Below are 53483 nucleotides of genomic sequence, written 5' to 3' on the forward strand. Positions count from 1 at the left end.
AAAAAAAAAAATTAAATCTCATCTCCAACATACTTGGGACTTTTTTCTTGCTATGAAACTAGCATCACACCAAAGCATCAATCTAGCTTCATAACCAGAGACAATTGCAAATACCTTGATTTTTTTGGCCACATATGGGACATTACTAGTATTATCCTTTTTTTCAAACTAAGGATTTCTAATGGAGAGGAAATAATAGCATAGAAATAATAAAAATTCCTTTTCAGTGAACTAGAAGAAAAAATTATTAGCACAAAAATGGTTATGATTATATAAAAATAAGTTTTAATCCATTTATCCATTTATAAGGATAAAAGACAAGGTCTATGAACTAATTCATAGATCATCCTGTATTGCTTTTTCCTTTCACTTAATTAATGATATATGTGCCCATTCTGAGCTACGCTAGAGGGCAACACTCAAGAAAGAATTAGGATTTTTTTTTTAAAAGCAAAACACTGGAACAAAACTACAAATCCCAAGATGCACTTTGGAGTCACGTGTTTCTCTGGCCAGTGGTTTGGGGACGGTAGCTGAGCCCTGGGTGAGTGCAATTTGCCATCTGTATGTAATTTTCCTTCGTATAGTTTTAAGTGGAAATTTGTGGGGGAAAATGATTAAAAGCTTAAGATGTATGTTTGCATTACTTTTTACCTTTTTTTGAGTTCAGGCTAAATGGGTATTATAATACAATATTAGATCTCTAGGATCATAGGCCTAAGCAAAATAACTTTTGTTTTCTCCTTGTGCCAATAGAGTACATTTCATCCAGTGTACAAAAACGTTATATAACCTTAGCTGGGCTTTTACTACTAAAAATATGACCATCAATATATTGTCTTATTGTCTCATACTCCAAATAACTAATGAACCAAACCTTTCTTGTTTTCACTTCAAGATTCCAAGTTACAATCCACATTTCCAGACGATCATACATTCTACTTCATGGACAAGCCTTAGAGACTTAGAAAAGGGCTCCCTCAACTTTCATTCCTATATTCCTACAGTTTCTTGACATCATTAATTATTCTCTTCTTCCCTTTCCATGTCCGAAAGAAAAGTTATTTTTTATTAACTAAGGTAATTCTTTAGAGGCAGCTAGGTAGCATAATGGATAGAGTACCCCGCCTCAAGTCAGGAGAACCTAAATTCAAATTTATGTTCAGATACTTAACTAGCTGTCCGATCCTGGGCAAGTCACTTAACCCCTTTACTTCCAAAAAAAAAACAAACAAAAATAAGAAAGTCTTAACTTCTATACCCTGGATCTCATCCTCTCCTTCCTCCTCCAAGACCTCCAGTATAAGCAAATATTTTGCTTTAGATGGTGCAAAGTATGACTGAAGACTTGGCTCTAGCAATCAGCCCCTCTCATTCTTATTCATTCTCTTGCCTCTCCATTGGTTACTTGCCTCTCAACTGCTTACTTTTTATTCAGTCCTTTTGAGAGTCCAACATCAAGACCCCATGTGGGAGTTTCTTGGTAAGGATACTGGAGTAGTTTGCCATTTCCTTTTACAGATGAGGAGAGCAAGGCTGACCAATATCTGAGAAACTAGTAAGTGTCTGAGACAAGATTTGAACTCAGAACTTCCTGACTCCAGACCCTTCACCCTGACCCTTACCTAGAGTCTCCTGTCTCTACCTATAAGATTCCCTGATGCTTCAAACTTAATGTGCCCCAAATCTAACTCAGCATTCTTTCTTCAAAATTGGTACCTCTGCCTAATAAAATTCTTACTCTTTTCCACCTCTCCCTCAACCTGTTAAAGCCCTACTTATCCATTAAAGCTTAACTTTTTTCTCCAGGAAACTCATTCCTCTCCGGGTTCTAAGAGTTCACTCACAAGGGCCTTTGCTCTACTTAAGCCTATTATCTTCCATCTGTATTGCCCTCCCACTCTGGAGCTGCCCTCTGAAGTCTGGCAGCTGCAGAGTTATTCCTCCAGGTGAACGAACGTTGGCTCTTGTATTGTTGCGATTGAAAGAAGTTTGGGAGAAAAACCTAAGAAGCAGGGACCTGGTAAGGACTGAGAACCTTGGAGCAACAGGGTGGGGATAGGCTGGAGTCCTTTGATTGTTTTTACTTTGGGATTGTGAGCGAAGGGTTGGTCCACAATTCTTTGGAAAAAGTAGCTCAAAGAATGAGCGTTGTACATATCCTTGCGTTGTTTCTCTATGGCTACAAATGTGGTAGGATTCTGCTTGGGAGTTTAGGCATGGATCTAGGCACAGAAAGGCAACCAAGTTGATAGAGCATCAGTCCTGGAGTCCAGCCTTGCACACTTCTTAACTGTGTGATCCTGGGCAAGTCATTTTATTTCTGTTTGCCTTGTCTGTAAAATGGGTGTAATAGCACCTGTGAGGAGCAAATGAAATAATAATTGTAAAAAGCTAAGTACAGTGTCAGGCACAAAGTTTGTGGTAAAATTATTATTATTAACTGTGTGATATGGGACAAGTCACTTAACTTCTTTTGGCTTCAATTTCCTCATCTAAAATAGAGGTGATCAAAACAGCTATTTCTCATGGTTTGTTAGAATCAAACAAGAAAATGTTTGTAAAGCCAAGCTTAGTGTAGACACAGTGCCTGTCATATAGTAGTCACTTAATAAATGCTTGTTTCCTTTCTTCTCTCATAGATCTTAAGAGTGGGAAGGGGGAAGCTGGGAGGTGCTAACCTAGAGTCCCTGGTGCAGTCGAGAATAGGGCTTCTGAACCCAGAGTGGGGAGGATCTGTGAACTTGTTTTAAAAACACTTTCATAGTCATTTTTCATCATAACCAACTTCCTTTACACTCCTATGTATTTTATTGAATACATTTAGGAACATTCTACGTGGGTTGTTCCTGGTAATGTAAGAGTGAATGAAGCTAATTATCTAAATTATTTTCTTAGCTGTCTTTCAGAAGATCATAGCTTTTGAGTTGGTGAGGATTCATTCCAGTTAAACAGTCAAGATCAGCCAACACATCGGAAGACTGTGTAGTAAAGTCTTTGACTATGTGTCGACTTAGCATCTATTTGTTTTTATGTATTCAAGCTTCCAAAAACAGTCCTGTTAAGGTAGAAGCTCTTATTTTCAGATAAGGAAACTGAGAAGGAGAGAAATCAAGTCACTTTTGCCCAGGGTCAATAATAAGTGTCTGAGGCAGGATATGAAATCAGATCTCCTGATTCTTCACTACTGCATCTCTGCTGCTGCACCTAAATGCTAGACACTCTTGAATGCAGGAAGTGGAGGCTTAAGATCAGATTCTTCCTAGAACTCCCTCCAAGGCCAGCCAATCTTTTTCTCTTTTCTTATTTGGACCCACTTTATTATTACTGGTTTCTTCCTTTCTTCCCCTGGCTCCTTCTCTCATGTAATTGTTCCATCCAAGGGTGGGAGGAAGCCATTAAGTATACATTCCCTCTTGGAAGAATTCCTTGGCTTTGAGGGAAATAAGTTATATTGTATCAATATTAACTACTTGTACTTAGCTGATTGTAGAGCACAATTTCCAACTGGATGAACCTTTTTTTTTCTCATCTTTACTTCATAGGTCAATGAGAATGAATTAAAAACCAAGTACCATAACTAAGTAGATTTCACCTCTGATTTAGGATTGTAAATGTTAAAATGTTGCTTTTATATATATATATATATATATATATATATATATATATATATATATATTAAACCTTTGATCTGAAAGGTTGGGGTTGGAGAGATGGTAACAGAGTAGAAGTGTTCTGGAAGTAATTCACTTTTCAGCATATGCATAAAAATCCACAAAACTCTAAAATCAGGGGTTGATTTATTGTTTTGCTCATTATTTTAAGACTTAAGAAATTGATAGAAAAGATGTTTATATGCAGATTAAACTTAAATATGTGTATTTTTAAGAGATGGGAACATACTAGCAGATTCTTTGATATGAATATCTGAGCTCCCATTTGTTTTCCTTAATAATGTAGCTTCATTTAATAATTTGTTGTTTTATTGTTGTTCATTTATTCAGTCATGTCTGACTTTTTGTAACTCTATAACATGCCAGGCCCTTCTATCCTCCTCTATCACCCAAAGTCTATTCATTGATTCCTTGACTATCTATCTCATCAGGTCAGTTCTATTTTTAAAAATCCAGGAAATGGTCATTATGCCCATTCTCAGACCATTGAGACCATTGAATATTATTCAAATGATGCTACTATTACCACCAGCAGTTATTACAGGAAAGAATAGATTATTAGGGAAAACTGGAGGGAGCACTGAAACCTCAATTCAAAGGATACTGGAGGATAAATTCAACATGATGCATTTATGCAGCATCTACTGTATGAGATATATGATTGCATAACAGATAAGAGTTTTCTAGACCCCTGCCTCTGACCTGTATCTACAATATGACCCTCACATAGAGGTAGTTTTTTGTCCTTCAGTTGATACCATGATGTACAAGTGAATTGGATTTAAATGAGGGAGGGCTGTGCAAGGTCACCTGCCTTACTTTCCCCTCCAAGAATCATGTGAGTTCAGTGGCAAGATAGAGATCAAGACAATTGGAGATGGGAGACCTTTTTAAGTGAAGGTCTGACAGGTCTCAGTTTGACTGAAGCCAGACCCATTGTTAAGGCTAGGTAGTAATTGAGGGAAAGAATCTCTTTCACCCAGTCAAAAAAAAAAATCTGAATAAATAAATCTGTGAAGGGAAGACCTTCAGGGTTTCGGGTCAAAGCAGAAATAATTGCTATTTACCTTCAATCTGAGTCAATCAGGACTTGACCCTGGGAAGTCACTGAATCTTTCAATACCCCAGGCCACTCTATCTGTTTGATAAAGGGAATTTGTGTGTTCCTTCTGAGAAAAAAAACTTCAGGGCTTTGAATCTCAATTCTGCCATTTATTACCCATTTGATTTCGATTCAATGTTTAAGTTAACAGCCATACTGGTCACCAGAAAAAGACAGCCAAGTGGCATATGGTACCAGGCCCAGAATCGCAAAACACCTGAGTTAAATCCAGTGTCAGATATTTACTAGCTTTGTGACCCTGGTCACATTTGTCTACTTCAATTTTTATCTGTAAAATAGAGAGAATAATAGCATCTACCTTATAGGATTATTGTGAGGATAGAATAACATAAAGTGTGTTAATACCTGTGCAAACCTTGAAGCATAATATAAATTTTAACTATTATTACTGTTGTTATTTTTATGAGTATAAGGAAACAAAGCAAATTATCCAAAATCTTTGATTAAAAAAAAAAATCAAATGTCTGGAATGAATGTTTTGATGGTTCTTAGATTAAATGTTTTGTTTTGTTTTGTTTTGTTGTGTTTTTTTTTTGTTTTGTTTTGTTTTGGTTTTGTGGGAATGCCTAGAGGATTAATCTCTACAGAGATATAGTCTTAAATTCTTACAGAAGGTCTTTGGAAGATTGACTTTGGATAAAATCATTTAGTCAGGAGTGCCTTTATATGTTGCCTTTATATTTGTATTTGTCTTAATGTTTTTAATTATTCTGCAGATTGTATCATGGGTCGACTTGATGGGAAAGTCATCGTTTTGACTGCTGCTGCTCAAGGAATTGGTTGGGCAGCTGCTTTAGTAAGTTTCATATAATAATATGAAAATATGAAAACAAATAGCTAATTTTTGTATATCACTTTAAGGTTCACAAAGCACTTTATAAATTTCATTTTATCCTCCCAATAAGACATTGGTCTCCTGGCTGTCCATAAACCAGATTCTCTTATCTCCCAACTTCAGGCATTTTTTCTAGCTGTTTTCCTTCCTTTGCTCAGACTACTGAGCTCCCTAACTTTCTTTGAATCCCAACTAAAATTCTACCTTCTAAAGGAAATCTCCTACCAGCCCTCTTAAATCTAATGTTTCCTTTTAATTATTTCCTAGTTAGTCCATATATAGCTTGTTTTGTATATTTGTTTGCATGTTGTCTCCCCCATTAGATTGTAATCTCCTTGGAGGCAAGGACTGTCTTATGCTTCTCTTTCTATCTCTAGCACTTAGCACAGTGTCTGTAGTAGGTACTTTAAAATGTTAATTGAATTTACAGATGAGGAAACTGAGACAGAGGTTAGATGACTACAGTTAGGACTGGATTTGAGCTCAGGCCTTTTGGACTCCAAGTATCCCCAACTGTTTTAACTTTATTTATTGATGTCTTTTGTTTCTTATATCACAGTCATGTCCCAGTATATTTCCATATCTTATTTGAATCCTTCTTTTTAAAGAGACCAAAAACAATAAAATGACCATGACTAATATTCTACACTCATAGTTTCCATTTCTTTACCAGGAGGAAGGAAGTTAGTTTCATAGCCAGCTATTTGCTGGAACCAAGTAAGACTGGTCACTGTCTGTTAAGGTTGTTTTTGTTTATGTTACTCTGAATTTATCATTCATGATCAACCTTCTGTTTTTTACTGCTTTCATTATTTTGATATTATAATCTTTGGAATGAATCTCTATCCTCCAAATAGCTCTAATTATAGTCACACTAACATCTATCCCAATTAACATTTCTTAATAAAATCAATAAAACAACCATGTCTCTCATAATGTCATGAAACTTCATTGCACATATCAGTCATAGATAGCCAGTAAAATATCATCCCTTGAATGTCAGTCAACTATTACCATATTATTTATTGAACTAATTAAAATGATTCTTAGAAAACCAATAACCCCTGTGTTTTACTGTAATGCCAGAGAAACTGAGCAAGACAGAGGTTAGATGTAATGGGCTGAAGCTTGAGTTGATGCACTGAGGTCCCAAGCACATGAGGCTAAATAGTAATTGGACCATACTCTATTAATATACATGCTTGGAGAAAGAATGGCCCCCGCCCACTCTTTGTGCAAGTCCTGATGAACATGTTGTATAGGAAATGATGATTTTGGTGGGTGGAGGCAGAGGGGTTCTGCCCCTCTGAGAGGGAAGCGGAAAGAGACTGCTGGCTGGCTTCTTGACTCAGCTGCACACATTGCTATCACGATCCCCACTTCACCTCCGATCTCCCTTCACCTCCAGTCCTTCTTCACCTCTACTGAGAATAAAGATTGAAGATTTTCCCTTAGCCTGAATTCCTAACTCCAGCTGATTTTAAAATACGCAGTCATCACAATTAGAGACCAATTTAATAGTTTATTAAATGGAGAGATATACTGGAACCAAATGGATCTTGGTCCCAGGGTTGGATGAAACTATCATCTCAAAGAATCCAGCATTGAGCATTAGACAGCAAGAGTCTTTTATTGGATAACAGGAACAATGACATAATGGGGGTGGTACCTGGATGGGGATAACCTAAGGGGGGGAGGCACCTAGGATGACACAATGGAGGGGGGGTACTGGAGAGGTTACTGATATTCTAATGATGTCTAAAATGGATAAATCTTTATCCTGTCAAACATCAAGAAGAAATGATTACAACCTAAAAATATAAAACCTTTATCTCATCAACCTTTTAAGAGGGAAAGGTTGTAACATGAGGCAGAGTAGCTAAACAGGACAATTAGGGAAACTAGGTCAGGACATCAAAAGGAAACTGTGGCACAACATTGCCTAATACAATTTCTATACATTCTATTGTGGTTTTGAGTCAGGATTGCCCATGGGCTCATAAATAAATCACTCAATCTCTTTCCCCCCCCCCCAAGTATAAAATGAGCTACTACCTATAATATAACCAATTTTTGTTTTCAGTAATTTTCATTGATTCTTCCACTCTTTACATTTACATCTGTTAACCTTAAGCCAATATGTTAAACACAATTAATAACTTTCCAGTTCTTAGAAAATGTGATGTTTAAAAAGTTTGAGAGACATAATTTCTGGGTAATTATTCATTTTATTAATAACATTAAGATTTTAGTGGGTTTATTATTTATATGTCCTTGGAAAAGTAGGTGTTCCAGAGATTGCTAGAATCTTGTTGAGAGATGAGATACCCTAACAATGTTTGGAGGTCCCCAGGTCAGTTTCACAGGTATTGGGAAAGAATTCACAGTCCCAGTCTCCAAATTAAGTTGACTGAGATTCTCAGGGGGCTAGATTCCAGATTGGAAATAGCAAAGCACTGAAAGATAGAGAGCATCTTTAACCAGTTTTCTATAGTCTAAGGCTAAGGAATCCATGTTGATTCTATGACCTGAAGTTAAGGAGTAATCTCCAGATGAATTAAGGGTGGTCTCTGAAATTTCATTATCATAGGACTTTCCTGATTCTAGAAGCTATCTAGCTAAGGAGTGATCAGACTTTCCTAAAACAGACCCCAAAGCCAGAAGATTTAGGATTTCCTGATTTACTGCCAAAACAGAAGGCCCCTCAAAATCAGGGGAGTAAAGAATCCTATTACATCAATCTTGGATTAGTTAACAATCAGAGAATTAATATTATAATGTGGGGAGGGGTTGATTTATTCTAATAAGCTTTGATTATATCATTTTACTTCTAAATTACCTTGTACAATCTAATCAAAGTATTTATGCTCACCCAAACCTAAGTAGAGCAGAATAGAATGAAATATCTTGTAAGGCTGGGTAGGGTCTGACCAAGATTGAGAAAAATTAATTCAATCCTATCAGTAATATCCTTCAAAAGACTGAATTATGAAATAAGGACTATAAGAAAAGGAGAAAAACTCTAGATCTCCCCAAATCATTGATTATTAGTAATCATTTCTCTAAGAGATGTGGAGATGTGACAGTTCTTGTCATTTTTCATTTTCTTCAGAATTATTCTAATTTGCATTTCTTCAATCCATGGGAGTTAAGAGTATTTTTTTTCTATATGGCTATAGTTAGCTGTGATTATTTCATTGAAAAACGGTTCTTTTCACCTGTCAGATTGGCTAAGATGACAGGAAAAAATAATGATGATTGTTGGAGGGGATGCGGGAAAACTGGGACATTGATGCATTGTTGGTGGAGTTGTGAACGAATCCAACCATTTTGGAGAGTAGTTTGGAACTATGCTCAAAAAGTTATCAAACTGTGCATACCCTTTGATCCAGCAGTGTTACTACTGGGATTATATCCCAAAGAGATTATAAAGAAGGGAAAGGGACCTGTATGTGCACGAATGTTTGTGGCAGCCCTTTTTGTAGTGGAGAAACTGGCAACTGAATGGATGTCCATCAGTTGGAGAATGGCTGAATAAATTGTGGTATATGAAAATTATGGAATATTACTGTTCTGTAAGAAATGACCAACAGGATGATTTCAGAAAGGCCTGGAGAGACTTACACGAACTGATGCTGAGTGAAATGAGCAGGACCAGGAGATCATTATATACTTCAACAACAATACTAGATGATGACCAGTTCTGATGGATCAGGCCATCCTCAGCAACGAGATCAACCAAATCATTTCTAATGGAGCAGTAATGAACTGAACTAGCTATGCCCAGAAAAATAACTCTGGGAGATGACTAAAAACCATTACATTAAATTCCCAATCCCTATATTTATGCACACATGCATTTTTGATTTCCTTCACAAGCTAATTGTACAATAATTCAGAGCCTGATTCTTTTTGTACAGCAAAATAATGTTTTGGTCATGTATACTTATTGTGTATCTAAGTTCTATTTTAATATATTTAACATCTACTGGTAAAAAAAAACAAAACAAAAAAAAAAAGAAAAACTGTTCTTTTGAGTATTTATCAATTGGGCAATGACTCTTATTCTTATAAAATTGATTCAGTTCTCTATATATTTGAGAAATGTGTCCTTTATCAGAGAGATTTGCTTCAAAAATATTTTCCATAGTTACTATTACTAACTGTATTTCCCTTATTCTGTTTTCCCCAACCTCCATTTATTCTATTCTCTCTCAGCTTTCACTCCGTCCCTCCTCAAAAATGTTTTGCTTCTAACCACTCTTTTCCCCAATATGTCCTTCCTTCTATCATATTCCTGCCTTCTCATATCCTATTCACTTCCTACTTTCCTGCAGGATAAGGATAAATGTTTATACCTAATTGAATGTGTATGTAATTTCTTCATTGAACCAGTTCTGATCAGAATATGGTTCACTTACTCCTTCCCTCCCCTCTTCTCCTCCAATGTTTTTTTGCCTCTTTTATGGAAGATAATTTACATTATTCATGTATAAAATACATTATATTACATTACATTATTGTAAATTCAATATTTACATTATATCTCCCTTTCTCCTTTTTTTAATTTTTAATTTTTATCTTTTTAGCTATTATCCTTTCATATTGAACTTATACCAGCATTCTGCTTCTACTTGCCCTAATAATAAGAAAATTCTTATGATTACTAGTAACATCCTCCCATGTAGGAACATAAACATATTAACCTTATTAGGTCTCTTATGATTTCCCTTTCTTGATTACCCCCTTATTCTTCTCCTAAGACTTGTATTTGAAAGTCATATTTTCTATTCAGCCCTAGTCTTTTTATCAGGAATACTTGGAAAGCCTTCTCTTTCACTGAATATCAACCTTTCCCCCTGAAGGATTATATCCAGGTTGGCTGAGTAGGTTATTTTTTATTGTAATACTAACTCCTTTGTTTATGGAAATACATTTTGACAAATTTATCAATTAATTTTCATTTTGGAAAGTCACCACTACTTTGCCTGAGTCTCTCTGGGTAAAATAAGAGTAAAATGTTGGCCAGTAGAATCATTTTGAGGACAAATGGGATGATGCAAATTTGCTGAGAGCAAATGACCCAGGATATCAAAGGGAGGGAGAGAACAGGGAAGTGCTTTCTCAAGTAGTAGTAATTATCAGTCCCTGTTGTTACATGACTTGATCTTGTCTTATCATCTTCCCAAACCCTGTGCATAGTCCAGTCAGCACCAATTTTACTGGATGTGGGTAGGGGAAAGTGCTAGCGGTTTTTATCCCATCCTGCCATGACAGAAAATACTAATTTTACCATCTTATGTAGTACTACAATCTCCCCTAGTAAGGCTGTTTTGTGTGACCACTATTGGTATCCTCCAACTAAATTTAATCTGAATACCATCATTTCAAACTGATTCTAGTTGATATGATTTTATCATTGTGGAGAGTTGTAGGAATTGTAATTGTCCAACCTACAATAAAAGAGACTGAGGCAGAACTCTGAGCTAATGGCATTCTATTAAAGGGTCTATGGTCCCCTCCAATGAAGTGGATCTCAGCTCTTCCTCACAATATGAGCTCCTTCTTCCAAGACCTTGTTTTTTAGGGTTTGATTCCCAAATATGTAAGAGGCATGGTAAATTACAGATTTCTCATTGGTTGATAGATCTTGCTCTTGAAGGCCAAAAATGACATATTAGCAGGGGAATTTCAGGTTGGGTAATGCATGGGGCATCTCCACTGACTAAGAGAGAATAGTCTGGGAGTGCAAAAATAAGTTGGGACAACAAGGCACCCCACCTATACTAAAGTTAGAAATGGAATTTAAGCAAAGTAGGATTGGAGATATCTTTATAGCATTCTTGTGGTTACTCAAGTAAGCCTCATAACTTTGTAAACACTATATTACATTACATTAAAGTTTGAGGCCAACTATAATTGCCTATCTAATATATCTAAACTATCTAATTATCCCTATGTGATTTATGTAAGATATCAAATTGATTAATATTGATTGCAATTGAGATGGGGTCCAAATGAATTATTTTTCACAGAGTTCTAGATATGAAAATTCCCTCCACTGATCCAGCTGAACGATTAATCTGTAAATTATAATCTCAGAAGTCTGAGAGATTAAGAAATCAGCAAGGCAGAACTTGAACTCAGGTCTTCCTTACTTTTAGACTTGGCCACTGATTCTTAGATATACCCAGAATTATATGCACCATAAAAATGGTGAAAGAATAGAATTTGATATGTAAAGGTTCTTCTGAATTCTAAAGAGGTCATTCCATTAATTCTTCCTTTGTTTCTTGAAATATAGTCACCTGTTCAAAAGGAAAATAGTTTTTTTAATTATCTACTTTTAAATTATCTAAGTTTCTAGATCATCAATTTCTACCAAGCCAAGCATCTGAAAGATATTGTTGATGGCTAAGATTGCCCAAATTTTAGATCCTAGGAGGAAGTTGTTGCTTTTCCCAACAAGAAAAACTTCCAAAGGATTTAAAGGGAATGACAGTGCATCGTGTTCCTTTGGGCCAGGTCTAAGTAAAGGTAGATCCTTTGTCTAGATTGCCTGAGGTTTGTCTGAGAGAGACTGATCTGTCACACCCCTTAGTCCCTCATTAGAATAGATTCACCTCTCATCATAATATGCTTTCTTATTAATTCTTTATTAATTATTGCTAGCATGATTAATTACTCAGACACTGTCATTTGAACTTTTATATGTGACCCTTTAAGTTTTGAGGGAAATAGTCAAGGAAGAATAAAAATATTTATGGTTATTTATTGACTTGAATCCAGGAGTTTTAATAGATTGACTCAACTCCAAAATATATTTTAGCATATTATGATCTTTTCCTTATTTAAAATTCCTATTAATATTATTTCAGATTGTCCTGGTATTGTGATTCACCAAATGATGTGATCTAGGAGAGTAATTCCTGGTTTCAAAGGATGTTTTTGGGGTTTAGCACCAAATGATGAGATTGCAGGCACCTATTGCTGGGGTTCAGTCATGTGAAGAATTCACAATGGCCGTTCTCTGGCAAAAGGCAGGTTTATTCAGAAGAGGTTACAGACAAAATGAAAAAATTAGGAGTGATAAATATGAAATAAGAGCTGGGAGAGCCTATAGTTAGCAAGGAAAGGAATTTTAACAATTAACTATGCAAGACAAGTTCCCTAGTGGAGCCCACAATTAAGTAGAAAGGGAGAGAATACACCCTTAGCTGGCAGGCTAAATCCATAGAGCAGTTTAGCACACTAAAAAAGTTATTTAACTACAAGGAGAAAGTTACAAGGAGCCATGGTGAGGGGATCAGAGGAGAGATGCCATATGGCATGGGAGAAGAATAAGGAGAAAAATCACTTTTGAGGTAGAGCATTGTGGTGGACTATAACCCCAAGAGGAATAGGGAAAATTCAACCTCAGGGATTTGATACTTGGACTGACATAGCAAGGTGGGGTTGCCCATGACCTCCATAGAGGGTGGAACTAAAACTGATTCCTATCAGTGCCCTTTCCTGCTCACCCCAGGGAGCAATTCCATCATTGCTCCAGTCCCTTTCTGCCAATTGCACCCAGTGACTGAGGACCTCATTATTGTGGTAAGAAAGACATGTGAGGGTATACAAATTTAAACATCTCTCTAAATCTCCTTCTAACTCTCAGTTAATAAATCAACATTTTTTCATCAATATTATTTTATTTTTCCAAATACATTTAATGATAATTTTCAACACTTCTTTAAGATTTTGCATTCCAAATTCTCCCTCCTTCTCTTCTATCTCCTCCCTAAGATAGCAAGCAATCCATATAGATTAAACGTGTACAATCCTTCTAAACATACTTCTTTGTTATGTTGTGTAAGAAAAATCAGCTCAAAAGGGAAAAAACAAGAGAAAGAAAAGGCAAACAAAAAAAAAAGGAAAAAAAAAAAACACTATGCTTTGATCCATAGTCAGTCTCCATAGTTCTCTCTCTGGATGTGGATGGCATTTTCTATCATAAATGCATTGGAATTGTCATATCATATCATCATAGTTAAATCATATCATAGTTAATCATCACATAATCTTGCTATTACTGTGTACAGTGATCTCCTGGTACTTATAGAGCAGCATTGAATACTTAGCATCAGGTAACATAAGTCTTTCCAGGCTTTTCTGAAATCAACCTGTTCATCATTTCTTATACAACAATAATATTCCATTACATTCATATACTCAGTTTTTAATTCTTTGTCACTACAAAAACAGGTGCTACAAACATTTTTTGCACAAGATCTCTTTGGAATATAAACCCAGTAGTGGTACTGCTGGATCAAAAGGTTTGATAGTCCTTTGGGCAAAATTCCAAATTGTCCTCCAAAATGGTTAGAGCAGTTCAAAACTCCATCAACAATGCATTAGTGTCCCAGGTTTCCCACTTCCCCTTCCTGTCATTTTAGCTAAATCTGAGAGGTGTGAAATGGTACTGTCTTAATTTGCATTTTTTAATCAGTAGTGATTTAGAACATTTTTTCATATAATTATAAATGGCTTTAATTTCTTCATCTGAAAATTGTTCATATCCTTTGATCATTTATCAATTGGGGAATGACTTGGATTCTTATAAATTCTAGTCAATTCTCTATGTATTTTTAAAATGAGGTCTTCATCAGACACATTGGCTGTAAAAATTGTTTCCCAGCTTTCTGCTTCCCATCAAATCCACCTGCATTGGTTTTATTTGTGCAAAACCTTTTTAATTTAACATAATCAAAATTATCCATTTTACATTTCAGAATGTTCTCTTTTTTGTTTGGTCATCAATTCCTCCCTTCTCAACAGATCTGAAATGTAGGCTATCCCTTGTTCTAATTTGCTTTCAATATCACTCTTTGTAATGCTGGAGAAACTGAGGCAAGATAGAGATTAGAGAGTTTTTAATATTTTATTTGAATTTCTGAGAGGGAGAGATTATCTGGGGGCAGATCAGAATCCATTTTTCCCCCAGGGCTGAATTGGAGTTTTGTCTCAAAGAATTCAACATTGAATGTGAAATTCCAGAGATTCTTTATAGGGAAAGGTGGGGAGGAGGGGGGAGGAGAGGAGGTGAGGAACATAAATTCTTGATAACTTAGAAATAGAAGATCTCTCCCTTATCTGAGATTAAACATTTACAGTTTACGACCCTAGAGTAGCTGGCCCTAAGTTATTTCAGTCGTAATGGTCAGGAAGTGGGGAGTGAAGGGTTGCAACCAGCAGGACTGAGGCAGAACAATTCAGGGAACAATAAAAGGAAACTTATGGCACAACATTCCACACTCTTTTCTGAATATTCAAATCATTGAATTACCTTCTCTCATATACCTGGGAGGCATAGCACCATAATTTTGACCAACCTATCTGGAGCAGATAAACCAAAATAAAACTAGAAAAATGCAAGGACTTATGGCAAAGACAAGTCTGTCCCTGATAACCTCAGAGTTAATCAGCAGTACAAAGGCTCCCTGTTGCTAGCGTATCAGGTCCTTTCCAGTTCTGGAGCAACATCTCAGCCAGGGAATCCAGTTTGAGATGCATAATTTACTGTGGTTAGGGGGTCTGCAGTCATTTGTGCACTTCGCTCAGTGTCTGCTTATAGAGCAGCAGTAGTTGTGCTCGACAGTTTTGCAGGACATCGCACAGCTGTCAGAGACTGTGAGGGGAAAAGGTGAGACCTACAATTGCTCCACCTGTCCCCGCCCAGAACAGACAGTTACTGCTACTAGGATACAGAAAGGATCTGGATTTCTGAGCAGAATGTCAGACTATGTACAGTTAGACCATCAAGTCAGGCAACTCAGAACTTTTAGAGGCCTGATACCAAACTTCAACGTCTTTTGAGAATGCTGAAATACTAATTAAGAAACTGGGGTTACAGGAGTGGAGAAATGGATCAGAGAGACTGCCAAGTCCCAAGGTGCCTGTACCTTGGAGATTTCCAAGGGTGATTTCTAGTTGTTCCTAAAAACAGGCAATCAGAATATAGTCTCCAAAACTGAGTCTGCCAGGGCAATTCCAACAGAATAAGGGGATTCAAAGTTAAAGTATAACCACATAGTCACAGTCCAGTAGGATTTTAAAATAATAAACCAAGCAGATAGTAAAGGCAAAAAAAAAAAAAGGACTGCTTGGAAGGGCTTTCAATTCAATATAAATTGATGAGTTAAGGGGTGGGGCAGAAATGCCTGAGGAACTAGGGATTACTTTCAGGTAATTTAAGAAAAATCCACCAGCTTTAATGAGTCCTTAGCTTTTCATCCTCCCTTTTTGTTTTTACTGAAGGAATCATCCAAGGAAGAGTAAATAAATTGCCAAATAACCATCCCATATATAAGTGCTGAGAGTGAATTAAAGTTCCTATACATAACAGACTAGTACAGGAGGGGTTTTCTAAAGATCCCACAAACAATTACATGATCTGAGGGGAACATCCTTAACAGCAACAATTACCCCTATTTTAACAATTTTCATGCCAAATCCTAAACACACAGTAATGGGGAACCCAGTCAGGATTTAACAGTAATACATCAACCACTTTCGGTTCCCCCCAAATCAATGAGGGTCAAAGTCCATAAGAGCAGAGGCAGTGTCTCATCTTCTAAAGCAGCTTCTTGCTGAGAATGAGTGAAAAGATGAAATCCTAATTCAAGGAGAGTTGGGTGTGGTGTTGGAATCCTAGTGTCAACTGTGTGGCGTACTGAAAATGGACAAAACTTCCAATGGGCTGATCCAGGTCCCAGAATCAGGTTAATATAGCTGTCATTTGACTGAAATCTAGAACAAAAAGACAAATATAACAAATAATAGTTAGAACAGTCTGAGATAGAAAGACTGGTTCACAAGGACTGCTACAAAATGTGGAGAGGCCAGTATAGACTGGCTAGAAGAGAGTTTTTAATATTTTATTTGACTCTGAGAGCAAGAAATTGTCTGGGGGCAGATCAGAATCCATTTTTCCCCCAGGGCTGAATCGAACTTTTGTCTCAAAGAATTCATCATTGAATATGAGATTCCAGAGATTCTTTATAGGGAAAGGAATGGGGAGGGGGAGGGAGGGATGAGAAGACCATAAATTTTTGATAACTTAGGAGCCAGGATGTCTGAAGTAGAAAATCTCCCCCTTATCTGATTACAATTTACCACCCTGGAGTAGCTGACCCTAAGTTATATCAGTCCTAATTGTCAGGAAGTAGGGAGGGGAGTTGTAACCAGGAGGACTGAAGCAGAACAATTCAGGGAAACTGAGACAGAACGATTTAGAGAAACTGAGGCAGAACAATAAAAGGAAACTGTGGCACAACAACTTTATGTCTAAATTATGAAACCATTTTGACCTTTTCTTAGTATAGGATATGAGATGTTGGTCAATGTCTAGTATCTGCCATACTGTTTTCCCAGTTTTCCCAGCAATTTTTATGAAATAATGAGTTCTTATCCCAAAAGCTGGAGTGTTTGGGTTTATCAAACAGTGAATTATAATAGTCATTGACTATCGTATCTTGTGTACCTAACCTGTGGCACTAATCTTCTACTCTCTTAGCCAGTACCAAATGATTTTGATGACTGCTACTTTATATTATAGTTTTAGGTCCAGTATGGCTAGGCCATACTGGTTTTCCTTTACATTTTTTTTTCATTAATTCCCTTTCAATAGACATTTGTTAAATATCTACTGTGTGCCAGGCACTGTTTTAAGTTCATTGAATCTCCTGTTTCTATATATTATGTACGGTATAAAATGCTTGAATATTTAGAATAATTATAAAATAATAAAAATTGAGAGATTTGTGATTAAAATGCATAATATGGTATTAATAGTTAACTACATAGTTAAAAACAATTTAGCAAAGTCCTGAGGGTCAGGACAACCCTAGTGACTATTGTCTAGTTATTATTAGCTTATAAGCTATTAGAACTTAGAGAAATAAAATTGAAAATGAAGTATTTATAGTCACATTCATTTATGAAGGGAATTATTTGTGTTTCATGTCTAGGCCTTTGCCAAAGAAGGGGCCAAAGTCATAGCCACTGATATCAATGAATCCAAACTTCAAGAGTTAAATGCGTATGCAGGTGAGTGCTGCCCAGCACTGGCCATCCTGATTGTGGGTTTAAAAGCGGGTTTTTTTTTAATTTTTATTCTATTAAATTTATTTATTTTTAATATACATTGTTTGGGAATCATATTGGGAGAGAAAAATGAGAGCAAAAGGGAAAAAACCATGGGAAAGGGAAAAAAAAAAAAACAGAAAAAAAAGACGTGAATATAGCATGTATTGATTTACATTCAATCTCATCTCCATAGTTCTTTTTTCTGGATGCAGATGGCATTTTCTGTCCAAAATCTATTGGGGATTGCTTTAGATCACTGGACCACTGAGAACTAAGTCTTTTATAGTTGATCATTGCATATTCTTGCTGTTTATGTGTTCAATGTATTCCTAGTTCTGCTTGCTTCATTCAGCATCAATTTGTATAAATATTTCCGGCCTTTCTAAAATCAACTTTTTCATCATTTTTTATAGAACAATAATATTCCATTATCTTCATATGCCACAGCTTATTCAGCCATTCTCCAATTGATGGGCATCACTCATTTTCTAGTTCTTTTAAGCTTTTTTTAAAGGCTAAAAGTCATAATAGTGTGTTAAAAGTATCATTTCAGAGGCCATCCAGTCCTACTCCTTTGATGAGGAAAACTTAGATGAGGAAACGGAGGCACAGGGAGATTAAGCTCGAAGTCACTTGTAAGTGATAGAGACATAAGTTGAACCCACATCTTCTGACTCCAGAACAGTACTCTTCTGTTGATTAGACTATCTGTGTACAACTTGATGAGGCAGCTAGGAGTACCATGAATAGACTTCCCACTTTGGAGTCAGGAATTCATCTTCCTGAATTCATACCTGGTCTCAGCATTTACTAGCTATGTGATCTCGGGCAAGTCATTTAACTTTGCCTCAGTTTCCTTACATGTAAAATGAGCTGGAGAAGAAAATGGCAAACCACTCAAGTATCTTTGCCAAGAAAATTTCAAATGGGATCAAGAAGAGTCAGATATGACTGAAATAACTACACAATTTTATTCGCTCATGATAAGCTCTTCCAATTTCATTTTTTGTCCCCATTTCTAACCGTGTCATTATAATATAACAAACTCAGAAAGATCTCTAAATTCTTGATCTATGCTTGGATTTATTGCTTTGGATATGATTCTAATAAATCATCAATAGACTGAGGTTTTGAAATCTTTGCTTTAGAGTAAGTTTTATTGGAATGATATTTGTAATAAGATTTGCCCTGAATTGTTCTTGTTTCATAAGACTTTTATGAATCACTTTTATGAAAGACTTTTATGAATCACTTTTATGATCATATGAAACACTGTTAAGAAAATTTTCAGATGCTTTTTTAAAGTTAGCATTTATATAATATTTACAAATTGCTTTTTAAATATTACCTCATTTGAGCCTCACAGCAACCCTGGAAGAAAGGAATTATTATTATATGCATTTTATAGATGAGAAAACCGAGGCAGGCAGAGGTCAAGGGATCTTGCCAAGGTCACCTAGGGAATAAGTATCTGAGGTTAGATTTAAATTCAAATCTTCATGACTCCAGATCTGACACTCTTATCTCCTACAGTACTGAGATGTCACTGTTTGTGACTAATTCAAATAATAGACAGTTTAATATCATTTCTAGTTCTCTTAGCATTTAGCAAAGTATACTCTATCCTTCATATTTAACAATAATGATCATAACCCATATTTTGATAGCTCATTTTTAAACCCTGTTTTAGCTTAATCACCCATCAACCCTGTGGGGTAGGTAGTATAAGTATCATTAGCCCCATTTTACGTATGAGAAAGATGAAGTTTAAGAAAATTAAATATCTTGTCTAAGGCCATTTTGGCAGAGCTATGACTCGAAACTGTGTCTACTGACTTCTAAATCCATGGCACTATTGAACAAAATGATCTGACTGGGAGCTTTCAGTTATTCCATTCCCCCCACTCCCCACATTCTTATCTCCAATTATAGATATTTTTTTAAAAACAGAAAGCCAAGTTAAAGACAAATTATAACTATGGAACAGAAGGAATTATAACAGGCTCACTTGGTATTTAAATAAATTACCTTGGCCTTTAATTATAGTCCTTTAATAAAGTTAACCAGTCATGGAATAACTAAAAAGCTTGTTTTCAAAGTTTTACATCCAATATGATTAAGATGCAGCACTTAGCACAGTGCCTAACATTTAGTAGGTACTTAATAAATGCTTATTGACTAACTGCTTATTAACTACTATGTTCAGGTCATTCTTGACTTCTTCATTATTTGACACTATTGACCACCCTCTCCTCTGGCCACTCTCTTTTCTATAGGCTTTTAAGACCCTATTCTTTCTTGATTTTCTTCCTGCTTGCTTAAATATTGCTTCGCAGTCTGATCATCTTTGCTGATCATCTAAGTCATGTCCAGTAACTGTCTGTGTATCCAAAAGGTGTTGTCAGGGATTTTTCTGGATTCTCTTTTTTTTTTTCTTAATATATTTCGATGGCATTTGTGTTCTTTTTTCGGTTTCATAGGCATTCAAACTCGAGTTCTTGATGTGACAAAAAAGGAACAAATTGAGAAGTTCTCCAAGGAAATTGAAAGACTTGATGTTCTTTTTAATGTTGCTGGGTAATTCATTCTTTGATTTTCCCTAAATTCTTGAGAATTTTTTTGTATTTAAATAATTTTCAACATGTTTACACAACAGAAGTTTGTCCTCTTGAGAGTCTGGGGTAGGAAGTTATTTCCAGATATTACAGCGCATAAGTACAAAAAGACATTAAAAGGGAGAAAAGAATAAAATGACAAAGAAAAATAGAGGGGAAAGGGAAAGAAAATTGAACAAAGAGGTTTGACCTACTGTAGCCATGGTAGATAAATTCAATATCTAATATGAAGGTTTGGTTAGAGCATTGGCTAGATGTGGACCATTTACATTTTACCAAAGATTCACAAGTAATCCAGCCATAGCCATTAATATGGCCTTGCTGTCTAAAGCAAACGAGAATATATATTTATCTATATTTGTATTACCCAGAGTTCTTTAAGCAAGAGTCCTGACTGCTAACAGCCAATCCCAGACCTTTTGTCACAGGATAACCAAAATAACAGTGAATTTAGAAGATTATGATATAGTGATTTAGAACACTGATGTCAAGGATATCACTGTAATAAATCTTGTGACATGACCATTGTGATCATTAAACTTTGGTCATATACTGGACTTAAAATTTTAAGCAATTTGCATCCCAGCCTAATGGACAAACTTTTCCCAGTAATACCCATAATACAGGGGAACATAAATGTGGTTATATAGGGAAGGATACTGGACTGTCTGGCCCCAAGTTGCTCTGTTATAGTGGGATTTCAGCTGGCTATCTTGCTTTCCCATCTCTAAACATGCTAGCTGGACAACCCTATCATGAAGAGCTAGTTTAGAAGGATATTATCTTTCATATATCTATCAGGGGAGATCAACCTATACATCCTAGTTTTTTTTATAAGTTCTCCCTCACCTAGGGGCCTCAATGACATACATATCTTTTTAATACTTCTAACATTTGGAATTTATTTCTTGCAATTTAGCTCTAAATTTTTTGTGTTTATACATGTATAATTAGTTTGATAGCTATTATATAATTTAATAGCTTAAAACTACACTAAGACTTTTGGAATACCATATATATACGTATATAAATATATATAGATCTATAGCTAAATCTATACATATCATCTATATATGAAGAGATATAATAATTGTTTGTATTGTCTGTTGACATTTCTTGTATCCTAATCTCTCCTTACCTGGACTGAAAGCTTCTTGAAGGTGGGGGCCATGTTTTATATATATATATATATATATATATATTTATATTTACATATTATAGTACTCATATATAGATGATATTAAAATACTCATAGACTAAGTAATTTAGAATGGACTATTATCATAAATGTATGCTTTAAGTCTTCTTTATAACCTTATAGTTCAGCTTGGTTGATGATTTGAAGATGAATTAAGATAATAATCATGTTGCATGAGAATATAATTATTAAATTTTAAAAAAGAAAGGTATGGATTGTTTATTTTAATCATAAAACAATAGACCTGGAAAATGCCTGAGATCTGATCTAGCTCTTCATTTATAGCCAAAGTAACTGAGTCCCAGAAACCTGAAATGATTTAATCTAGTAAGTGGGGAAAGCAAAGCAAGAATCTACTTTTCAAGATTAAACTTTAAAATTTTGCTCATTTTGTTCATATAATTCTTTTCCCTGTCTCAAATCTCTCTCCTCTTCACAGTTGTTAAAGTTACATTCCTTAAGAATTGGTTTGATTACCTCACTCCCTTAATCAAAAATGTTTATTAGCCCCCATTAACTCTTGATTAAATACCAAATCCTTTGCTTGTCAATGAAAGCCCTTCACAAACTGCTCCAGACTCCTTTTTCAGGTTTATTAACCATTATTCTCTTTCATACACTCAACATACCAGCCAGTTTTTCTATACCTACCTAGAATGTGCTCCTTTTGTTTATTAGAATAGCTAGCTAACTTTAATTTTCGGCTCAAATCCCAACTCTTAAAAGAGGCCTTTTCTGATGAACATCAACTTAGTGTCTTCACAATATTACATTGTATTGTCTTATATATTCTTTGTCTTCACTGAAGTGAATATGTATTTGTGGTATTTTCTTCAAAAGAATGAAAACAACTTCATGGCAGGGCTATCTCTCTTATGTCTTTTTATCTTCATCACCTAGCATAGTACCTGGTATATAGTAATACAGGCATTGACTGATTATTAGTACATGCTACTCAATCTGTTTTATGATAGTAGGTCTATATAGAGAGATATATAAAATAGTATACATGCATAGAGAAATATAAAATAAAGATAATAGCTAGCATTTATATAGTACTATACATATATTATCTCATTTGATCTTCACAACAACCCTGTAAGGTAGGGCTATTAATATTCTGATTTTACAGATGAAGAAATCAAGACTAAAAGAGATTTTTTAAGTCATTTGTTCAAGATCGCATAGCTAGCAAGTATCTGAGATTGGATTTGAATTCAGGTCTTTTTGACTCCAAGTCTAATATTCTATTCATCGTGCCAACTAGCTGTAACTATTAAAGCCAGGGAATCCTAAGAAGCTGGAAGAAATCCTGCCCATCCTTGCTTTGTTTGGAGAGCAGAGTTCATGATAAAAGTGCCAATTAAATACTTATTCATATGTGTAATGGGAAAAAACAAGAATGAGTCCTTCACTTTGTAACTACTTTTCCAGATTCGTCCATCATGGAAACATCCTGGAGTGTGAGGAGAAAGACTGGGACTTTAGCATGAATTTGAATGTCCGAAGCATGTACTTGATGATTAAGGCATTTCTTCCTAAAGTAAGCTTCCATCTGCCCACCTACCCAGAAGGGTAATTACTATTATATTGAATCAATATCCAAGGCCAAAAATCCATCAAGGTGCACTTACTTGTTTGCCAAGGCCAGTCCATCTACCTGTGACCTTTTTTTCCATTTCCTCCCATCTCATCTTGGTGTTTGCATCTTCTATCATTCATTCCCTCTTTAATATTTAACTCCTTTTTCAATAATATTTAACTTTCCATATCTACTAGTTCTTTCCCCACTATCTACAAATATGTTAAGATCCTCTCTCTCTCTCTCTCTCTCTCTCTCTCTCTCTCTCTCTCTCTCTCTTTCTCTCTCTCTTTCTCTCTCTCACACACACACAGACACACACACTCCCTCACATCTCTCTCCCCTCATAACCATGCAATGTCCTTAAGTCAATGTTCCACATCCTCTACTTTAATCTCCTTGAAAATATTTTATACACCTGCTACTGCCTCCTCCTACTTACCAGTCCCTTGAAATCTATGTTCTAATGCCAAGAATCTATTAAACCTCTTTCTCAAAAATTACCAATGAATTCAACTGCTAAATCCAATATTTTTTTCTTAGTTCTTACCTTCTAGCAATATAGACCACTGGTTATTCCCAGAACTCAATACTTTGCCTTTAATATTCATGTATTCATACAGATCATTTCCTCTGTCTAGAAATCATTCCCTCCTCATTTATTTCTCTTAATCTTTTTTATTCTTCTTTCAAAGATGTATAATTTCTTCTAGAAAGTATTTGCTGATATCCTTAGTTGTCAGTGTTCTCTTTCCCAAATTACCAGATACTCTTTTATCTGTGTACATTTTGTATCTCCTTTTCTCCTCTCCCCCCATTAAAATATAGCCTCCTTAAGGACAGAGAATTTTCTTTTTTCATATTTGTAACCCCAATTCGTGGCACAATACTTTACATATAGTAGATTCTTACTAAAGTTGTGCTGAGTTGAAATGAATGCATCAGATCCAGTAGAATGTAAGCTCTAGAGGTAGAGACTTTTTCATTTATATCTTTGTATTCTTAGCAGTTAGTTTAATTCCTTGCCATAGAATAGGTGATTAATCAGTGTTTCCATTCATACTTCTGTTATTTTACTATTTGCCATCTTGCTGATGTCTTTACACATCATATTAGTAATCCCATTAGGCAAGCTGGCTAGCAATGGTTTCATATACATGCCATTTCTTTCCCAAGGAACTCAGGTGAGAAGCTATAAAATTGGGTCCATTGTTGACCAATAGGTAAATTGTCTATTTTATTAATTTGAACTTACAAAATTTACCTTTTGTGGTAATGGCAATTTTAATCTCTGAAGTAGAATACATATCACATAATATTTATCTTATTTTGACAGATGCTTGCCCAAAAATCTGGCGTCATTATCAATATGTCCTCTGTGGCTTCCAGCATCAAAGGTAAATCTGTTGTCACTTTTCAGGAAATCATACTTTTTATTATAAAAGGTACTGGTGTATAACCAGCTGTCAGTCATGGTATTAGAAGACAGATATGGCAAAAATAATAAACATCTTCATGCAATATTAACTTGACATCAGGGACCAATTTGATTTTGTCTTTATAGTCCCAACACCTAATGTGATGATAAATGATTGATTGAACATCCAGAAACTTCTTTATTATTCATAAGGATTTTTTTTTTCCTCCCTAAATACTAGAACTTGTACCAAAGCTGTGAACAAATTGCAAAATACTTTCTTGTCTTATCTTCCTCACCTTTTGATTAAGGCAATTGGAAATTCTGGAAGAACACTAAAATTATAAATAACAGAAGGCAGACAAGCCGTGATCTAGATAATCCACAGATTAGGAAGTTCTTGAATTACTTATAATTCATTAAGATTGTCTTTTGGAGGATAAGGCATACTCTCATATCTACATTTGAATAAACAGACTAATTAGTACACTAATTAGTGCAGACCGTATCCTTTAAATTCAAACAAATCCTTACTTGTAAACCTGTCTATTCTGAGACAAATCATACAAACCATTTAGTCAATGGGTATAACAGCCACATAGTTCCTAAGTATCCTGAGAACATTAACAGACTGGCTTTTCTGACAGTCTACTAGAAATACTCTGTCCACCAGGCAATTATTGTACTAGGTCATTGGACTTCTCCCAGCTTTACCAGCTTCAGTGCTCATGGATTGTCAGAAGTTCAAAGTCCATGCAATCCCGGACCTTGAACAGTAGTGAAAACTTTCCAGAACTTGAGCAATGCAGTGATTATAGCCAGAATTGGGAAATAGCCCACAAGTTCCATACTCCAACACTGCTCAGAGTATTCTATCCTATGCTTGGGAGAGGCCCAGAGAATAAAAGGTAGTGTGGTAAGGCTTACAACTGATTGCTCCATTCATGAAAAAAGGAATGGCACCCACTCGGCCCCTGAAGGCAAAACACAGAAACTCATAATCACATAAGCAGCTCAAAATGTTCACTACATTTATCCTGTCTGGGTGGGAATTTACAAATATCTCCTATTCTATCTCTCAGTGGATCAGTAACTCAAATTGGTTTTGTGACATCACTTCTCCCCAAGCCCTTCTCTACAATTAGCCTCATTGAATAACTGTTTTCTGCATTTGAGGTAACTAATGGTGTGGTAGATAGACCACTAAGCCTGGAGTCAGGAAGGATCTGAGTTTAAATCTGGCCTCAGATACCGACTTAGCTGTGTTATCCTGGGCAAGTCACTTTACATCTTTGTCTCAATTTTCTCAACTATAAAATGGTGATAATAATAGCATCTACCTTGAAGAGTTGTGAGGATCAAATAAGATAATATTTGTAAAAAATACTTAACAAAGTGCCTGGCACATAGTTGGCACTAAATAAATGCTTATTCCCTTCTTATTTCCCCTTCCCCTAGACTTCCAGGAAGTCTTGAGAGGTATTTCCATTGGAGGAACTTTTGAATTATCATTTGTCATTCTAGTTAGAACTGTATTCCCATTTTGCAGAGGAAGAATTTATATAACTTCCCTATAGTTGAACAACTAGTAAAATGATTGAGCTAAAATTTTCACCCAGGGCTCTTGAGTTTTAGAGTCTCCAGGTAAAGTATTTTCACTAATATCAGGAGTCCTGATCAGGAGTACTGATCTTTAACTCCTGCCCTTCCATTTATTGCATCATTCCTTCCATATTCATATCATCAGTCAGATCTATGATCTCATTCATGTAGTATTTTTTCCACCAATGGAGAACAAAGCCTTTCCAGGCCATTTTTCTCCCTAGTGACTCCTGTTCATGACTTCAAAAATCTGCCAAAAGGGCAAACCTACATGCTCTCCATTGGAGAATCTGCAGGCCGTGGATTGTCAACAATGGATTAATCTTTACTCCCACCACACAACTTGTCTTCTTTTATACTCATATACTGCTTTGACATCCTTTCCACCATTTTTTCTTGTCTCTAAAGTGTTGTAGCCTGTTTATGCCCATCACCTGTCTCTTCATTGTATCCCTCTGTCTTCCCATCCCAGACCTATCTTCTTTAGTTCTACTCTGACTAAAATTACAATGACCATATGAAATGACTAGGAGTGCTGGCTCTATTACACAGACATAATAATGGAGAACTATCAAAGGTGTTGAGTTTGTTTCTCTAATCCCATTCCCTTCTCACCCATTCATTGACCTCTAACTCTGTAAACAATTAAGTTGTAGAAGTAAAACAGGAAAGATACAAAAGATGGAGTAAAGATTTATGTTTCCTCTTTCTAATAAGTAGCATCATCATTTTGCTTTCTTGGCCTTCTGAATATTGTTCTTTGTCTTCAGGAGTTGTCAACAGATGTGTATACAGCACGTCCAAAGCAGCTGTGATTGGACTGACAAAATCCATAGCTGCTGATTTCATCCAGCAGGGTATCAGGTGCAACTGTGTATGTCCAGGTGAGTGATGAGTCAGAACACTGAGAATCTGAAGTCGAACTAGGCTACAACCTATAAAGAAATCTTTATGTCTTCATTTTAAGATATATTGTTTTCCAAATGATCAAAAAAGAAGATGAAAATGGTCCCCTTAAGAAATCAGATTATAAGACAGAGTAATCATTCAAATGGGGTACTTAATGAGGGAGTAATAAACTATAGATTCAGGAATATATGTGCAGTCATTTGAGAAAAATAACTTGAAAGCTATACAACACAAAGAATGTGCATGGGCAGAGAGTCCTGGACTGCAACAGTTTCAGCACAAAGGAATAGGAGACTGAAAACAAAAAAATGAGCAATCTTCCTTTGTCCTCAGGCCTTTAATTTATGCTCCAAGAGCCATAACAGTCTAGGCAATTTATCCATAGAAGAAAAATGCTTATTCCCTTCTCATTTCCCCTTCCCAGGACTTCCAGGAGCACTCTTGAGAGGTACTTCCAATGGAGAAACTTTTGAATTATTGTCATTCTAGTCAGAATTCTATTCCCATTTTGCAGATGAAGAATTTATATAACTTGCCCATAGTTGAACAACTAGTAAAATGATTTTTTAAATGGTTTTTAAGGTAAAAAGGAAATTAAATATCTGGAATAGAGTTTTAAATAGATATTTCCATGATCTCATTAATATGGGTATTCTCTTAACCCATCAATCCACCATGACTTCTCTCTCATATTTAATTTCTTCCTAACTATTCTTTCATCCCTTATTACCCTGAGTGTACAAATATGCTCAGAATCTCCCCAACCATTCAAAAATTTCACTTGATCCTACTTTATCCTATATTGACTTCTTTATTTCCCTCCATCTTTTTACTTTCTGATTCCCAGAGTTTTCTATTTTTGCTGCCTCCACTACTCAGCACCCATTTGCCATCCTGTTGCAATATGACTTTTCACCTGATATATATTACAGATCCTATGCTCTCACACGTTGTCAACAATCTTTTAATTAATAAATCTGATGGTCTTTTCTGTATGAATATACTTGACATTTTTTATACTGTTAACTATACTTTTTCTTTCTGGATATCTGTCCTCCTTTTGTATCTGTGACCTGTTCTCTTCTGGTTCACTTCAGGTCTGACTTCAGTTTCATTTGCTAGTCCATAATGATTATTGATTATCTTAGACTCTTCCCTCTCCTTCATTGTCCCCTTCCCTCTCCTTCATTGCCCCCTACTATATTCAGTCAGTTACCAAACCTTGTTGATTTTTTATGTCCACAATATGTCTCATCCATTATCTTCTCTCTACTCATTTGGCTGCCAGTCTCATTCAGGCTCTCATCACCTCTCACCTGAACTATTATCATAATCTCCTAATCAACCTCCCTGCCTCCATTCTCTCCATCTGCCAGTTTCTCCACACAGATGGAAAAATAATATTTCTAAGGAATAGATTTGACCCTGCCATTCTCCTGCTTTAAGGAACTTTTAGCCAATATAGTATCCTATTATTTAAAGAACTCTATAGCCCCAATTAAACTGGATTCCTAACCTTTCCCTGAACTTCATCTCCTACATCCCTCTTCCCCTCCTCTTGCCACATAATTTTCATACTAGAATATACTTCTTAAAATTTGCTTACAAGTCCCTGGGATTCAAAGTGTAGTGATTTGGAGGCTCTTATTAACTCATAACAACAAGCACTTATTATATGGCAAACATGGTTCTAAGAACTGGGAGTACAGAGGTAACTGTTTTAACTTCTATATTTCTCCTGTGCTTATGCATCATCTTGGTGGGACAGTAACCCCAGATACTTAAATTTTATATTAGTAAGCACAAACTTACTGGGGGGGGGGGGGCTCCATTATACAGGAAGGTCTTTAAGTATAATCTCAGCAGCAAACTGTTTGCTATTGGAGGACTACTGAAGTCAGGAATGGAGAAGTAAGTCACGGTTGCATACAACTCATGTTCTTTATAAAGTACTTTCACATCCATTTTCCCTTTGATCTCAACAATAGGTCTTATTTTTCAAGTTAGGAAATTGACAACCAAAGAGATTAAATGACTTCACATGGTTCATAGCCCTATTCCTAGCTGAGTATTCTCATATTCTCCCTAGTCTAGTGCTAGGTTATTTAATATGAACTTGAGTTTTTTCCCCTTTTAATATTATTCTAACTCAAATCTTATGCAATTTCTAAGCATAAGATAATTACATAACATCGCTGCTATTACCCTACCTAAGGATAGAGATGGGCCCTATGATTTCATTGATATAGAAATGAGAAAATTCACTATACCAATGCAGTTTATTCTTCTCTACAATTTATGGTATTAGAAGGTTTCTAGCAGATATCAAAGTCACACTCACACTAGTTGTCCTGGAGTGTGCTGGAACCAGGTTACAAGATTTTTCTTAAATTGTCATTGTCAATATTTACATTTTTAAAAACTAGCAAATGAGGCAAATCTGGTCTTGATTTGGTATTTTTTGATTGTCTAGACAATGAAGTGATGGAGAAAATGTAGATTAAACTGAAAAGTATTGGAGGGACACATTCTTCTTCCCCCCCCTCCAATAAAGTAAGCTGTTAACTATTTACCACTCTATCGCCAGTCAAGTCTTTATCCTTTTCTGTGACATGATCAGCTGTTTGACCATGGGGAAATAATTTAACCTCCTTAAGTCTCAGTTCCAAGGATATTTGCACTCCCTACATCACAAGGTTGCTGTGATATTTATAATCCTTAAAGTGTTTAATAAATGTTAGTTGTTTATTATTATTTCTGAAATGAGTGGCTACTTACAGTCCTGGATTTATTAGGAAACTAAAAACCCATCTCCTAACTCCAGGTCAAGTGCATTTTTCACTACAGGAGATTCCTGGATCTGAACTTTCCAACTATGAAAGTTAATCCCAGTGTTGTGTAGCTGGGACATTAGTTGTCAGTAATTAGTAATCAGGACAGTAGTAGTTGTCAGTAGATAGGATACATTCTAGAATTTATCATCTGTCTTGAATCAGGTCAGGAAGACTGACATCAAAATTTAAAGCACTATATAAATGCTAGCTTTCTTCATTATCATCAAAGAAATGTATCAGCAAAAAGAAGAGGCGATTGATTGTATTGCATGAGTGAGGAGTCCATGGATAGACCATGTAATCCACTGGTAGACTCTCAGTGGTAGACTCTGAGGACTCCCCAGCATGACTTGTACTTTTTTGTGATGTACATTCTTTTTTATTTTTTCATTTATTTATTTATTTTAATAGCCTTTTATTTACAGGTTATATGTATGGGTAACTTTACAGCATTGACAATTGCCAAACCTCTTGTTCCAATTTTTCCCCTCCTTCCCCCCACCCCCTCCCCCAGATGGCAGGATGACCAGTAGATGTTAAATATATTAAAATATAAATTAGATACACAATAAGTATACATGACCAAACTGTTATTTTGCTGTACACCAAAATACAAAAAGAATCAGACTCTGAAATATTGTACAATTAGCCTGTGAAGGAAATCAAAAATGCAGGTGAGCAAAAATATAGGGATTGGGAATTCAATGTAATGGTTTTTAGTCATCTCCCATAATTCTTTCACTGGGCATAGCTGGTTCAGTTCATTACTGCTCCATTGGAACTGATTTGGTTCATCTCATTGCTGAGGATGGCCAGGTCCATCAAAATTGATCATCATATAATATTGTTGTTGAAGTATATAATGATCTCTTGGCCCTGCTCGTTTCACTCAGCATCAGTTCGTGTAAGACTCTCCAGGCCTTTCTGAAATCGTGATGTACATTCTTTGTGATGAATTTTTGGGAGAACATGTACAGAAGTTGCATGAAGAGCTTGTTTATTACATCATGGAAGTGATAACCACACTGATGAGTTTGGTCTCGATCAATGTGTCTCAAATCAACAAATCATATTTTTTTTCACTCCTCTCCAGCTGACTGTTGCCAAAGTTCTGCCTTCACAGGGGTGAATTATAACTTCAATCTTATCAGAACAATGCTCATGCTATGAGTCAAGTCTTCTGATTTTATTTCAAATCTTTTTTTCCAGGTCTAATTATTTCTGTTGCTATGATCTGAAGTTGTATTTAATTTCTAATGACAATGGAATTGAATACAATTGTAGGAGTTGAACTGATAAAATATAGTTAAACCTCTAATATGAGTACCATTAGAGCCAAATTTGTCATAACTAAACAGATTATGGGATTTGCAAACTAGATTACCAGTGTTTAAGGATTTGGAACCCTAACCCTTGCATTAAAACTTTGTGTGTATGTATGTGTGTGTGCGTTATGTGTGCGGAGAGTATAATTTATTATAGTATAAATATATAATTATGATTATATCATATGTAATATAACATCTAGTAATTATACAATATCAATATATAATCATAATCACAATTACACATAATTATAACATGTAACTGTTTTGATATAATTGGTTTCCTTTGTAATTTTATGTATTTTATTTTATGCATTTAAACACATCATGCTAAGAAAGAGCCATAAGCTTCATCTGACTACCAAAGGGGTCCATGACATAGTAATTAATATTTATACACTATTTATCCCCACAATAACTACAAGTTGGTTGCTATTATTATTCCCATTTTATATATGAAGTAGATGAAGCTGAAAGGAGCTAAGCAATTTATACTAGGTTGGTCACACCACTAGGACATATCTGAAGATTTGAATTCAGGTGTATTGATAGTGAAATCATCCAGGTGTTCTTGTTGAACATTACAAATGGATAATAAATCAAGCCTAGAATTGAATAGGAGAAATTAAGCTGGAAAATCTCAAGGACATCTTTAACAGAGATATCAAACACATAAACTCCCAAATCAGCTGAACCAGATTAAAATATAATTAGGAAAGAGTTAAAATAAAAATTCAATAAAACATACACAACATACTCTAAAACTAAATATCTTGCTTGCAGAAATCCTTAAATGTGGTTAGTGGCCTTATTTCTATTTGATTTTAATACCTCTAATCTTAATGTGCCTTAAAAAGGCATATGTTTTTTTTTTTTTTAATATCAATATACTTTTAACAAGTTGCATAGTTGTAAGACTTGGAACTTTGTAGTCTCTGAAGAAGTAGAAACAAATATCACTGAGGAGGCTACAACAATACATTATAAACAGAGAATTGTAAAAGAGAAGAAGTTGGTGAATAAACATCTATTAAGTACCAGAGTAAAGCTGGTCATTATTAGCCAGGTGGCATAATGAATAAAATACTTGATACTCTTGTTAGTTGGGCTTGGCCTTTGGGCAAGTATTTAAGCACTTTCAGCATGTTGCCTTACTTATGAAATGGGCATAATAATATCTACATTTATTTCACAGGGTTGTTGTTAAAAACAAATAATATTTGCAGATTTTTAAAGCACTACATAATTCTAACTATCCTCATCATCATTATCAGCAAAAAGATGTATCAGCAAAAAGAAGAGGTGGTTGTTTTATACATGTGAGGAATAGTCCATGAGTAAACTATGTGCTTCACTGATAGACTCTCAATATCAAGATAAATTGAGGAATCCTCAGCATGTTGAGTTGTACTTTCATGCTCACCTTGTGATGAAGTTTTGGAAGGACATGAACAAGAGTTGCATGAATGGGTTTTTATTGAATCATGGAAGAAATACCCACATTGATGAATTTGTTGCATATTCCTTTGGCCATATTCTGTTCATTTAAGCAGGTGACCTAAGTTTCAGTTATTCTACCTTTTATTATTGAAAGTATTTAAAAATTTATTTTAAAAGATTTTTTTGAAAAATTATTTTTTAAAAGTAAAAATAAATCAAAGTCTCGTAGGTCAGGAAATGGAAGGGACCACAGAAACCATTTAATTGAGAAGTTCTTCACCTTTTTTATGTATGGATCTCTTTCTCAGTCTGGCAAAACCTATGGATATTTATCTATTACCTATTATCTCAGGATAATGTTTTAAAATAAAATTTTATTTAATAAATTAAACCAATTATATTGAAATAGTTATAAAAATATTTTTAAAAACATGTTTGTGTTAATTCCTATTGTAATTCAACCTTTTAATTTTGGGGATGATGAAACTGAGGTCTGGGAGAAGTGATATGCTTAAGGTTAAACAGGTAGTAAGCATCAAAAAAAGGATTTAGACCCAAGTCATCTGTGACTCCAGAACTGTTCTTTCCATGATGCCATACTGCTTCCCCTTTACATTTTTATTTGTATATTTATTTATTTTATTTACAAGTTAATAGAACTTGTATATTAGTCCATAGTCTGTAGAAAGTCTTCCCCAAGACCATCCCATAAGGAACTTCTCTACTTGTATAAGTCTTTGTGACATGCAATAATATTCTAGGTAGAGACCCAGTCTCAGGCCAAAAAGTGAGTTTACTGGCATTAATGCTGTGTTCTGTGTCATCACTTTCTGCCCCCCTTTGCTTCCCTCAAACAACTGTTTTCAGTTCCCACTGAGAGATGATCCTTAAATCATCTTTCCTGTTCTCCATGCTCTGCTTTGCCATCTCTGCAATTAGATTTTCTTCCACCAGATGGCAGCCAACTTTCTTTCCCTAGGAAACAACTCACTCACCTGGGACCTGGGACCAAGTCTTCAAAACTTTAAAATATAAAACTAAATGAGTTTTTGTGTTTTGTTTTGTTTTTCAGTTCTATGAGTCATTCAGTTTTCTTTTTTATTTTAACTGACTCAAACATCAGCTTCTTCCTGAGTATTTTAATTAGTGAAGTTTTGTGAGAAAAAAAGGCAAAGCCTCAAAAACAAAATTTTCCGCTTATTCTCCAGCACTAGCAGTCATGACAAATGCCTAAGTGTCCAGTTACCAGAAAGAGAGCAGAGCAAAATTGACAGAGACCTTTGTGATGTGGGAATGTTTTTCTTTCTGTCATTCCCAAGTAACTGCTACTATCAATGTGACATCTCTAGCCTCTCTTCTAGAGAGAAGGTGAAAGAGCATTGTTCCAAATTTTTCTTTTTTTTTTTTAATTTAATTTTCTTCTTAGTTACATATAAACCCCAAATTTCTTTCCAGAAGAGCTAGGATAATTTAGTTTCACCAATAGGGTATTATTGTAGTTGTTCTTCCTCAACTCCTTACTATTATTTCATTATCTGGGTATTATTCTGTAGTTTACACTTCTTTGTCCAACACATGGTGTAGCAGGGGTACTCAAACTTTTTAATTAGGGGACCAGTTCACTGTCCCGCAGGCTGTTGGAGGGCCCGACTATAGTAAAAACAAAAACTTTGTTTTGTGGGCCTTTAAATACTTCATAGCCCTGGGTGAGGGGGATAATCGTCCTCAGCTGCCGCATCTGGCCCGCAGGCCATAGTTTGAGGACCCCTGGTGTAGAGCTTTACAAAGTTATCCTCCCAGTCAACAGTTTTGAAACTAATTTGTCTTTTATGATGTTTGCTTCCTATGTATGAGCATCAGTTCTACAACTATGATAGCTACGTACAGTATATAGGAACAGTTTCATTCAACAGAGATTCAATAGTGTCACTTAAGAAATAAAATAAGCCAAGTTTCAGAGATACATCACTATAACATCATTTAACCAATGAGTCTAGATTATAAGAAGTTCATGAGGAAATTTTGAGGTCAAATTGTAGCTTATCAAAAAAGAAAGAAAATGAAAAATATTCTATGGATTCTTGCAGTGCTAGACTAGAAAATCTTGTTTTGATCCCAAAACTCTAATCAGGCTGACTCAAATTTTTAAAAAAAACAAATCCCCATATGCTCCTCATATGATTTTCATGGACCCTTCACTACTGAACCATTGTCATTGTCTTAAGAGAATGGATATTTTTGAGCTCCATCCCCAACAAGATCTCTACATCTCTCGTGCCATTTTTGCAGAGATGAAAGAGAGATGTGAGCTAGATAGATATTTAACACATTGTATGGCAGTAAGAGTCAAAGATTTGGACCTAGAGGATGATAGGATTGATTTAGAATTAGAACTCAATAGTCCCTGCATAGGGGAGGCAAGAACTGGTACCCAATATTTCCCATCATAATCCTGAAAGATTCAAGCTCTGAACCCTAGAAGAGATTGAGCATGACAATTTCCACAAGAAAACAGGTCCCAATCCCATAGCCATCTTCTGAAAGCAATAAGTCTTTCCCACAATCTCCAGTAGCATCCCCAAGTCTAAAAGTGGGTGAAGAATATTTACTTCTTTAGAACTGAGGTCACTACTGCTCTAGGAGCTGAATGAAGACTTGGAATTGAAATAAGCTCATAGTGTAAAAAGAATCTATGGGGAATTGTCTGTATCATAGCTAAGTGAATTTCAAGAGAGGAGATTCTATCCTCTGTCAAAGCAAAAGACTTTTGGTATAAAGTTAAGTTCCTGACTGACCTCCATAAATGCCTCTACCCCACAGACCCTCTCTTTCTAATTCCCCACATTCAATCTCTCCTTACCTTTGGATATTCCCAATATTCAGCTTTACGCCTTCCTACCACAAAACCTATTAAGGTGTTTTTTGCTAAGACATATATATATTAAGAGGGAGGAGAAACTGAATCTCTTTCCAGTCCTTTCTCCACTAGGCCAACTTCCTTCACTTTAGGATCACTCCCAAAGAGGGGGTAGTATGTAAGAATAAAAATGCCAGGAGCATTGGCTTAGAGCTGGAGGATGGTATCTCAGAGGTCCCCTTGGAACTGAGGCCCAAAGAGCGACTTGCCAAAGTCAAAAGAGAGTAAATGAGAAACAGAAACTCAGAATTCCAAAGGAAAGTGTACTCAGTGTGGCCACAGTGGATAGAATTAGGAAAACTCATATTTCTGAATTCAAATCTGTCCTAAAAAACTTAATGCATAAGTCACTTAACTCTATTTGCCTCAGTTTCCTTATCTGTAAAATGAGCTGGAGAACAAAATGGCAAGCCACTCCAGGATCTTGGGCAGCTAGGTGGTATAGAAGATAGAATGCTTGTTGATAAAGGGCAGGGACTGGAGTCAGGAAGACTTTTTTTCTGAGTTTAAGGAGAGGAGGAAGTTTGGAGGGGAAAAGAATGGAAGAAAATATATAGTAATCAAAACTGTGAAAAACAGTTTTATATCATTTCTCTGATAAAGACCTCATTTCTCAGCAATATAAAGAACTAAGTCAAATTTGTAAAAATAACAGCAATTCCTCAATTAATAAATTGTCAGAGAATATGAATACAGTTTTCAGATAGAGAAATCAAAGCTATCTATAATCACATAAGAAAATGCTATTAATTAGAGAAATGCAAATTAAAACAACTCTGAGCTACCACCCCATACCTCTTAGATTGATTAATAAAACTGTAAAGACAAATAACAAATGTTGAAGGGGATATGGAAAAATTGAGACATTTATACATTGGTGAATTATGAACTGACATTCTGGAGAGCAATTTAAAACCAGCCCCAAAGCACTATAAAACCATGCATACTCTTTGACCCAGCAATACTAATACTAGATCTGTATCCCAAAGAGAATTTCTAAAAAGGAAAAGGACATATATATATATATACAAAAGATATTTATAACAACTCTTTCAGTAGTGGCAAAGATTTGGAAATTGAAGGGATGTCTATCAATTGGGGGCCAGCTGAACAAGTTGTATATGACTGTGATAGAACACCATTGTGCTAGAAGAAATGATGAGCAGATACTTTCAGAAAACCTAGAAAGATTTACACGAACTGATGCAAAGTGAAATGAAGTAGGAGAACATCATATACAATATTGTACAATGATCAACTGTGAATTACTTGGCTATTCTCAATAATACAGTGATTTAACACAATTCTGAAGGACTTATGATGAAAAATGCTATCCATCTCCAATGAAAGAACTAAGAGAATGAATGCAAATTGAAACATACTTTTTACTTTATTTTTCTGTGGGAAAGGGGTCTGTATGTTTTTATTTCACAACATGGCTAACATGCAAATTTAACACATATGATTGCATATGTATAACCTATATCAAATTGCTTGCTTTCTCAATGGAAAAGGGGGAGAGAAGAGACAAGGAGACAGAATTTATAAATCAAAAATTTTTAATGAACATTAAAAATTGTGGAGGAAATTTTAATTTTAAAGAGAAAATAAGAACTTTGAAAATAGCGAAAAGATATAAAAAGGTACATGAATTTATGTGAGATAATGAAAAAGAAAGTCTGTGAAAGTGGGGAAAGAGAAGTAATAGTTCATCTCACTTTATATTAGTGAATATATTCCTGAGAATCTGAGATTAGAGATGGAGTTTTTAACCATGTTACTTATAACTCCTAAAAATCTTTTTTTTGTTATTAAAAACATTTTATTATAAGGCAGTTAAAAGGAAGATACATATACAGAGAATACATGGATATAAATTGAACATGCTGGGAGGAATATGTAAAAAAAATTTAAGTGGCAAGAAAGAAATACACAGGGAGAAGAAAAAAGGAAGAGATGGAACGAAATGAATTATTTGACATAAAAGAGGTATGAAAAAGTTTTTGCAATGCAGGAGAAGATTGGGGGAGTGGGATGGCAGGCAAGACTTGAACTTTACTCTTCAAAATTGGCTCAAAGAGAGAATAATATGTATTTAGCTGAGTATAGAAATATATCTTACCATATAGAAAAATAGGATAGATGGGTTATTTTTACCTTCTGAATCCAATTCTTCCTGTGCAACAAGAGAATTGTTTGGTTCTGCACACATATATTGTATCCAATATCTACTGTAACCTATTTAACATATATAGGACTGCTTGCCATCTAGGGGAGCAGGTGGAGGGAGGGAGGGGAAAAGTTGGAACAGAAGTGAGTGCAAGGGATAATGTAAAAAATTACGCAGGCATGGGTTCTGTCAATAAAAAGCTATAATTATTAAAATAAATAAATAAAATTGAATGTTCTAAAAAAAAAGAAAAGAAAAGAAAAATAGGATAGAAAGGGGAATAAGAAAAGGAGAGGGGAAATGCTTGATAGAAGGGAAGGTAGATTGGGGGAAGGTGATAATCAGTTTTTAGGAATTACAAGTATTTTACCATGTAGAATTATAAATGGTTTAACTTTACTGAGTCCCTTGTGATTTCACTTTCCTATTTATCTTTTTATTTTTTCTCTTGAGTCTTGTGTTTGAAAATCAGATTTTCCACCAGCCCTGGTCAGGAGGACCTGAGTTCAAATCTGGACACTAAACACATCCTAGCTGTATGACCCTGAGCAAGTCACTTAACTCCAGTTGCTTCAGTTAAAAAAAAAATCGAATTTTCTATTCAGCTCTAGTCTTTTCATCAGGAATTGCTGAAAGTCCTCTATTTCATTAAATATCTATTCTTTCCTTTTTTTTTTTTTTTTTTTTTTTGCTGGGTAGGTGATTCTTGAAATGTAAACCTACCTCTTTTGCCCTTCAGAATATCGTATTCTAAGCCTTCTATTCCTTTAATGTAGAAACTGCTAAATCTTGTGTTATCCTGACTTTTGCTATGATATTTGAATTGTTTCTTTCTGGCTCCTAATAATATCTTCTTCTTGACCTGGGAGCTCTGGAATTTGACTATAATATTTCTATCAATTTTCATTTTAGGTTCTCTTTCAGGTGGTGATCAGTGAATTTTTTCAATCTCTATTTTACCCTGTGGTTCTAGAATATCAGAAAAGTTTTTTCCTTGATAATTTCTTGAAAGATGATGTTTAGAACTTTTTTTTTGTCATGGCTTTCAGGTAGTCCAATAATTTCCAGATTATCTCTCCTGAATCTATTTTCTATGTCAGTTGTCTTTACAATGAGATTTCACATTGTCTTCTATTTTTTCATTCTTTTGATTTTGCCTTATTATTTCATGATGTCTAATAATATCATTAGCTTACACCTACCCAATTCTAATTTGGGGGAATTATTTTTTCAATGAGTTTTCTTAATCTCATTTTCCATTTGGGTAATTCTACTTTTCAAGGCATTCTTCTTTTCCTTGGATTCATGATTTCTTGCACTTTTCATTGCTCTTCTCAATTTTCTATCTCTCTTACATAGTTTTAAAAGTCTTTTTTGAATTCTTTCATTTCCTGAGTCCAATTCATATTTTATTTTGAGTTTTAGGTATAACAGTTTTTTTCTGAGTTTGTGTTTTGATCTTCCCTGTTACCATAACTTTTATAGTCAGGAATTTTTTCTGCTGTTTGCTCTTTTTTCCAGTCTATTTCTTGACTTTTAATTCTATGGTACAATGGGACTTTTGCTTCCAGAATGAAGGGGTACTGTCCCAAACTTCAGGATTTTTGTACATCTGTTTTCAAAAATAATTCTGGGGACCTGTAATTTTCTGTTTTTCCAAAGTAGTTTGGTATGATCTAGGGAGCTATGACTAGGCTCCCAGCTCCCCTGCAGATGCAAGCTCTGGTATGCTAGTGATCCTTTTTGCCATAGAACTGAGATCCAGGACTGTGACCCAAATTTATGAGCAATGTAAGAGTTCTGCTCTGAGTTCCAAGCAAAAGGACTCTGTAATCTTCTTCTGACCAGTTATCTGACATTCTTAGCATCTGTGGGCTGAGAGATCCATAAATGGCCATTGTAGCCACTGATTCTGTTGCTACCAAAGTCTACTGCTGGTTTGCTGAGGCTCAACCTGAGCTGGATTGAGCTTCATTCTTACCCAAGTACAAGAGAGCTTTCCTATAATCTTTTAAGTAATCTTGGCCTGGAGAACTATTTCACTCTATCCTTTTGTTGGTTCTGCCATTCCAGAATTTGTTTTAAAGTATTACTTTAACTCAGATGAGTCCCTGTTTTTTTTCTCTCTTTGAAATCTTGGCTCCACCACCACCCCTTCAAGTTTTTATTTTCAAATAAATAATTAATAGTTTTTTTTTTTTTAAGACTAGATAAATAAATAAAGACCTCTAAACACTTTGGAAAGAAAGAGGAATTATAAGACCTTAAGGCCTTAAATAGGGAGCACAAAGGAAAGTTCAGAATGTCAAATGAGTCCATGAAACAAATGATTAGAAGTTGCTCTGTGAACAGAGAATACATCTATCTGATTATAACACAGTTTTTGTATTTTATGCCAATGATCCTTCCAAGAAGGCCATAGGATCATGTACCTTCCTGATCATCTACTTTGATCCATTATTTCCGAGTTAAGAAAATCAAAGTCCAGTCTTTCTTCCTCTGCACCTATGAAAATTGCCTCTTTAGTGTTTCAGTGTTTTTGGAAAAGAATCATATGGCAAGAATGTTTAAAAAAAAATAAGTCTCCAAACCCAAATATGCTGGGGAGAAAAGAAAGATATAACAATTTATCATCACTAAAGGAAAAGGACATTTTTAAATGGATAACAGCTGAATCTTTCACCTTCTTTTAGGAACTGTTGATACTCCTTCTCTGCATGACAGAATCCAGGCTAGACCAAACCCCAAAAAGGTAATTGTGCTTTTCTTAATAATTTTCATTTTATACATCTTGGCAAAAATCTAGTCCTTTCCTGAATCTCTGCTGTCCTTGTTAGCAGTGATTGAATAATTCAGTTTAATGGCCTGGATTAAAAAAAATCTAGTGGAGCCAAAGGATAAGGATTTTTTTTTCCCCTATATTGTGCATCATTAATCACTTTCATGAACACATGTATAGGTTCCTTCTACTATGTTTATCTTTGATATGATATAAAGTTCTGTGTTCATATTTTGGTTTGTGTTGTTGATCATTTCTGCAAATGATCTATGTCTATAGGCAATGGATGATTTTTTGAAAAGACAGAAGATGGGAAGAATGGCAACTGCAGAAGAAGTGGCCTTGTTGTGTGTATACTTGGCCTCTGATGAAGTGAGTGCTTCCTCCTCTTGGGGAGTATATCCCATATCTCTGAGAGTCCCTCAACTGTCTACCAAAAATGATATTTTTAGTGATCTTACAAACTCCATGGTTTGTATCCAAACAAACATAATTTGTTCAAGGAAAAGCCCTTCTTCACTTTTCACAAAGTGAAATCAAGAGTAGTAAACAATAAAATAATCAAGTCTAAACTCACTCATTTTGCAGATGAGCTTTGAGACTGATTCTCATTAATTCAGAATTTATGATGATTGGATTATAAATGGAATGTTTTGCCATCTCTTAGCAAACTCTTTGAGCACAAATTAATAATGAAAGTAATTTAAATACAAATTTAAGAGATCAACCTTTTATGATCAAGGGCCTTAAAATCATGCTTCTCTAATAACGAAAGCAGTTTTAGCTCATTGCACTTAATTTTTCACAAAGTGAAATTAAGGGTTCAAAAACAATCAAATGGTTTTCACAGAGAATCCTAGATGTAGTGTTAGGAAAGACCTTAGAAACCATCAAGTCCAACCCATCTTCAGATGGAGATAACTAATGAGATAATGCTTTATGAGCTTAGAATAATCAGATTTTATGATAATCAGGACATGAATGGAATGTTTTGAAGAGGACAGATATATTAAATGACTTACTTTGTAAACCTTAAAATGCTACATAAATGCTAGCTATTACTTTTTCTTTTTAAAAAATTTATTTTATTAAAAAATATGATAAAAAAAAATAAAGGAAAACAGAAAAAGAAAAAAACAAAATAGAACATTGTCACATGAGCAGCAGAACATCAGGGAGGATTCAAAATATAAAACAATAAATTACCAGTTCAATAAAAGATATATAATAGTAAAAGAAATTATATTCATTTAATTTTTCTTTACTTCCTTGTTAGCTATTATTATAATGCAAGGCATTCTAATGCAAGGGAAAATATCTGAGTTCATGATGCCATTGAGACTTGAAAAGGTGGTACCTGTGACAGTTCTGGAAAGTTCATCTTCAAGAGATGCACAATAGATAAGAGGAGGAAAGTAACAGATTAATTTTATATCTAGAATATATGTACATACATATACCCACTTGTAAATGTACATATGCATATATGTATTTTAAGCACATAAAATAACTTATTCCAGGCTCATAAAGCATTATCTCATTAGCATCTTCATCGGGAGATGGGTTGGACTTGAGCGTTTCTAAGTCTAAACCCTCTTCCATATCACACATACATAGGTTCAAAAGTTTGCTATCAAGATAACTGTATTAAAAAAAAAATATATATATATATATATATATTGGATTTAACATATATTTTAACATATTTAACATGTATTGGACTACCTGCCATCTAGGGGAAAGGGTGGGGGAAAGAAGAGGAAATTTGGAACAGAAGGTTTTGCAAGGGTCAATGTTGAAAAAATTACCCATGCATATGTTTTGTGAATAAAAGGCTATAATAAAATAAATAAATAAAATTACCAAAAGAAAAAAGTTTGCTGTCAGCTCTGAAGTAGCTTGGGTTGTACAACGAAAAGAAAACATTTTACTTTTTAAGGAAAGTTGTAGTGACTTCAAGTAAAAAAATTGCAAAGACAAGACTCACCTATACATGAGACCTTAGCAACATGGGATTGACTCAGAAAGCCACTTACTGAGTTATGAACATTAATTCTTGGGTTTGAATTGCTAAGAGTGTTTTGAATAATTTGGGGTGGGGATGAGGGTGAATGTGACAGAATAGAGGGAGAGAGAGAAAGAAAGGAAGCAAAAGAGAAAAACCTGTTAACATATCTCTTTAATCCTTCTTTTCTCCTATATTTATCATTGCAGTCTGCCTACATGACTGGTAATCATGTTATCATTGATGGAGGCTGGAGTTTGTGATTTCTATAATGTTGGAAAAGAAGCCCTTTCCTACATAAATGCTTGGATGTAAGCTTGGATGTGAATTGTAAACCCCTAACAAATTTATATATCACTTTATAAAAGTCACTGGTCTAAATTTCATTGCTAAATGATAATGTTGAATTTAATTGTTTTTCATATGAACATAATCAAAGTGATGATTCAATTAGGTATTTAATCTATTGCACAATTCTGAAATGTTCTTGATCTTCTGTCTTGATTTATACTCAGAATAAAATTACATTGTGCTCTGTTGTTTTTTAAGCTATTTGTCATTTTTTTTTTAAATTTTAATTAAAAGCAGCCCCAAACCGACTTAAAATATTCATTGTTCTACATGATTTTTGCCCCTGAAACTGGAATGTAGGACAAAGATATCTCCCCCCCCCCCCCCCAGTCCCTCAGAGTGCCTCCCAAAGGCTTTTTGAAGCTTCATAATTTGCATGGCCCTAAACACTAGATGTTATGGTATGATTAGAGTTTAAAAAAGGAATTTACTAGCTCTAAATTAATAAGGAAGGAGGGATGAGTTAGTGCTTGTTAATCATCTAAAGACTTTATTTACATTAATTACTTTGGGAATTACTTTGGGAGACCCTCATGGGGCTTTCCCTGAGCTTTGGGTTTGCCTATTTCCTCATGATAGCCATAAAAACCAGACCTCCATCTTCCAGATATGAACCAGCTTCTCCTACTCATGCAGAATATAGGGAGAACTTTTAACTTATCAAATTGTTGGATCTGTGGTGGATCCTGACAATTGAGCCAATGCCCATGGGTACCTATCCCCTTAATCCCAGCCTGGATCCTTAGTAACTGATCCTAAATTCATAATGGGACTGATTTCTGGAATCTAGAAGAGAAACATCAGTGGCCATTGATAGGATTTGTCAAACAGGTCAAAGTTTGAAGCTGGGAAATAGTATGTGAGTGGACTTAATTCTGGACAAGGTAAAATACTTTTTCTTTCCTTATCTTGTAGTGGACACTGCAGTCATCAAGTGGGCACTGCAGGCATTGTTTGGAGCTCTTGGGAGCTCTGGCACAATTCCTTAGGAATTGCTGCGGATTGACAAAAGGCTTTCTTTTTGTCTGCTCTATCTCTAGGAGATACGAGGGAGGCTGCAAGGATTTGGAAAACTAAGTTTTTACCTGTCTAGACATTGATGGGGTTGGTACAATGTCACCCCAGGGATACCTGGGAAACATGGAACTCTATTTCCCACATTTTGGAGAACCTCTAACCTAATGGGTCAATGGCCAGTTGCCAATTGTAGTTGGAGGGAGGAGCAGGGTTTCTGGAAATGTCAGTATGTCACCTTTGTAGAGGAAGATTCCCTAGGGAAGAGAGACCAGCAATATTACCCTTTTACAAGGAATAGTTCAGACATATTTCTGAGGGAACAACCTGCTCTAACGGGTCATTATTAGATCTGTGGATTAACTGCTGATACTCACCTACTTCTTAATTGGACAGGGATTTGCTATATTGGACTAATAAGGCCAAAATTTTTCTTTCTTCCTGAATAGGCAAACCAATATTTAGGGATTCAGTTGTACAATGATTTGGGATGAGAGAAATGGGGTTTAGATACCTCTATTACTCAGACTGGAGATGCAAATGGTTGGGGTGATGCCTGGCCTCGGGAGAGAACAGTTAGAGTATGGGCCATCCACTTGGGCTCAAGATGGAAGTTGGGGATATAGAACCCCAGTATATATGTTGAACAGAATAATTAAGCTTCATGCAATTGTAGAGATTATGACCAAGGCCATAATCTTTTGGCTGACCAAGCTCCTCAAACCAGAGAGGCTGTTTTACAACATAGATTTGTGCTGGATTATTTGTTGGCTGAGTAAGGGGGAGTTTGTGCAAAAATAAATTAGTATATTTGTTGTATCTAGTAAAAGAAGTCATTAAGAACATTAGGAAAATTGCTCATGTTTCTGTACAGATCTGGACCTCACCGTCCTGGTTTGGGGGAAGCTGATGGAAGCAGCTTCTTTGGTTTGGCCTTATAGCTCTCAGTAGTGTTATATTACCCCCTATCTGCACACCTTGTTTGATCGGATTGATAACCAGAATAGTCCAAACCTCATTATTTAGAATGATTAGGTTGGAAGAGAAAGCTGAAGAGTCTGTTAGATTGATGGTTTTAAAAGGACAAGGATATGAGCCAGTGGCCCAAGGAGACCGACAGGAACCAGAAGGGGATGAGGAATTCTATAAGGAATGTGAAGTTAGGCTACCAGAATTTGAAGAGATCTCAGTGTACAAATAAGAGGGGGGACTGAACGAGATAAGGTGAGATCTTTCAAGACAGTTGTGAAAATCGAGTAAGGCTTCATTTATTTCAAAGTTTGAGTAGGCCTGAAGGACTTTAAGCATTAAGTCAAGGGCATACTTAAGTCCCCTCCCTACTATCCTCCTGAGGGCATACTTAAGTTCCTTTCTTGTTATCCTTCCTATTTCAGTCAAATATGGACAACTATGTACTTATTGGTCAAGTTCAATTTCTTGGGTAGTTCCCACGTTTAGAATGTAAGATCCTCAGCCAATAAGGATGAGGGTCAGTGGTGGGAGGGAGTATTTGTGTTAGGGATAAAAAGTGTTGACCCTGCCCCCTACGGTGCCTCCTCCCTTTGATTGTCTGCTCGATGGGTGGGACGCCGATGGAGATCACTTATAATAAACTTTGCTTTGCTTCTAGATATCTCTCCAACTTTTTTTTTTATTAAGTGCTGTCTGAACCACACAAGGAGAAAAATAATTTGAAATTAAAATTAAATTAAATTAAATTAATTAAATTAAAATTAAAAGTTCCTTCTCTCCTCTTCATTTAAAAAAATTTAGAATTGTATAATTTAACATGAATACAAGAGAGGTGTTGAGAAAATGGTCATTAAGGTCCATGAAAGAAACATCATAACTGTCAAAGATCAGGAGAAGTTTCATTAAGAGAGGTCGGTCATACATAAAATGTGACAGATAAAGAATCCCATCTTTTTTCTTCCTTGTAAAATATAGATAATGCCATTCCATGTATTAATTCCCAAAATTGTTTAGGGGTGAGATGAGCTAATGCATGTGAAGTATATCACATTTAAAACTCTTTGCACACATTAAAGTTCCATAGAAATGCTAGCAGCTTAATTATTAATCCTTTTTTTAAAGAAATATAGTTTATTTTTTGTTTATTTGAAAGCCTGGAAAATAATGTCTTTTTACTTTCAATTAAAATTTGCTTATAATTGAGAGTTAACAAGAAAAAGGTGGGGTGGCACTTTGGACCCAATTGTAAATTCCTTTTCCTACCTTTGCTGAGGTTTTATTAGTTTCAACAGAACCACCTCTTCATTTACAAACCAGAATAACCAATGTTTGAACATGATACTGCCTAACTCTTTCAGATAAGGTAATGGCCATATAGGGAACTACTTAATCATTTATAGAATTAACCTTAAAGGGATTGTGAAGATTGTTTAATAAAAAAAAAAAAATTATATATGTGTGTGTATATATATATACACATATATATAATTTTTTTTTAATTAAACAAATTTTTTTAATTGTGTATATATATATATTATATTATAAATATATATATATATATATATTAACCTTAAAGGGATTGTGGAGATTATATATGTGTGTATACACACATGTGTGTATACACACACATATATAATTTTTTTTAATTAAACAAATTTTTTTTAATTAAACAATGTGTGTATACACACATATATAATTTTTTTTTAATTAAACAATCTCCACAATCCCTTTAAGGTTAATATATATATATTTATAACATAACACACATATATATATATATATATATATATATATATACACACACACATATGTACAATATGTATATTTAAGCCTATCTTTATTTTGGGAAGGTGCCTTTCTTGATGGGGGAATTAACCTGGATTTTACAGGAAGAAGTAAAGAATCTTTCTTTTCTGGAGATTAAACTAAACTAAAAAAAGGCTGCTTATTATACCTGCTTTGAAATATGACAATGTTTAGAGAGTGATTCCTGTAGCAATATGGAGAAAGTGGACTCCATATATGTGTGGTGAGAATCAATAATTTGATTTCTCAATGAGGTTGATTCACAATTTATACTGAAAATAACTCACTTTTTTTTAAGGTTTACAAAGCATTTTCCTCATGTCGAACCTTTTTACAATGAGGAAACTGAGTCTTCTCACATTATGATTTGCCACTAATACAGCTAATGGTTTATCTGTGTGATGGTCATTTGGTGATCCCTGTGGCCTACAGCCTTAATATCTTACTTGAAAGTTATCTTATGATATCCTTCTTAGCTAAGGTCTTTACCAGGGCCACTAGCCTTTCTCCTCCCTGGGTTTCTTTATGCTATCAGTATTGATTTAAAAAATTCTGGCAGCTTGCTCTAAATGAGATCTTTACCTTAAGAACTTATCACATATCTTAAAAGGGATTCAGTGCTGGGAAGGTTACTGATATGGCTTGCAAATATTCAGGGAAGGGAACCCAGAGAAAAGAACAGAGATTGAAGCTTCCGTGAGTAGTAGTATCCAACATCTGAGATCCCTGACATCTGTTCATCTGCTTTGGATTAGTACTCAAATTCTTGGAATCAGATCCATCTAGATTGTCATCATTCATAATACTTAAGCATGACTTTACATCCTTGAAATATCCTACCATTTTGAAGGATAGAAATGTGGGCACTGGTCAGAGACAATAAGTTTATTGATTTCTAGCCTGCACTCTATCTGTCTAACAGAGTTGTTGTGAAGAAAGCATTTTGTAAATGGTACAGTGATCTTATTCTTCTTCTTCAGCAATTTCAATTGTATCCAACTCTTTGTGCCATCATTTGGGATTTTCTTGTCAAATATATTAGTTTGTCATTTCCATTTTCTCCAGTTTTACAGATGAGAGAAACTAAGGCAAGCAGGGTTAAGTAACTTGCTCAGGGTCATACAATTAGTAAGTGTCTAAAGGTAAATTTAAACTTAAGTCTTCTTGATTCCAGATCTGGCATTTTATCCACTGGGCCACTTAGTTGCAGTAATAATGCCCAATGAGCTATTCTTATTGTTTTCTTCAAAACTGATGAAAGTACAATCATTTCCCTAGTAACTTGGTCCTCAGATTATCTCCTGAGGTGGTCTAAACTAGGCTATGCTAGAAAGTTACAAGCATAGCCTGGCAATTTTAAGGAAACAGAAAATTTGACCTAAATGCTTTAGGCAGATTCAGAAAAGAAAATCCAGTATTTGAATTCAAGCAACAAAGGCTTTATTAAGAAAAGATAAAGCTTGGCCAAAATCTCATTGATACAGAGGATGATGAAGAAAACCAATCATGAAAAGAAGAATTATGACAGTGCTGGGTATAATGTTCTCTTGTTCGGTTCTCTTGGGGTCTCTGGGAGCAGCCTTCGATTCAGTTCAGAGTAATCGCCACACGAGTAGCCAGGGGTTAAAGTCCAAATCCTTTATTATCTCTTTCAAAGTCCTAGAAGTCAAGAGCTTCTAGTGTGGTTGTCTTCTCTGGCCCTGAGAGCTTCCCTCTGTGGCTCTCAGTCCTTGCTTATATGCCCCACCAATCATTATATCACCAGGAAACCATTATTTGTTGTAGGATTAAATCAGTACTAAACTAGATTTTACCATGTCTCCTCAATTGCACTTAGTACCTTGTTTCAAGTTCTAGCCCATAACAATTGGGGCCCCCAATATATTGGAGTTTGGGGCCAGTGTCACAAGGTGTCTCAAAAGATTTTGTGAGCTTAGACCATTTCCCAATCAAGAAACAAAAGATTTCATTATACTATTGACAGCAGGTTAAATTCAAAAAGGGAGTTTAGTGATTAACAAGGGGGAAAATAGGCTAAGTTCCCTAACACACCCTCCCTTTAACAAGGGGGAAGATGCTGAAGAAGGAAAAAGTTCCTATAGAATTTGCTGCTGTCAGGTGGGCAGTTACTAATAAATTTGAGATGTGATGCTTAGTAAACTGACTAAGCTCCTAAAAGGTGTTAGGGTTTTTTTTTTTTTTTTTTGGGGGGGGGGGGGGGGGGGAGAAAAATTGACTGGGGGAGTGCAGTCTAACTGGCCACAGAAACTGGGATCATGACAGTTTTGTGAATGCAAAGACTTCTACTAGGGTCTACTTGCAACAAAGGCCCACTTAAGGACAACAAAAGGGCCCTCTTACCAACAAGATAATCTGGTTAATACCTTTCCTTGCTGGCATCTTGTAGTTTGGTCTCTCCATTGTATACACTAATTCAGTCTCTCTCCTTTTTATGGCCCACTTAGCCATTAAGGACCTGTGGCCTTTTTGCTGGGGACTTATTCACCCTATCTATAGGAAGTTTTACTAAGGAAGCACTGTGTTATTGGATTTAGATGACCTTTGAATCTGCAGTTTGGCACTAGCTAAATAAATGACCTTAGATGTCATTTGGAAATTCATTTCCTCACCTGTAAATTAATGGGGTTAATTCCAGGAAGCAATTTGGAATTATGTAAGAAAAAAATACAGAATTATTCACAACATTTGATTAAGATTCTATAACTCAAGTGAATGATTGACCAAAAAAATGTCTCTGTGTACAAAAATATTCAGTTATGTTATTTGTGATAACAAAAAATTGTAAATAAAATAAATGCCTAAAAATCAGGGAATGACTGGACTAAATAGAGTACTTGAATGCAATGGAATATTGTTTCCACTATATTTTAGAGATACCTGGGGTGAACTATATACAGTAGGGTGAGATGTACAGAGTTAAATGACTTTCAGGGTCCTGAGACCAGATTTGAATTCAAGGAGATGTCTTCCTGATTCTAGAATTTGTACTCTATACATTGGACCACCAAGCTGTCTATACATAATGATTGCAGAAATGTAAATAAAGTCAGTATTAAGAGACAACAACCTTCTAGTCAAAAACAATAGACAATGTTGCTTACAAACTATCAAAATTCATGCAGAGTATAAAAATGAAAAGTGACATATACAAAGTCACCACCATTCTGTTGAGGGGCTCTGCGAACTATTTGGAGGGAATTTCATAATTTGTAAAGAGATCGTTTGGGTATTGGAACATCTTATGTCAAAACAAAATGTATCAATAAATCTAAAAAAATTAGACTATTTGATCAGATGTCCATGTGTCTAAGATTTCTTCTTCCTGTAAGTCCTCCAAGTCCAGAATAGAACATAGAAAGGAAAAAAAATTAAACCTTAAACTGAAAATCATTGATATGATGTTGACTGCAAGCCTTTATTTTAGAAATATTGGGGAAAAAAGGCCTTTTTCTAAAAAGAGTACTAGAATTTTCATTTTCATATTCTGCCTTTCTCTATTTAAAATTGATTTCTCCCTTCCCCCCAACTTGTTTTTTTTCTTAGTTTGGAAACCATGGGAAATGAAGATAATGTAATTCAGAATTATGAACCAGAAGTGAATTCCACTGCTATTACAAATTTTATTTGTATTTTATAAAAGTCATATTTTAGTCAGTGCTAGAGAAGTCTTAGAAAGAGAGACATATTAAAGTACTGTTGATGGAGCTATGAATTGGTCCAGACATTCTAAAGCTTTTTGAAATTATGCCAACACAGTTAATAAACTGTCTTACCCATTTGATCCATAGCTAAGATATATGTTCCAAGAGCTCAATGAAACCAAAAAAGTCCCACAGGCACCACAATATTTATAGCAACACTTTTTATGGAAATAAAGTAGTGGAAGGAGAGGTGATATCCATCTATTATGGATTAGCTCTTGCTAATTAAATCATGGTAACTTAATAGAATTTAATTAACAGACTAACTTAGTTATTAGTTATTATAATGAGTAAACTATTGCTGTACCATAAGAAATAATATGAGTCCAGACAAACATAAGAATGGATGCAAAATGAAGTAAGTAGAAAAAGGAAATCAATGTAGACAACTACAAAAAGTGTAAATGGGGATTAAAAAAAACAACCAAACAATCAAAACAGTACTATGAAATTGTAATTATCAAAATTGGTCCCAGAGAAGGGATATGAGAAAGCACCTCCTCCTTTCTTCATAAAGGTGAGGGATAATAGGTGTGGAAACAATGTGTATAATGTCAGATTTTTTTTTTCTATATTGCTTAATTTTGCTGATCTCTTTTTCTTTTCTCCTTTCTATTCTTTATTTTAAGAGATAATTCTGTAGGTGGGGATGAGAGATCAGATGAGAGAGAGATCTATGGGAAATGAAGGTGATATTTAAATTAAAACAAAAAATAGCCACGAAAATTTATTTGTAAAAATAAGTCACAATCCAAAATACAACATTCAATTTTTCAGTACTTTTAAAGATAGACTATTTGTTGCCACTGTGATAGCAGTACTAACTTCCTTCTAACCTCTAAATGCAATTCTGAGAAGCCATGATAGAAAGTCACTCCAATTTAATTAGTCTCTAACTTCTTAATTCTTAATTTGAGTGTAGAATGATAGAGACAAAGCCATATCAAAAATAGTATTGGTCCTAATCATTTCAGCAGTCAGTCCTTTAATAGATGCATTTTTATTAGCACATCTGATTAAGCAATGAAAGTAGTTTTGAAAAGTTATGTCCAGCATTGCTATGACATTTTTTCATGGATTTTTTCTTTGACCTGATAGCTCTAAAATTTGGCTACAATGTTCCTTGGAGTTTTTATTTCAGGATGTCTTGCCTGAGGTTATTGATGGATTCTTTCAACACTTATTTTACCCTCTGGCTCTAGAATGTCTGAGCATTTTTCCTTGATAATTTCTTGGAAGGTGCTGTGTAAGTCTTCCTTTTGATTATGACTTTTACATAGTCCAATAATTCTAGCACTATGTTTCCTGGATTTGTCTTCCAGATCAGTTACTTTTCTCATGAGATATTTTACATTTTCTTCCATTTTCTGTCTTTTGAATTTGATTGATTTTTGAAATCTCATAGCATCATTAGCTTCCACTTCTTCAATCCTAACCCTTAAGGAGTTTTCCTTGATTAGCTTATTGTATTTTCTTTTCCATTTGGCCAATATACTAGTTAAGAAGTTGTTCTTTTCAGTGGATTTTTGTATCTCCCTTCCATTTGGCCAATTCTGCTTTTTTCAGCAATTTTCCAATCTCTTGACTTTTTTTTTTCCATAATTTTTTGCATTACTCTCATTTCTTTTCCCAATCTTTTACATATCTTAGGTGATTTTTAAGCTCTTTGTTTGAACTCTGACATCAGTTCTTTCTGAGTTTGAGATAACTTCCCATTTATCTCTATGGTTTTGCCTGTAAGTATTTTAACATTGTTGTCCTCTTCCAAGTTTGTCTTGGTCTTCTTTATCACCATAATAACTTTATACAGTCAAATTCATTTTCTTGTTTTTTACTTCTTGTTATGGGCCAGAACTTGAAACAAGGTGCTAAGTCAGTGGAATTGATAGAGACAGTAGTTATCTATTTTAGCATGGTTAAGTATGATTGATTTAATCCTACAAGGAGATGTTATGGGCCAGAACTTGATACAAAGTACTAAGTGGAATTGAAGAGACAATAGTTAAATTTAATTTAGCATTGATTCAATCCTACAACAAATAATGGTTTCCTAGTGATATAATGATTAGTGTATATTCAGTGTGGGGCATATAAGCAAGAAGCTCTCAGGGCCAGAGAGACAAGTGAACTAGAAGCTCTTGGAGCCTCAGCCAGGACTCAGTTGGGGAGATTCAGAAGCCAGGGAAGACAGGCAGGAGCAGAAGCTCTTGGAACCAAGGAGAGAGATAGGCCTCTAGAAACACTAGCCCAGCCCCAAGTGAAGAAGACAAGACTTTGAAGGAGACAATAAACGATTTGGACTTTAATTCCTGATTGCACTTGTGGTGATTACTGAATTGAAACGAAGGCCATTCCCAGAAGCCCCCCAAGAAACCTGCTCCCAGAGAAGATTACATTTTAGAGAAGAATATTAAAGTTTCACTCTCTCTGTCTCTTTCTCTCTGTCTCTCTGTGTGTCTCTGTCTGTCTCTGTCTCTCTTTCTCTCTCTCTCTCTGTGTCTCTCTGTCTTTCTCTCTCTCTCATTCTTCCTTTCTCCCTTCCTTTCTCTCTTTCATTTTCTTTTCTTTCTTATTATTTTTAAATTTTTTTATTATACCTTTTTATTACAAGATGGGTAATTTTTCAGCATTGATCCTTGCAAAACCTTCCAATCCAACTTTTCCCCTCCTTCCCCCCTGCTCCCTTAGATGGCAGGTAGACCAATACATGTTAAATATGTTAAAGTATATGTTAAATACAATATATGTATACATATCTATACAATTATTTTGCTGCACAAGAAAAATCAGACTCAGATATAAGGTAAAAATAACCTGAGAAGGAAATCAAAAATACAAGTAGACAAAAACAGAGAGAGTAGAAATTCTATATTGTGGTTCACACTCATTTCCCATAGTTCTTTCGCTGGGTGTAGCTGGTTCTCTTCATTATTGAACAAATAGAACTGATTTAGTTCATCTCATTGTTGAAGAGAGCCACGTCCATCAGAATTGATCATCATATAGTATTGTCACTGAAGTATATAATGATCTTCTGGTCATGTTTTCACTCAGCATTCGTTCA

General features: G+C 35.1%; 1 protein-coding gene across 2 annotated transcripts; it reads left to right on the forward strand.

Moving 5' to 3' along the window:
- The first annotated feature begins 484 nt into the window (after window positions 1-484).
- On the forward strand, window positions 485-43102 carry BDH2 (3-hydroxybutyrate dehydrogenase 2). Of its 2 annotated transcripts, none has more exons than XM_031941513.1 (10): window positions 485-544; window positions 5514-5593; window positions 17644-17722; window positions 20242-20338; window positions 23009-23117; window positions 24493-24553; window positions 26946-27059; window positions 40464-40522; window positions 40829-40921; window positions 42764-43102. In XM_031941513.1, exons 2-10 carry the CDS (start codon window positions 5522-5524, stop codon window positions 42815-42817), a joined length of 738 nt encoding a protein of 245 aa, XP_031797373.1. In that variant the 5' UTR covers window positions 485-544; window positions 5514-5521; the 3' UTR covers window positions 42818-43102. The 2 variants fall into 2 exon arrangements, with proteins under 2 accessions (XP_031797373.1, XP_031797374.1); XM_031941514.1 differs by lacking the exon at window positions 485-544 and adding an exon at window positions 1929-2023.
- The last annotated feature ends 10381 nt before the right edge of the window (window positions 43103-53483 follow it).

This window comes from Sarcophilus harrisii, chromosome 6 (assembly GCF_902635505.1).
Source record: "Sarcophilus harrisii chromosome 6, mSarHar1.11, whole genome shotgun sequence".
In the NCBI taxonomy this organism is placed as follows: Eukaryota; Metazoa; Chordata; class Mammalia; order Dasyuromorphia; family Dasyuridae; genus Sarcophilus; species Sarcophilus harrisii.

Excerpts from the sequence above, each read along its gene's own strand:
- BDH2 (XM_031941513.1), top strand. The coding sequence starts at position 5,522 with ATGGGTCGACTTGATGGGAAAGTCATCGTTTTGACTGCTGCTGCTCAA. Across the intron at positions 20,339-23,008 it reads GTTCTTTTTAATGTTGCTGG|ATTCGTCCATCATGGAAACA; the intron begins GTAATTCATTCT and ends CTACTTTTCCAG. Across the intron at positions 40,922-42,763 it reads TATACTTGGCCTCTGATGAA|TCTGCCTACATGACTGGTAA; the intron begins GTGAGTGCTTCC and ends TTATCATTGCAG.